At 41.3% G+C, this 72,089-nt stretch overlaps 1 protein-coding gene, 1 long non-coding RNA gene and 1 pseudogene across 3 annotated transcripts; 2 read left to right on the top strand and 1 right to left on the bottom strand.

Moving 5' to 3' along the window:
- Positions 1-31,206: 31,206 nt before the first annotated feature.
- Positions 31,207-32,554, top strand: LOC144997648 (uncharacterized). 2 transcript variants are annotated; one of them, XR_013659882.1, is made up of 3 exons: positions 31,207-31,365; positions 31,461-31,632; positions 32,286-32,554. It is a non-coding gene; the product is annotated as an uncharacterized LOC144997648 (long non-coding RNA). The 2 variants fall into 2 exon arrangements; XR_013659881.1 differs by having other exon boundaries at positions 32,218-32,554.
- A 77-nt stretch (positions 32,555-32,631) lies between these two features.
- On the bottom strand, positions 32,632-33,679 carry LOC145048946 (polyubiquitin-like; annotated as a pseudogene).
- Positions 33,680-43,105: 9,426 nt separating this feature from the next.
- On the top strand, positions 43,106-46,436 carry LOC144997523 (Nitrilase/cyanide hydratase and apolipoprotein N-acyltransferase family protein). Its single transcript, XM_078957420.1, has 10 exons — positions 43,106-43,492; positions 43,623-43,739; positions 43,856-44,080; positions 44,348-44,441; positions 44,550-44,624; positions 44,773-44,851; positions 44,953-44,968; positions 45,227-45,310; positions 45,620-45,702; positions 46,173-46,436. Exons 1-10 carry the CDS (start codon positions 43,178-43,180, stop codon positions 46,249-46,251), a joined length of 1,167 nt encoding a protein of 388 aa, XP_078813546.1. The 5' UTR covers positions 43,106-43,177; the 3' UTR covers positions 46,252-46,436.
- The last annotated feature ends 25,653 nt before the right edge of the window (positions 46,437-72,089 follow it).

The following is a 72,089-nucleotide window of genomic DNA, read 5'->3' as shown; positions in this document are numbered from 1 at the left end:
TGGATTAAACAACTATTCAATGATTTTGATATTCATCAAAATGATGCAACTTTAGAGTTTTCAGTTTTTGTGACTATGATGTAGCTTTGCAAATTACTTCCAATCCCTCATTCCATAAGCATAGAAAATACATAGAGATCGATTGTCATTTTGTAGTACAAAAGGTCTTTGATAAAAATATTAAACTCATTTCGATAAGATATGCATTGTAACTAGCTAGCATGCACACTAAACCCTTACCATCATCCAAGACTACACCTTTTGTGTTTAAGATGGAATTAAAGAACATCTATTCTTCAACACCATCTTGAGGTAGAATATTAGAGAATAATGACATTTTTTTGTCATTTCATCTATATTTTTTCAATTAGTTAACTTGTTAGTCACTCTTAGTTAGTTCCACAGCTTGTGTGAGCCTTGTTACATATATTATGGCACAACTTACATGAATCTTATTGAATAATGGGAGGAAAGTACATTGGTATTTCGAGATATTCAACGAAAGTCAAAGTCAAACGGTCAACTCTTCGGTTACCACAGCGTGGTAGTGAGTGAGTCACTATAACATCCATAAAATTCGAGTCAATTTAAAACTTTTTAATTCATACAAAACCATTCAGTTATTACAATTTGTTTTCAAAACAATTTAGACATTAGAGTTCCCAGAAATCATAATCATCAATCGAGAAAGTGTACGGTCACGCCTTCGTCTTTCCACGGTCATCTGATGAACCTGAAACAATAAACTGAAATTGTAAGCCCGAAAGCTTAGTCTGTTACCCCCAAAATACCAACCTCAACAATATCATAACCATATCATATCAACAATACAGAACAGCCATGCATCTCGAGTCTATAGTGTGACTAATCCGCCCGCACCGGGCCTTCAGTCCACTTGGTCCACTCCCTAAGTCTTCAGTATAACTAGACCGCCCGCACCGGGACTTCAGTTTGTCTGGCCCATACTGTAACGTCATAAATTTCAAACCATTTTTTTTTCATTTTTACAATCATCAAAACATCGAGTAATAAATTTAGGTTCCAATGTAACAATTTAGTCACGACCGATTACATAACAAAGATCACAAAATGGTTTCCTCGAGTGTGTGTACGATCACGCCGGCGCCTTCCTACGGTCCTCGCTAGTACCTGAAACACATAACACAACAACTGTAAGCATAAATGCTTAGTGAGTTCCCCAAAATACAACCTACGCACATACGCCTTTCCAGGCCCTGACCTTCCGATCCATGTGTCTCAGGGGACTTCTGTCCCGCCTGGGTAAACCTTCCGGTCCTACCCACGTCAACCTTACGGTCCATATTACCACGCCTTCCGGCCCATACATATTGCCTTCCGGCCCATATCAAGCATACCATACATGGCACATATAACAAATAACTTATTACACATAAGGCATATATCTCATATCATATTCGACCTTCCGGTCACACAGTCAAACCCTTCCAGGTACAGTATAGTGAGAAGACTCACCTCGTATGTCTCGCTAATTCGTGAACCCTGGAAATCACTCGTGCTCGAACCCCGAGCTGTAATCCTCCTATGACATCATGAATCTATAATTATTACTTGTACCACTATGGTTGACCATCCTTATCAAGTCAATACTGGTCGACTTGGTCAACAGTCTTTGGTCAAATTGATCGAACTCGGCGAGTGCACTATAGTGACTCGGCGAGTCTACGCGTTTTCTCCAACTCGCAAGGATTTTCCCTTTGACTCGTCGAGTACTTCCCTGACTCGACGAGTTCCACCTGGGCATGAATCACGGGGCCACCGCGACTCAACTCGCCGAGTACCAAGGACAACTCGGCGAGTCCCAACTCGACTCGGTCCACCTGTCAAAACCTTTCTAACTCTCCGTGACTCACTGAGTCACCCACAACTCGGCAGGACTACACACTGGGTGGTCACAAGGACAATCTTCACTCATCGATTCTGTTCTTCAGACTCGGCGAGTCCATGCCATGCATCAGCTAAAACTGGCTTTTGCGGTCAGATCCATTCCATACACACATAGATCTGGCCTTCCCAAGCTCATTTGTCACGTAAAGTCTCAGTCTTGGTCGCCATGCAACGCATACAAGGCTCATTTTGGAGAAATAACCTCTAATATGGCAACCCTAGCTTCCAACTCAAAAGAATGGACATAAAGCTTGTCATTTGGGGCCTTCTGGACCTGCTAAGGTCCAGATCTAGGTTCCATACCTCCATGGGACCTTTCATACTTCCAAATCAAGCCAAATAAGGCAAGAAGAAACCCTAGATTTGACACATCAACCAAAATACGAAGTTTAGCTCTGAAAGTTACCTCAAGAAGGTTCCCTTGATGAAATAGAAGCAGATCCAAGCTCCCCAACTCTTCAAGCTTGATCTTCTCCTTCCTTCTTGCAAAAATCACACAAAATGATGAACAAATAGCCTCTATCTCACTCACAAAGTCTCTCAGCCGTTTGGGTGCACTCAGGGCTCAAGGTGGCCGCAAATGAAGGCTATAAGGTCCTTTAAATAGGGCTTAGGACCGGGAAATTAGGGTTTCATTAAACAGCGCGGACTCGCCAAGTCCATCCCTTAGACTCGCCGAGTCCGGACGCGAACCTCCGTCCAAAACCGCGACCCGACTCGGCGAGTTCGACCTCCAACTCGCCGAGTCCCCTCATAGAATACCAAAAATATGAAAGTAAAGATACCTGGGGATCCGGGATGTTATAATTCTCCCCACTAGAACAAGACTTCGCCCTCGAAGTCCCGCTAGGCAAATAGCTCCAGATGCTGCTCACACATCTCACGTTCCGGCTCCCAGGTCATCTCTGATCCCTTCCGATGCTACCACTGAACCAATATCAGGGGTACCTCCTTGTTCCTCAAAACCTTGATCTTCCGATCTCTGATGGCTACTGGTCTCTCAGCATAATTCAGGCTCGCATCCACCTGAATATCCCCTAATGGAACCACCGCCAATTCGTTGGCTATACACTTTCTCAACTGCGACACATGGAAAGTGTCGTGAATCTGCCCCAACTCTGCTGGCAAGTCTAAACGGTAGGCTACCCAGCCCACCCTCGCGATCACACGGAAAGGACCAATATATCGGGGCCCCAACTTGCCCCTCTTCCTGAATCGAATCACTCCTTTCCAAGGAGAGACCTTCAGGAGTACAAGATCACCAACCTGAAACTCAAGCTCGGACCGGCGTCTGTCTGCATAACTCTTCTGTCGGCTCTGAGCGGTCAACAACCTCTGCCTGACCAGCTGAATCTGCTCGGTCGTCTGAAGTACGATCTCCGTGCTACCCATAACCTGCTGTCCCACCTCACCCCAACAGATGGGGGTGCGACACCTCCGCCCATACAACAACTCAAAGGGTGGCATACCAATGCTCGAATGATGGCTGTTGTTATACGAGAACTCTGTTAAAGGTAGATAGGTGTCCCAGCTTCCTTCGAAATCCAACACACATGCCCGAAGCATGTCCTCGAGCGTCTGAATCATCTGCTCACTCTGACCGTCTGTCTGGGGATGATATGCAGTACTGAAATGTAACCTAGTACCCAACTCCTCATGAAACTTCTTCCAGAACCTGGAAGTGAAACGCACGTCACGGTCCGAAATAATCGAGATCGGCACTCCATGCCGTGATACTACCTCCCTCACATATAACTCGGCCAACTTCTCCGCAGAAGAGCTCTCGCTGATGGCTAGAAAATGAGCACTCTTCGTCAGCCTATCCACGATTACCCAAATCGCATCGACTCCCCTCGCAGTCCGCGGTAACTTGGTGATGAAATCCATAGTGAGTTGTTCCCACTTCCACTCGGGAATCTCTAGCGGTTGCAGCTAACCGTGCGGTCGCTGGTGCTCGGTCTTGACCTGCCGACAAGTCAAGCACCTCTCGACAAACCAAGCGACATCCCTTTTCATACAGGGCCACCAGTACTCCTTCCTGAGATCCAAATACATTTTCATAGCACCGGGATGAATCGAGAATTTCAATCGATGTGCTTCCTCCATCAAAATAGTACGCGCACCACCCACAAACGGTACCCAAATCCGACCCTGGAAAGTCATAAACCCTCGACCATCCGTGACGAATCCTGATACCTGACCTACAACCCGCTCCTTCTTCTGATGTTCTGGCTTCGCAGCCTCTACCTGAGCTCCTCGAATAATATCCAAAATCAAGGTCAATAGCGTCAATCTCATACAAATATCTCGGATCGGGGTGCTATCCGCCCTACGGCTCAACGCGTCGGCCACCACATTAGCCTTGCCCGGGTGGTACAAGATCTCAAAATCGTAATCCTTCACCACATCCAACCACCTCCTCTGTCACATATTCAGATTTGGCTGATCCATCAAGTACTTCAAGCTCTTATGGTCCGTGTATATCGTACACCGAACCCCATACAAATAGTGTCGCCAAATCTTGAGGGCAAACACCACAGCCCCCAATTCCAGGTCGTGGGTGGGATATCTCGACTCATGAGGCTTCAATTGCCTAGAAGCGTACGCTATCACATGACCCCTCTGCATAAGCACCGCCCCCAAACCCGATATAGAGTATCACAGTATACCACAAAATCCTCCATCCCTTCCGGGAGTGCAAGCACCGGAGCCTCGCACAATTTCTGACGAAGCGTCTCGAATGAGGACTGCTGCTCCGGTCCCCATGAAAACGTAACACCCTTCCGGGTCATCTTAGTAAGTGGCACAGCGATCTTGGAGAAATCCTTGATAAACCTGCGACAATATCCAGCCAAACCCAGAAAACTCCTGATCTCGGTGGGCGATCTCGGCACCTCCCACCTCAACACCGCCTCAATCTTGGCCGGGTCGACCAATATCCCTTTCTGGTTAACAAAATGCCCGAGGAACTGGACCTCTCGTAATCAGAAATCACACTTGGAGAACTTGGCATACAGTCTCTCCAATCTCAAAACCCCAAGAATCTCCCTCAAATGTTCCTCATGCTGATCCCAAGTCCTCGAAGACACCAAAATATCATCGATGAATACGATCACCGACCGATCCAGCATCAGCCGGCACACCCGGTTCATAAGATCCATGAACGCGGTCGGGGCATTGGTGAGCCCAAAAGGCATCACCACAAACTCATAATGTCCATAACGAGTCCTGAAAGCAGTCTTCTGGATATCTTCCTCTCGAACCCTTATCTGATGATACCCCAACCTCAAGTCAATCTTGGAAAACCAAGATGCCCCGTGCAACTGATCGAACAGATCATCGATCCTAGGTAACGGATACCGGTTCTTAACCGTCAACTTGTTCAACTCCCGATAATCGATACACATCTGGTGTGAACCATCCTTTTTCTTGACGAACAAAATCGGCGCTCCCCAAGGTGAGCTACTCGATCGAATGAATCCCTTTCCCAACAGCTCCTGAAGCTGCGAGGATAATTCCTGCATTTCCGGCGGAGCGAGACGATAAGGCGCCTTGGCGATGGGCGCTGCTCCCGGAACCAAATCGATACGAAACTCCACTTGCCTCTCTGGAGGCACACCCGATAACTCTTCGGGGAACACATCCGAAAACTCGCATACAACCGGGACGTCATCAATCGAATTGGGCCTCCCCGCGGCCACTCGAGTATCCATCACATAGGATATGAATCCATCACAGCCCTGCTGCAAACTCTGCCTTGCCCTGGCAGCCGAACAAAACGTCGACCCACACCGGGTCCCCTCGCCATAAACCGTGAGCACTACCCCACTAGGGTCTCGAATCATCACCAACTATCTCTCGCAGTCAATGACTGCTCCAAACTTACTCAACCAGTCCATGCCCACGACAACGCAGACATCCCCCATAGCTATAGGGACCAAGTCTATAGAAAACTCGACCCCAAAAATCTCGAGCACGCATCCCCGAATCACCTCAGTGGCGTATACCGCTTTCTCATTTGCTATAGCAACTCGCAGGGGTCGACTCATCACCTCCCGATCAATACCGATGTGCTGGCTAAAAGCCAACGAAACAATAGACCGACTCGCACCCGAGTCGAATAATACCAAAGCAGGCACATAATTCACAAGAAAAGTACCTACGCATATAATAATATAAGCACAATATCTCAGTATAAATGTAAATACATGAAAGAATACATACCGGCTACGACATCAGGCGCCGCGCGGACTTCCTCCGCAGTCAACTGGAAAGCTCTCCCACGAGCCTTCGGAGCCTCGGCCTTCACTGGCCGAACCTCGGGAACCCTGGCAGCAGGCGTAGATCCCTGACGAAGCTGGGGGCACTCGGCCTTCCGATGGCCGGTCTGGTTGCAATGAAAGCAAACCATGAATCCCTTGGGGCAATCCCTAGCAATGTGCCCCTCCTTGCCACACTTGTAGCAAGCACCCGATCGACATGCCCCCTCGTGACCCTTGCCGCACTTTCCGCAAGTGCGGCCCTTCTGACCTCCGGATCTCGAATCGGCGGACTTGGTCCGCTTGGCTGTCGGCTGAGACTGAGCCGGCCGCCGATCCACCCGTTGAGACTCGGCCTCCTCGCTGGCCTGGGTCTCCAACTCGATCTCACGCTTCCTGGCATTCGCCTGAAGCTCAGCAAAAGTCTGATATGACGAGTTCGATACGAACTCCCGGATATCCCTCCTCAGCACTCCCAAATACCGACTCATCCGAGCTTGTTCCGTGGACACCTGCTCGGGGCAGAACATCGCCCTCTCATGAAACTTCCGCGTGATCACCGTAACAGAATCATTACCCTGCTTGAGGGTCAAGAACTCCTGAACCAACCGTTCCCTCTCAACCGGGGGAACATACTCGTCTCTGAACATAGCAGTAAACCTCTCCCAAGTCACAGCTGAGACCTCTGCCAGAGTGAAGTTCGCCGTCACGAACTTCCACCAATCCTTTAGCTCCCAGGCGGAGCTGGTTCAAGGCGAACCGTACCCTCAGATGCTCCGGACATGAACAAGTGTAGAAGCATCCCTCGATATCAGCAATCCATCTCAATCCAACAATCGGATCCTGCGTCCCGTCAAACTCCGGTGGCTTCGTGTTGCTGAACTCCCGGAATAGCAACGAGTCACCTCCCTGTGGTCTGGCAGCGGCCACAGCTGCGGTAGTTGCAGCGGCGGCGACCTCAGTCAACGCGGCGTACCGCTCATCAAATGTCTCCATCAGCGTGGTCTTAATAGACCCAAACATCTCCGGAATCTCGGCCCGGATCGCTGCAGCTACCTCCTCATGAATCATCTAACGAAGCTCCTCGTCAGTCACACTACTCGTACCAGATATGTGTCGTGGTCCAACCATGATGTCTCTGAAATACAACATAAAAATATCAGAGACTCTATCGGGCATAATCTCACTCGATAATGCAGTCCTACTCAGTCTCCGATACCCAAGGATTCTTACTTGGGCTGCCCACTGACCTGGTGTCCTTAGTAGTATGGGCCCAATACTACCAATTACACCGCGTCAGTATTCACCCCAAGTCCCCCTCCCCAAACCCCGAATCCTGAGTACTCTATTCTTGTCATACACTAGTTACCCACTCGCTCTCAAGCACCTCATAGAAGCAGGTTTCGCTAGACTAAGGCATCACAAAATCAGGCCACTCTAGTCCTAATATGTATACCTAGTCTACTAGCATGCGTATCATATTATATCATATCTCATAACACATATTGTAAGAGTATTTTGGGGATTTTACCGTTCGGGCGCTGGCTGACCGTACACACTCCTTTTTCTTTGGTTGTCTCGAAATCACTTATCAAATTTTATTGATTTATTAATTAAAATTTTCTCAAATCCCCGGTTTGAGTTCAGTTACACCCGAAGGTGTACCCAAATCCCTCAAACCAAGGCTCTGATACCAACTTGTAACGTCATAAATTTCAAACCAATTTTTTTCATTTTTACAATCATCAAAACATCGAGTAATAAATTTAGGTTCCAATGTAACAATTTAGTCACGACCGATTACATAACAAAGATCACAAATAGGTTTCCTCGAGTGTGTGTACGATCACGCCGGCGCCTTCCTACGGTCCTCGCTAGTACCTGAAACACATAACACAACATGTAACATCCCAGAATCGCAAGAGTAGAGTTGAAGGGCTAAAAGTGTAAGTTTTAGAGGGTGACTCGGCGAGTCCATGGATAGACTCGGCGAGTCAGGTCACGGCTATGGTCGCATGTCTAGTGGCCTACTCGGCGAGTCCAAAGCTGGACTCGGCGAGTAGGTGCTGTATGGAGAAAACCCTAATTTTCGGGGTTGAGCCCTATATAAAGAGCATTACACCCCTCCACAGCCTCCCTTATCCCCCCTTGAGTTCCAGAAACCCTAAATTCGTGGAGAGTTCATTTGTGGAGCAAATTAGAGCTTGGAGAGGTGTTGTTTGAAGAGATCTTGAAGGAGAAGTGGCTTGGATCAAAGGGCTTTGCTTGGATTCGAGTTTGGTTGCTATTGAGGCATCTTTTGGAGGTAATACTTTCGTTCTTGGGCTGTATCTTCCTAGTTTCTCATTTTGGGGTTGTGTGGGGTGCTTAGTTGTGTGACATTTTGATGTTGGAGGATGGATCTGAGGTTGCTACCTCAGATCTGGAGTGGGGAAGACCTTAAGAGCATTAAAGCCCCTGTTCTTGTGTTGTTAATGAAGCTACCATGTCCCAAACCTTGGTTTTAAGGTGAATATGGCTTAGATCTTGTTAGATTCACGTAAAGTTTGCCACTTTACGTGATGGATGGATTGTAGGAGGTTGGATCTATGTTTTGGATCAATTGCATGGCCTGAGATGCTTCTGTATGGATTCAGACCGGTGGTACTCGACGAGTCACATGGGTGGACTCGATGAGTTGCTTGAAGATGGCCTGGAACTCGACGAGTTGGAAGAACAACTCGGCGAGTAGGTTGAAGATAGCCTTGGACTCGACGAGTCCATTTGGACTCGGTGAGTCTTGTCGAGGAAGTCCCAATATTTCTGGTTGAGTCGATGAATCGGTGAGTCAAGGGATGACTCGGTGAGTTGGGTGCGAGTGGACTCAGAGTTGTTGGACTCGACGAGTCTTGGGGTGACTCGGCGAGTTGGGTCGTTGATTGAAGGAAGTTCTGAGCATATGGACTCGGCGAGTCATCGGGTTGACTCGGCGAGTAGGGTCAGTCAAGGGTTGACTTTGACTTGCCCAAGGTTGACCAGTTGTCTTCCATGGGTATTTTGGTAATCAAGGGTATTTATTGAGTTGTATGTTTTGATGTTCAGTGGAGGAGTTCGTGTCAAAGTTCGGAGCAGCGGGATCTTATCCTTTCAGCCGACAGTTTCGAGGTGAGTTATCCTCACTATATCAACAGGGTCTAAGGCACCAAGGCCGGCCCTTTATTGGATTGAGATTCGGATATGGTTATTATGATATTGTTTGATGTGTCTGCATCCTGGTAGTTAGGATGGTACATGCTAGGAGACCTTGTTAAGGTCAGTTTTCCGATATACAGAGTGATGCTATGCTAGTGACCGGTTAGGTCGGTAACCCGGTTAGGGTAATGATATGCTATGTGATCTGCTTGCTCGGTTTGTTGACTATGACTGTTATATGAATGTATGTTTTGTGCACATGGTTGTTTGGAATGGAGATGGGTTGAGGCGGGTCCTGCTTTGTGCTGTAGGCCAAGATACCCAGGGCGGACCGGTTGTTCCGAAGGCCCAGCGAGCGGTCCGGATAGGCTGTAGGCCCCACGAGGGCGGACCAGACGTGCCGAGGCTCGGAGAGTGGACCAGGCCGACTGAAGGCCCGATGCGGGCGGACTAGTCACACTGTAGACTCAGAGAGTAGACCAGGTGGGTTGAAGGCCCGATGCGGGCGGACCAACCCCACTGTAGACTCGAAGGACATGACTAGACCTGGAGGATGGATCCGATGGACTGAAGGCCCGATACGGCGGACCAGTCACACAGTAGACCCGATATGCATGGTTGTTCTATGTTCTGTTATGTTATGTATGTTTTATATGTTTTGGACCGGAAGGTCGCAGCCTGGAAGGGCGTATGCGTGGTTGGTATCTTGGGGGTATCTCACTAAGCTTTTGGGCTTACAGTTGTGGTTTAATGTTTTCCAGGTTCTTCAGGAGACCGTGGCAAGGCGAAGGCGCGATCGTACCGCTCCTCATGATTTTGTAGCAATGTGATTCTGGGAACACTCTAATAATTTGTATTGAAAACCTTTTTGTAAACATTTTAATGAAAATCAGGTTGTTTGAAAATTTTAAATTTGGTTGTATTTTTTCGGATGTTACACAACAACTGTAAGCATAAATGCTTAGTGAGTTCCCCAAAATACAACCTACGCACATACGCCTTTCCAGGCCCTGACCTTCCGGTCCATGTGTCTCAGGGGACTTCCGTCCCGCCTGGGTAAACCTTCCGGTCCTACCCACGTCAACCTTACGGTCCATATTACCACGCCTTCCGGCCCATACATATTGCCTTCCAGCTCATATCAAGCATACCATACATGGCACATATAACGAATAACTTATTACACATAAGGCATATATCTCATATCATATTCGACCTTCCGGTCACACAGTCAAACCCTTCCGGGTACAGTATAGTGAGAAGACTCACCTCGTATGTCTCGCTAATTTGTGAACTCTGGAAATCACTCGTGCTCGAACCCCGAGCTATAATCCTCCTATGACATCATGAATCTATAATTATTACTTGTACCACTAAGGTTGACCATCCTTATCAAGTCAACACTGGTCGACTTGGTCAACAGTCTTTGGTCAAATTGACCGGACTTGGCGAGTGCACTATAGTGACTCGGCGAGTCTACGTGTTTTCTCCAACTTGCAAGGATTTTCCCTTTGACTCGTCGAGTACTTCCCTGACTCGACGAGTTCCACCTGGGCATGAATCACGGGGCCACCGCGACTCAACTCGCCGAGTCGCAAGGACAACTCGGCGAGTCCCAACTCGACTCGGTTCACCTGTCAAAACCTTTCTAACTCTCCATGACTCGCTGAGTCACCCACAACTCGGCAGGACTACACACTGGGTGGTCACAAGGACAATCTTCAAGCGACTCATCGAGTCTGTTCTTCAGACTCGGTGAGTCCATCCCATGCATCAGCTAAAACTGGCTTTTGCGGTCAGATCCGTTCCATACACACATAGATCTGGCCTTCCCAAGCTCATTTGTCACGTAAAGTCTCAGTCTTGGTCTCCATGCAACGCATACAAGGCTCATTTTGGAGAAATAACCTCTAATATGGCAACCCTAGCTTCCAACTCAAAAGAATGGACATAAAGCTTGTCATTTGGAGCCTTCTGGACCTGCTAAGGTCCAGATCTAGGTTCCATACCTCCATGGGACCTTTCATACTTCCAAATCAAGCCAAATAAGGCAAGAAGAAACCCTAGATTTGACACATCAACCAAAATACGAAGTTTAGCTCTGAAAGTTACCTCAAGAAGGTTCCCTTGATGAAATAGAAGCAGATCCAAGCTCCCCAACTCTTCAAGCTTGATCTTCTCCTTCCTTCTTGCAAAAATCACACAAAATGATGAACAAATAGCCTCTATCTCACTCACAAAGTCTCTCAGCCGTTTGGGTGCACTCAGGGCTCAAGGTGGCCGCAAATGAAGGCCATAAGGTCCTTTAAATAGGGCTTAGGACCGGGAAATTAGGGTTTCATTAAACTGCGTGGACTCGCCGAGTCCGGACGCGAACCTCCGTCCAAAACCGCGACCCGACTCGGCGAGTTCGACCTCCAACTCGCCGAGTCCCCTCACAGAATACCAAAAATATGAAAGTAAAGATACCTGGGGATCCGGGCTGTTACACATACTTTCCGAGGCTCGACACGTATGGACCGCCCTCTTGGGGCCTTCTGCCTATCCGGACCGCTGGTTGGGCCCTCGGCCTGACTATGTGCCCTCCCGGGTCTGCAATCTACCCGGTCCGCCCTGGGTATGTTGGCCTACAACTCAAAGCAGGACCCGCCTCAACCCAACCCCAAACAAACAATCATGTGCACATATAACAGATAATCACATAACAGTCCATAGACAAACAAACTGATCTAACAGATCATATAGCATAACAACATCCTAACCAGGATACGGACCTAACCGGTCATTAATAATATACCATCCTAACTACTCGGATGCAGATATAACATATCAATAAGCATATCAAACAAAACCAGAATACAATCCAAGAAAGGGCCGGCCTTGGTTCCTTAGACCCTGTTGATATAGTGAGGATAACTCACATCGTAACACCGATCTGAACTAAAGAAACGAACTCCTTAACCGCTATTTCATTGGAAATCCCGAACTATCACATAATAAATACCAAGTCATTACACAACATAACAATCTTGGCAAAAGGGTCCACTCAATCCATCATGTTCATTCCCTTTTTATTGGGTCAAGGCCCAATTCCAAGGTCATAACCTTGATAGTCTTTATGCAAGGCCCATTATTGGCCCAATTACTAAGTTGGGCCCAACTTTATTATTGGGCTTATTCCCATGATCCACTATCACTAAAACTACCCCAACACAATCTACTCAGAAAGTCCAGCAAGGCCCAAACCAAAACTAGCCCAAAAAGTAACCCAAACCAAAAGCCCAAATCACCAAAAGTCCACAGAAGACGTACGTTGGGCGTACCCCAAGGCTACGCGGGGGTATTGGAGTCTCACATTGACTAGAAAATGGGCCATTGACTTAGTACGTTGGGCGTACAGAACCTTACGCTGGGCGTACGTAGGGTTTCACCAAAACCTTAATAAGTGCTTAATGGCTTAAGCACTTAAGCCCAAACTCTAGATCCAGTGACCAAATGTGCCTATGACTCATAAAGTCTCGAACTTTATCACTTTGGACGTCCAGAAAGCTCTTAATCCAAGGTCTTAATCCATTACGACCCTTCTGCATCATGCATGGGACATCCTAAGCCATTGGGACCTTATTTATATCACTTGAGACCTCTTCAAGGTCCAGAAAGGACAGCTTATCTCATACAAAAGGCATCATGCACCATATTTGTGACATCCCCAATTTCACGGCCAGAAAAGACCGATTTGTTTATGCTTTGTTTTATAAAATCAGAGTAATCTTTTGATTAAAAGAGTTGCGGAATTTGTTCCCAAAATAAAATATGATAAAATTCATCAAAACATTTCTCAAGGAGAATGTATTTTCATTAAATAATAAAACCTTGGGATGTCATGTTAGATACAGACCAAAAGTATAAACAATATAAAATAGACCTTACAATAGTTATTCAACTACTGATCTATAATCCAAAATCTCTCGTCAAGTCCACCAACTTATACCCTTGTGCCATTACCTGTAATGAAAAGAAAACTGAGTGGGTCAGGCTTGAGAGCCTGGTGAGCATATAGGGTTGTAACGACCAAAATTTCGAAACAATTAAAACTTTTCAAAACAACCTATTTTAATAACGTTGTTACAAAAAGGTTTTCAATACATTATTTAACAGAGTATTTTCCCAGGTCCATTTCATAAAACACCAACACGAGGAACGGTACGATCACACCCTTGCCTTGCCACAGACTCCTGAGAACCTGAAAACATAAAAACCACAACTGTAAGCCCGAAAGCTTAGTGAGATACCCCCAAAATACCAACCACATATACGCCCTTCCAGGCCACAACCTTCCGGTCCAAAACATATCGCCTTCCGGCCCATAGCGTAATGCCTTCCGGCCCATAACACATTGCCTTCCGGAACATAACATATTGCCTTCCGGCCCATAACATATCGCCTTCCGGCCCGCAACGTAAAAGCATATATATATATATATATATATATATATATATATATATATATATATATCATGACAGAACATAGAACAACCATGCATACCGGGTTACACTCCAGACCAGACAACTATACACATAACATGTAATCATATAACAGTTCACAGTTAGCAATTCGATCAGCAGATCACATAACATATCATTACCTTAACCAAGATACCAGCCTAGCCGATCACTAGCATAACATCACCCTACGACTCAGCCAACATAATAACTATGCACATACGCCTTTCCAGGCCATGACCTTCCGGTCCACATCGCATTGCCTTCCGGCCCACAACATGTAATGCCTTCCGGCCCATAACGTAACACCTTCGGCCCATATCCCGCAATATCATACAACAGACAATTACCCGGATTTCCATCTGATAAAAGGGTCGGCCTTGGTGCCTTAAACCCTATAGATATAGTGAGGATAACTCACCTCGAAACTGCCGACTGAACAGATAACCCAAGCTGCTCCGATCCCTGATACGATCTCCACCACTGGACAGCCACCAATGCACTGAACTCAAAACCATAATCAACAATTACCAAAATACCCCTGGAAACCACTGGTTAACCCTTGGTCAATTACTAGGTCAAAGTCAACCCCTGACTGACCCTACTCGCCGAGTCAACCCTATGACTCGCCGAGTTCCCATACTCAAAACTTCACTCAATCCGCGACCTAACTCGCCGAGTCGCCCCGAGACTCGCCGAGTCCAACAACTCTGAGTCCACTCGCACACAACTCACCGAGTCATCCCTTGACTCGCCGGTTCTCGACTCAACTAGAAAATATTTGGACTCTTCGACAAGACTCGCTGAGTCCAAGAACAGACTCGCCGAGTCTAAGGCTATCTTCAACCTACTCGCCGAGTTGTTCATCCAACTCGTCGAGTTCCAGCTCATCTTCAAGCAACTCGTCGAGTCCACCCATGTGACTCGCCGAGTACCACCGGTCTGCATCCAAACAGAAGCGTTCCAGACCATGCAATTGATCCAAAACATAGATCTAGCCTCCTACAACTCATCCATCACGTAAAATGGCAATCTTTACGTGAATCCAAAGAGATCTATGCATTTTGCACATTAGGGCTAAGGTTTGGGACAAGATAGCTTCATCCAACACTCAACACAGGGACTTTCCTGCATTCCAACTCTCCTCCATTCCAGATCTGAGGTAGCAACCTCAGATCTAACCTCTAGATTCCAATATCACCCAAGATAAGCTTCCCTCAAACCCCAAAATGAATAAACAAGATAACAACAGCCTAAGAACGAGATATTACCTCAAAAGAATGACCCAATCTGCAAGGAACTCGAATCCAAGCAAAGCCCCTTGCTCCACACCTTCAAACTTCCAAACTTTCTTCAACAAATACTTCTCCAAGCCCCAATCCACTCAAAAATGGTGCTTCTCCATGATTTTAGGGTTTCAGGGACTCAAAGGGTGATAAAGAGGCTGGGGAGGAAACGTAATGCTCTTTATATAGGGCTCAACCCCGAGAATTAGGGTTTTCTCCACTCAGCGCCTACTCGCCGAGTCCATCTCATTGACTCGCCGAGTCGGCTATTTAACACGCGACCAAGTCGCGACTCTACTCGCCGAGTCCATCCATGGACTCGCCGAGTCACTCTTTCCTAAATTACACTTTTATCCCTTCCACTCAACCCTTGCTATTTCGGGATGTTACAATTCTCCCCCACTTAAATTAGGCTTCGCCCCCGAAGCCTACAACAATACAACTCCAAAGATGTTCCCACAACGTGCTATCTGGCCTTAACCGGACCAGGTCCCACAAGGCATACCCGTCGAAACTCGAACACACTTTCCATTCCCTTATAGTGTCCTGACCACCGTCTCTAACCGGGCACCGGCTGTACCCTCAAATAATCACACTCAATAACCGAGAATTACCCAGGATGCATTACTGCCCCAAATCTCAATAATCACTCGACCCATAAGGGTTAGAAAACCATGGACCATCGGATCCCGATCCGAATCCCACTCTATCCATTCCGGGACGACTGAGAGACCCATTCTCAATCTCAGAGCAACTCTCACGAGTTCTCCCCTTGCAATCGCATACACATGTTGGACTAGCTCTAACACCCTCAGGTTGGGAAAACCTGATACACTGGTAATGTCCTCAAACACTCCCCAGGATAAGCCACTAATACATACCCCATACCCTGATCAAAATCACACTGAAAGTTCAAGACTCTCTCCCTGCATCCTTTCCGAGCCTCATGGCTCTACACCTGTGGAATTCCCTTCGTAGCCTCAGCAGGTATCCCAAACCGGATGAGCTCCTATTCCACTGCCGCAAACATGCGGCTCAAAAACCATACTCGAATCACTCTAATCACAACTCTGCTCTGCCGCTTTCACTTCCGTGAACTTGCACTCCCTCTCGGAGTTACACCTCACTCTCTCTTCCTTTACCAAGGAAACCACTCGACCACATTGTCACTCCGAAAAGTGCCACGGTGCTCGCCCACGCTACACCACCCTTTAGCATGTCCGCTATCCATCCAACACACTCACTCTGACTCTCCTCGCAGGGACTCTTAAGCCCATGCACTACCTCAACTAAACAAGATCACTACCCGGGGTCAGACCTCCCAATGTAATCACACTGCAACCTACACAATCCATATCCTTAAACAGATCCAACACCTGCAGAGTCTTCAACATGACTGGACCGTCTTACCAGGCCTTTCAGCCCATTCTGGACCGCTCAACTAGCATTCATCATTCCGGGCTATCACCCCCGGAAATCCTCCCATGCATACCGTTCTAGCCCTCTAGGGGGGTTCCGAACTCTAATTCCATCATACATACTCGATCTCGGCCTGCTCCCCGGCTTCCACAATCAAATGCCCTAGGTCTGTATCCCGCCCCGCATGCCCGACACTCGCTCCTATCAGCCTATACTCTGGGATGACAGAACACTGTTGAATCCCAACAGCTAAGCACTCTAAAATACTCATCGATCTCCCAGAGAGTTCTCCAATTCTCCCCCACTTATAGCACTGATTAACAACCACCGGTCACCATCCGCGACCTTCCAGAACAACCCTGCATAAAGAAAACACTTACACGCGGACTGCTTCCCACAAGCATAAACAACCTTAACGAGATTTCACATCAACACTGATTAGCCCACTCGAAAGAAACTCAAATTGTATCTAACCACTCCTCGGAAAGCCGATGCTACCCGACCTTCAACCCAATGTCGCATCTCCACTAATAACCCTCACGAATGATAACCAACGAAAGCACAAAACACCAAACTATAACCATACCAAACCCTCAGGGAACAACGGTTACCAAGACGAAAAACCCGAAACACAAATCCATAACCATGCCAAACCCTCTAGGATCAACGGATACCAAGACGAAAACCCGAAACACAAATCCATAACCATGCCAAACCCTCAAGGAACAATGGATACCAAGACGAAAACCCGAAACACAAATCCATAACCAAAACCTCAACCCACAAAACGACAAATACCGCATCAAAAACCACACAAAGATACCAACACAAACAATACACCACAATAATCGCAAGGTAACATGACATCATGAAAGAAACATACCCGCAGCTGCATCCGGCACTGCTCTGACTTCCTCTGCCGCAAGCTAATAAGCACGACCCTGAGCCCTTGGGGGCTCCGCTCCACCCTGACCTTCTCCTGAAATCCTCAAAGTGGCCGGTGCTGGAGCCTGCACCGGTTCCGCGGAAAACTGTGGACAGTTGACCCTCATATGTCCAACCTGATGACAGTGATAGCAAATCCTCAAATCTCGAACCGGCGCTGACCGCCGACAATCCCTCGCATAGTACCCCTCCTTTCCACACTTGCGGCATGCACCACCGGACCTGCAAACTCCGGTGTGACTCCTCCCACACTTCCCACAAGTGTGGCTGCTCAGATCCCCCATCCTGGAATCAACAGTCTTAGACCGTTTCGTTGTCGGCTCCAACTGAACCGGAGCTTGCCTCAGCTCACGCAACTGCAACTCAATCTCTAACTCACGCCGCCTGGCGGCCTCCTACAACTCCAACAATGTCCCGCACCTCTGTGCGGACACAAACTGTCTGATGTCTCTCTTTAGCATACTCAGATATCGGGACATCTGAGGCTGCTCCGAAGCGAACTCAGGGCAAAACATCGCCCTCTCCTACTGAACATCTCTCTGAACTGATCCCATGAAACTGCAACCGTCTGCGCATCCGAGTATGACCTCGTGATCAATCTCCACCAATCCTTTGCCCCGAGCCTCAACAAGTTCAGAGCACACCTCACCCTCAGATCAGCAGGGCATGAACACATGAAGAAACACCCCTCCACTTCCGATAACCATCTCATAGCAACAATCGGGTTCTGAACCCCATCGAAGGTGGGAGGCTCCGTATTATCGAAGTCCCGATACTGAAAATCCCTATCAGCTCCTCCCCCTACCGCTGCTACAGCCACTGTAGCCACCGCGGCAGCCGTCTCCGCGAGAACCGCATAGCGCTCATCAAAATACTCAACCATGGCGGTCTTGATCGACCCAACAACTCCGGCAACTTAGCCCGGAACAATGCAGCAACCTCATCATGCAGGATCTCGTGAATCCTCGCATCCAACTCGTGCGTACTCATCTGACCGATAACCTCGGGAGGTACTGACCCGTCTGCAACTCCTCATCCTGCACCCGATCCTGGCCCGGATCCGCTTCCAGCATGCCTCAAAATATCCCCACTGAAAATATACTAGAAAACCTCAGACTCTTCCCACTATCCCGGGAACCAACTCTCAACCCAACCCTAGAGGTCATGGTTTCCCTGATACGCGTATGGGTCCTGTGCTTTTAGTAGTACGGGCCCATACTACCTTCCACACCTACCCATATTTGTATGAAGTACTACCACAACACTCTAGAGAAACATGCATAACAACGCTCAACCCTCACCACTAGAGGAACACTGAGAATCTCCCATAAGGAAACCTAGGCTACAGGCATCACAATCAGGCAACATTAACATGAATTCCTGAAGATCCCTAGCCTAACTCTAGCATTCTGTTCTATCAAAGCTCAATAAAACAAATGTCATCAATGGTAATTCGGGGTTACTTACTGGCTCCGGCTGATCGTACCTCCGCGTCCTCCTTTTAATTAATTTTAAAACCATTTTAATTTCTCTTTTAAAACCTTCCTCGATTTGAGACTGGAGTCACACAAGTGTTCCTCCAATTCACTCAAACCAAGGCTCTGATACCAACTTGTAACGACCAAAATTTCGAAACAATTAAAACTTTTCAAAACAACCTATTTTAATAACGTTGTTACAAAAAGGTTTTCAATACATTATTTAACAGAGTATTTTCCCAGGTCCATTTCATAAAACACCAACGCGAGGAACGGTACGATCACACCCTTGCCTTGCCACAGACTCCTGAGAACCTGAAAACATAAAAACCACAACTGTAAGCCCGAAAGCTTAGTGAGATACCCCCAAAATACCAACCACATATACGCCCTTCCAGGCCACAACCTTCCGGTCCAAAACATATCGCCTTCCGGCCCATAGCGTAATGCCTTCCGGCCCATAACACATTGCCTTCCGGAACATAACATATTGCCTTCCGGCCCATAACATATCGCCTTCCGGCCCGCAACGTAAAAGCATATATATATATATATATATATATATATATATATATATATATATATATATATATATATATATCATGACAGAACATAGAACAACCATGCATACCGGGTTACACTCCAGACCAGACAACTATACACATAACATGTAATCATATAACAGTTCACAGTTAGCAATTCGATCAGCAGATCACATAACATATCATTACCTTAACCAAGATACCAGCCTAGCCGATCACTAGCATAACATCACCCTACGACTCAGCCAACATAATAACTATGCACATACGCCTTTCCAGGCCATGACCTTCCGGTCCACATCGCATTGCCTTCCGGCCCACAACATGTAATGCCTTCCGGCCCATAACGTAACACCTTCCGGCCCATATCCCGCAATATCATACAACAGACAATTACCCGGATTTCCATCTAATAAAAGGGTCGGCCTTGGTGCCTTAAACCCTATAGATATAGTGAGGATAACTCACCTCGAAACTGCCGACTGAACAGATAACCCAAGCTGCTCCGATCCCTGATATGATCTCCACCACTGGACAGCCACCAATGCACTGAACTCAAAACCATAATCAACAATTACCAAAATACCCCTGGAAACCACTGGTTAACCCTTGGTCAATTACTAGGTCAAAGTCAACCCCTGACTGACCCTACTCGCCGAGTCAACCCTATGACTCGCCGAGTTCCCATACTCAAAACTTCACTCAATCCGCGACCTAACTCGCCGAGTCGCCCCGAGACTCGCCGAGTCCAACAACTCTGAGTCCACTCGCACACAACTCACCGAGTCATCCCTTGACTCGCCGGTTCTCGACTCAACTAGAAAATATTTGGACTCTTCGACAAGACTCGCTGAGTCCAAGAACAGACTCGCCGAGTCTAAGGCTATCTTCAACCTACTCGCCGAGTTGTTCATCCAACTCGTCGAGTTCCAGCTCATCTTCAAGCAACTCGTCGAGTCCACCCATGTGACTCGCCGAGTACCACCGGTCTGCATCCAAACAGAAGCGTTCCAGACCATGCAATTGATCCAAAACATAGATCTAGCCTCCTACAACTCATCCATCACGTAAAATGGCAATCTTTACGTGAATCCAAAGAGATCTATGCATTTTGCACATTAGGGCTAAGGTTTGGGACAAGATAGCTTCATCCAACACTCAACACAGGGACTTTCCTGCATTCCAACTCTCCTCCATTCCAGATCTGAGGTAGCAACCTCAGATCTAACCTCTAGATTCCAATATCACCCAAGATAAGCTTCCCTCAAACCCCAAAATGAATAAACAAGATAACAACAGCCTAAGAACGAGATATTACCTCAAAAGAATGACCCAATCTGCAAGGAACTCGAATCCAAGCAAAGCCCCTTGCTCTACACCTTCAAACTTCCAAACTTTCTTCAACAAATACTTCTCCAAGCCCCAATCCACTCAACAATGGTGCTTCTCCACGATTTTAGGGTTTCAGGGACTCAAAGGGTGATAAAGAGGCTGGGGAGGAAACGTAATGCTCTTTATATAGGGCTCAACCCCGAGAATTAGGGTTTTCTCCACTCAGCGCCTACTCGCCGAGTCCATCTCATTGACTCGCCGAGTCGGCTATTTAACACGCGACCAAGTCGCGACTCTACTCGCCGAGTCCATCCATGGACTCGCCGAGTCCATCCATGGACTCGCCGAGTCACTCTTTCCCAAATTACACTTTTAGCCCTTCCACTCAACCCTTGCTATTTCGGGATGTTACAAGGGTTTTCAACCCACAATAATATAATTATTATATTCAATCATCAAACAATAAACCCAATTACCCATCCCCGTTATCTCCATTTATTTCTTAAGTACCTTCCCTAAGGAATTATCCTAAGGGTCATCTCCTACATCATATTTACCTCTCATCTCCTTACATCACATTTCCTTGTATGATTGTTCCTAAGGACTTTTTCCAAAGGATCATCGCATTAATACGTAGTCACAACATCGCCTGGACTAGTAAGTCATAATAAGGGTTAGACTATCATCGCATGAATACATAACCACAACATCGCCTGGACTCGTAATTCATAGTAAGGGTTAGAGTATCATCGCATGAATACGTAGCCACAACATCGCCTGGACTCGTAATTCATCACCTACAGGTTATGAGCCTGCTGGTGTTTCCACGGGGTCATCTAGAATAGTCCGTGGTCGCCATCTATACTCTGGTAGATGACTACATCGCCAAATTTCCACATCGTCGGTCAAGGTTATGGTATCTCCTCTCATCTCACATCACCTATTTATCATTACCTAATTATCATCACATTTCTATCATCACCTATTTCTCATCACCTAATCATCATCACCTGTTTCTCATCACCTAATTATCATCACCATTATATCCTCACCTTTCTCTTATCACATTCACACATCAACTATTTCATCTACCCATGTTCTACCCAACATATTTGTAGATATAAATTATATATATAGTTTAAATCATTTAACACCCATATAAAAACATCAATTCCAATCCCATCCCATATAGACAATTAATATATAAACACATAGCACGTATTTCATAGCAAATACATCATATTTATGTGTTAGAAGAAAGTAACTACACACTCACACATATAAACAACAATAAACTTAATACACTCAAACCATACTTGTATTATTATCGTGTTTATGAAAGGTAGTATACACTCACATATATAAACAACAATAAACTTAATACACTCAAACCATACTTGTATTATTATCGTGTTTATGAAAGGTAGTATACACTCACATATATAAACAACAATAAACTTAATACACTCAAACCATACTTGTATTATTATCGTGTTTATGAAAGGTAGTATACACTCACATATATAAACAACAATAAACTTAATACACTCAAACCATACTTGTATTATTATCGTGTTTATGAAAGGTAGTATACACTCACTTGATCAGAAGATGATCGGACAGCACTACGACTTGCAGAAGTAGTATTCTTCGGTGAAACCGGGATCACTTCACACACCTAGTTTCTCGTGGGCAGAGCTTCGGCTCAGAAACTCTTTTCTTCTCGGGATCTTCGGGCTTCAGGACTTGCTTCGGGTCTCGGGGTTGATATCGGGGCTTCGGGGGGTTAAAATAGGGCTTAGAGGGTGTATCGGGAGTGGGAGAGAAGGGATGGAGCAACCATAGTCGGCTGGCCCTTCAAATCTATTTATAGGGCAAATTTGGCCCTTGCCACGTCGTGGGATCCTTTTTCCACGTCGTGGGCTTGATCGTCACTGCATGTGTCATCCCAAGTTGCATCTGGGGGCCTCCCGGAGGTGTCAGGACACTTGCCACATCGTGGCACTGCTTGCCACGTCGTGGTCTCTGACAGTTTTGGGGTTTCGCGCCCCGAACTTCAGAAATTCATAACTTTCGCATACGAACTCCGTTTTCGACGTTCTTTATATCGCCGCGAAGGTGAGATTATGCTCTACAACTATCGTTTAGACTCCATTGGCTAATTTTGACTTTATTTTTAATATATTATAAGTATATTACTTATATATTATCTATAGTAGGCCGGGATAGGAAAACTCCGTTCGAAATTCATAACTCCTTCATCTGAACTCTGTTTTCGTCTGTCTTTTTATCGTTGGACTACTATCGAAGAAATCTTCGACTCTTGTTTAGATCACTAAGGCTAGATATCTATCTACCTTAAATTCACTATTTACGTCGCGCTGGGTCACGCTCGGTCGTGTCGGTTCTATCGCGAAACTTCGACATGTCATAAATTCTTCGTTATAACTCGGATTTTGGCGTTCTTTATATGCACGAAAACCTTGTGACATATACTAAAACTTGGTTAATATTAATACTTCTAAATAATCTTCCATCAAAAAGTCATTTTTGATGCTTATCGTCTCTAAATTGACTAGCCTGGATCTACGGGCGTTACAATATTGGGGTTTTGGGGACAAGAAATGGTTCCATAATGCTAGAAAGGCTAAATCTATGACCTACAAGCATAAAGTTTGAAGCTTTTTTTTACCTCTTGGAGCTTCTATGGCACAACACAACCTCGGATCTACAATCCAATCTCCTTCTTCAACTATTTGTTGCAATGGCTTCACCTTCAAGAGCTCAAAATACCCACCAACTCACTCTCACATACAAGAAGTAGGTTTTGGGAACGTTTCTGGAAGATAGAGGCTGAGAAAGAGGAGAGGAAATGGTCCATAAGGATTTTTATATAGCCCCCAACCTAAGATATTAGGATTTTCATACTTTATGAGTACGCCCAGCGTACTGGGGTGCACCCGAGTACGCTTAGTGTACCCTTATGTACGCACAACATACTCCTCTTGGTCCCAAAATTACAATTTAGCCCTTAGGCTCTTCACGACTTTACCCTTCCATCCTAAGGGACTTCAAATGACAAAACTTGGGATGTTACAACTCTCCCCCACTTAAATTCTATTTCGTCCTCGAAATCATTCCTTACCATCCCTGGAACCCGACACCCTGAAGGGCACCTCCGCAACCATAACCTCCGACGACTTTCGAAGGAGACTAAACCCAAAAGGGATCTTTTCTTTCCAAAGAAGACGATTCTACAATCCCATGCGGCACACAATCCTTTACCACCTAAAACCTGTAATCTGGAAACCCATATTCGGTCTGATCCCCTGGCCGACCACTCGAACTATCCATCGCTAGCTCTCCTTCCATAATTTCTAGCAGACTATTCCACCCTAAGAACCTAAATTCCGTACCCGAAATAGAGCCATAAGTCATATTCTGCTGAATCCCTGTCCCTACGACTCACCGTTAGCCCGCACCGGGTATCTTGGCATACTATATAGAGCAGGACCGCCTCAGCCCAATCAAGCACAACATGTCATCTGATAGACCATCAAAGAAAGATGCCCACTTAATACTTATGAAAATTTACCATGCCAATCCTTGCCATCCACCACCTCCATAGAAAACAGTCTCGCAAGCGGTTACCGGCAACAACATATCTACCACTACCAACCCACCAGTACGGCACTCATATCTATCCCATACCACCCTGCGGGTGGGAATACCAATGTCGAGTCCAAAAGATCATAGGGTCCGGTCATCCTCGGGATGGAATACCAACATGTCGAATCAATTCAATCATCAAATTGAAACTCTCGGGGTTTGTTGGCCTACCGCCTCAACCCTACTGCTCCTCTTCAGTCTCCGTGCCTACACCTTTTAGTCAGCCCGCATCGGGTATCTTAGCATACTACATAGAGCAGGACCACCTCAATCCTACCTACGTATAATGTGTCGTCATAGACGATCAAGAGAAAGATCTAACTCGAACGTACCCCTACACATGTAAAAATAAAAAAAATCTTTATGCCCACGGCATATGACTATAATACCCTTACACGGTCCTCCGCATAGGTCTGGATTGCCTCTGAGCCCATAGCACGAGTCTGGTATGCCCACTCCGACCCTTAGCTCATGAATGGAATGCTCCGAATATCTTATCGACACTGCTGTTGTCACCTCAGTTGTCACAACGCTCCACCCTGGAGATTCACACCTCCTCCACTACCCAAAAGGGCCTAATCAAAGTCCTTACCAACACCAACAAGCATCATAGTATTGAAACCTCACTCCACAATATCCACTTGTAGAACAAGTTGCTACACCATATCATGTATATACTCAGAACCTGATCATATAACTATCTAATCCTACACAATGTCTTCAACATATTCCATCAACATGTTCAAAACTAGGGGACAAACTTATCGATTGGATTTACGTATGAAAAGTTCATTTGTCCTTGTATATGAAAGTGTTTCCTTGATATAGTACTTATAGTATGTAAAATCTCTTGAATATCTAGTAAACTATACCTATTATAGTTTTTCTCAAATGTATGATTTGTTGTATGATAAACCCTAGTGCGGTATCAGCTTGGTATGTAGGTATAACATTTGTAATAACGCTATTGAACATTTACACACCAAAATATAAATAAAGTGTTTGATATTTGTATAACAACATGTTTTATTCTTAAAGGACAAAATGTTATTGAATAGGTGTTGCATGCAAACGTTTTCATATGATAGTTATGAATCACATATGATTTGTTATATAAAGATAAGTGTAGTAAAATCTTAATGTTTTCCACACGAGAGTAACCATGTGTTTACTTTTATCCCCCCCCCCCCCCCCCCCCCACCTTTGAAAGTGTATAAAAGCATTTATAAAGTATTTGAAAACGTAGTTGTAGGGGTATGAACTCACTTGATAGACAGAAGAAGGTGAAACGAAAACTGAGCAGAACTTGAACTAGGGAAAGTTGAATTTCTCGGGAATCTTGGGAGTGAAAAACCTTCCTTCGGAACTTGGGTATGAAGACCGGGGCTTCGGGATGGCTTTGGGATGGCTTCAGGGGGTTTAAACGCAGAGCTTCGGCACGAGAGAGAGAAGAAATGAGCAATGGAACCCAACACCTTCGGTTGCTATTTATAGCCCTAATTTGGGCACCACGTCGTGGTACACCTCACCACGTCGTTTTATGTAACCCAATAGAGACTTTTGAACATTCAAATTTTGATGCAAATTTCATTACATTAAAAGAGATTACAAATCCTTGACTTTGTAGGTCATTACACTGATTCGAAAATATTAGGTTGTCACAGAGGAGTACTACTATAAGATGGAGCAGAAGTCTGAATGCTAGGTGGAACATCTTCGGAAATTAGATGATCATAGTCAGAATTAAGTGGAGAAGAATGAAAGTCTTTATAGGGAAAGTGATCCTCATCAAAGATGACATGAAGAGAGATGATGAGATGTTGAGATGTGAGGTCAAGGCACTGATGACCTTTGTGATCTGGAGAAGGGCAGAGATAGACACAAGCCGTGGAGCATGGTGAGAGTTTGTGAGGAGAAGTAGATGCGAGATTGAGATAGCAGAGACACCCAAACACATGGAGATGGTTGTATGAAGGAAAGATTCCAAAAAGAACCTCAAATGGTGTTCGAAAGGATAAGGTGGTTGTGGGAAGAATGTTAAGGGTGTGAACGGTTATGACAAGTGCTTCGGCCTAGAATTTAGTGGGCAATGAAGCTTGGAATAGATATGTGTGAAGAATGTTGTTGATGGTACGTACGGCACGCTCTGCCCTTCCATTGTGTTGAGACGTATAAGGGCAAGAGAAACGAACACGTATGCCACGAGATTGAAAGTGATTCAAAAGATGTTGATTATTGTATTGACGACCATTATCACATTGAAAGCATTGAATTTCAGAATTAAATTGAGTTTTAACATAAGCTTGAAAATTGCAAAACACAGAATAAACATCAGATTTAACACGTAAGGGAAAAACCCACAAAAAATGAGAGTAATCATCTAAAAATAAAATGTAATATTTGAAACCACTAATACTCAAAACCGGAGAAGTCCATAAATTAGAATGTATTAACTCAAATAGCTTAGAAATCTTTGTTGAAGAAGACTAAAACAAAAGATGACGATTGTAAAAACTTATTAGGAGAAGCTGTTATAAACTTGCAAGACTGTAAAAACTTTAAAATGGAGGGGTCGGGATGCCCTAAGCGAAGATGCCAGACTGGGAGAGACACGGAAGCAAGGCTAGTAACAAAGTGTTGCGAAGAGGATGGAGTGATGGGATAGAGATCTCCAGTACTATCACAGCGCTGGAGCAAAGTACCTGAATCAAGATCCTTAACAGAAAAACCAAAAGGGTCAAAAGTAATAGAAACAGAGTTGTCAGTGGTAAATTTACGCACAGACACAAGATTTTTAACAATTTTATCAGACAAAATAATATCTTTGTGAATAAATTTGTTATGGGAAAAAGGGGAAAAAGAGTGACCTGTGTGGCTAACCGGAAGAAGAGCACCATTACCAACCATGATAGACTTAGAATTACATGGTATAAGGGATAACAAATTACCTTGATTAAATGACATATGTGAGCTCGCGCCAGTATCCATGTAGTAATTGTTATCCGGTGGTGGTTGTACTGATATCGCTTGGAAGATGGAGCTAAGGTCAGTCATTTGCTGAGTTGGAGCTGAACCTTGACCGCCAAAGAAATTTGTTGACTGTTGTGGGGTGTAACTGAATGTAGCAGGCCTATTTTGTGCAAGGTGTGACTGGCCATAGGGTTGTTGCTGGACCGAGAAAGAAGAGTGGACCGACTGCTAGACCTGGGCTAACGATGGCTGCTGAATAGGAATAGTGTGCATCATCAGAGTGTGGGCCGATGGTGCTCCAAAGGCTACTGGAATAGATGGATTTGGGCCAACAGAAGAGTATTGCTGAAACTGTTGAGGACTGATCCCTGTAGTCGGTTGAAGTACTGGAGCAAAATTCTGATTTGTTGGCTGTGAACCAAGTATACCTACAAAATGAGATTGTTGACCTGAACTACTTCTGCAATTTGGTTAGTACTAACATACGAGCTAGAATTACCCCTAGAAGCAACCCAATTGTTATTTCGATTTTTATTCCATTTATTTTTAGATTTTTCGGAATTTGTCGATGTCGAGTAAAGAACCGCATTGGAGGTAGTTGAGCTATCTAGTGTGACATCAAGAGTTTCTTCATGAGCTTCATGTAATAACAACATGTTTTTAGCCTCTAAAAAAATATGGGAATGGCTTTGTGTTGGTAATAACATCAACAATGTTGTGATATGAGGGCGGCAATTGGCATAGTATTTGCATGACAAGCTCAATATTTTGTGATCTTGAAATCGACATCCAATAATGCATCAGCCAGATTCTTCAATGTGTGGCAGAATTCAGTTATTGAGGAGGTACCCTTCTTCGTATTTCTAAATTGATCTTACAACTGAAGCATGCGAGACATTTTGTTGTTAAGGAAGAATTCGTCGAGCTCATCCCAAAGATCTTTAGTTGTACAATTGTCTCATGATATGATTTGAAGCAGATTTGCATCAACTGTGGAGTAGAACCAGGACTTAACACGAGAATCAACGGATTCCCACTCTTCATCTTCATTGCTTGTTGGTTTTGAATTTCCAGTAATTTGTCCCATGACTTTGGCACCTTTGCAAATATCAGTAAAGATTCGTCTCCAAAGTTTGCATTTTGACCCATCCACAATTAGTTTGAAATTGAACTGATTGTATATGTTAGTGCCCGCATAGACAAGAGTTTGAGCGGTTAGGACAGTAGATGAGGATGATCCAGGGTAAACATAATTCCGAAAAATTAAAAAACAATGAAATAAAAAGAACGAAAGAACAGTAGCTTGCTTACAGAGAGGAGAAGAGTTATAGCCGTATGAAGTGCTAATCCTGGAAGATGTGATTAAGCAGGATCTTGAAGATTCTGAATCAGTAGAAAGCGACGACAGAAGGGGTCCGATAAAGTAGAAAAAAAAAAACGGTGATTGTTTCGTTGTTGAATCAAGAACCAAGTAGCAGCAGCGGACTATGATGGTGCTGTTAACGATTTGGAAAAGAACCAGGAAACTTGAAGCACAAGTGAGTAACAGAGTATAGATGGCAGATGCTCAATGATGAAATAGTGAAAGTGACGCCGAACAAAATTCATACGTATGAGCAGGAGAAACTACGTATAGGGCTCGATAGCATGTTTGATAGTGAAAATACTCGTTAGGGTTTCTGTGTATATTCCATCTGTATAAATAGTACAAGCAAGAATGTAGAAAATACAATAAGGACCCTATGCTATACAATGTATAAAAATATAAACTAACAGATTCCCGTAATGATGTCTGAATCGATGAAGGATTGGACAGAAGATTAATTTGTGTTCTTAGGGTATTTATCAAGTGACAGACTATTTCCATGTTACCATTTATCTCATATTGGTATAGTTACTATAACAATGTGTAAATAAAGTAACCATAAATAATTATTACAAAAATGGTCCTAAGGCCCTATTTTAGTTAAATATTATAATAATAAATTCAAACTTTGGGATTAAAATTACATGTCACCGTTTTCTCCATTCAAGTCTCAAGATGATAACATATTAGGTAAATAATAATATTGTGAAATGAACTCCTTAAGATTGCAATTTGCAATAACATAAATCGTTACGGTATATAGGAAAATAATTAGGGATGAGCATTAGGAGTGTCGGAACCGGAACCGGAATTGGTAACAAGGTTCCGTTACCGGTTCTCCATTTTTATGAAAACCGGTCCCGATTCTAAAAACCGAAACCGGTTTGACAATTTTTCTGTTTTTTAAAATGTGCATAACGCATTCATATGAAGTCGAAATTATTTGATTTTTTTCCAACATGTAATTTGGAGTTTGTAATTCATTTTTTACTCTATAAAAATATGTTTTGGTTAAATATTGAATCAGGCATATGCCCCGAAAGAAAGAATATAGTTGTTGTGTTTTTTCTATTTCAACATTTTTTTAAATCTGTCTCATTTTTTTAAACCTGCATAACTCATTCATATGACGTCGAAATTACTTAATTTTTTTCCCACGTGTAATTTGATATTTGTACTTAATTTTAGACTATAAAAACACATATTTTCGTTAGATATTGAATTAATTATAGACCCCGGAAGACAACATACCAATGTTGCTTATTTTATGTTTCAACATTTTTTTTGGAACCTGTCTAGCTTTTAAAATACACATAACTCACACATATGAAGTCGGAATTATTTGATTTTTTTTCATCATATAATTTAGTGTTTTTACTACATTTTAGAATGTAAAAAGTCATAATTTGGTTAAATATTGAATCATTTACAAGCTCCAAAAAATAACATATAATCTATAATATTTCAACCGGTTATAGTTTGAAAAATAACTGAAAACCAGGACCGGAACCGGAACCGACGGTCCGGTTCCCGGTTGTTAATATAGAAAAAGGGTTCCGGTTCCGAATCAGTCCGATTCTAAAGCTCATCCGTGAAAATAACTATCGCATCCATCTGGTTACGCTTAGCTAATCAACTAACTAATAACCAGGGCTGGTCCATTGTTTTTTACTACCTAGGGCGAAATAAGTATTTTATGCCCTTATATATATATATATATATATATATATATATATATATATATATATATATATATATATATATACACCATACAATAGAGAAAACGTGTGTATAAAAAATTTACAAAATAAAAAATACATTAAATTTTACAATCAAACAAATAATACAAGCAAAACCCTACAAAATCAACTAAAATGATGTTGTTATGCATTTTTTTGAAGTAAAACCTCTCTTATTTGAAAATAATCAATATTTTATACAAAAATCACTTTTGATACTTAAAACTGATAATTCATTCTTCTTTCACGAGTAATGGTACTTCAAGGATGCGATTTAAAGAGCTTCAATTTTGGAAAACTTCTTTCTGCAGAACCAACCATAATCAGCACAATCAAAACAAGTAGGTTCTACTCTGGATCTTTTCCTGTCGACCTCATGATATGCCCAACAAAACAAGTAGGTTTTTGTTGAGACTTTGACTGGGGTGGCTTATTATAATATCGAAATATAAGGAAAGCAGATTAAGACCAATTTTTGTAACTAGCTTAATATTATCTGGTTATTGGGCCAACACATGGGCGAATTGGGGCATAAATTTTATTCAATATGTATTAATATATATTATATTGGCCCAATATTAAGTCCAGTTGTCCAAGAAAAAATCAACGTCTGGGGCATATTTTCAATGAAAGCATCCCAAATAATCTATGATCTTGAGAATTGCAATCGTCAAAATCGGTATACAATAACACCCTTGTAAATTGAAAATCGTTGAGCGGTATGTGGAGATCGAGGAGGCAAGTTCTAAATCAGGAAATCGGTATATAATTTCTATTCTCAATTTCACATTCTAAATCAAATAGATATCTGATTTCTATTCTCTCCATCTTTCTAAACCTGCTGTGGATTCAATAGATCATCATCTGCTGTTATAGTTTGGTTTTTGTCAAGTTTCAATCTCCCGAGTTCCAATTAGGCATTACAACCTGAAGCATGAGGACAACGAAAGAATTAAAGAAAGGACCTGTCACATATTGGATTTTTCTAGTTTTTGAATGACTGAGCCTCTTCACACTTCATATATTCAGTGAGTTCTTTTTTACTTTTTCTATACTTCGTTTTTTCTTATTTGTTTCTGATTTTTGTTTTCTTTTCATTGATTTGGATGATTTTTTTATCTTTACATGTTGAATTTGAGTATAGTTGAAATTTGTTAAAGTCTCAAAGATTATATGATCAATTTAAATCAAAATCTATTGCTGCTTTGTATCTGATTCCTCTTTTTGAGCTCCAATTTCTAACTCAAAGTGATTATGCTTCGTATCTGATTCAGTTAAAAAATTGGCTGCATTCTCCTTGTTTTTTATTTTTTTAATTTGTCTTGTGTTATTGTGTTTTTTATGTGAATCTGGAGACATAAAAACATCGAGTTATCTATTGAACTTCTTAGTTCTGATTTCTGTCTTTTTAACTATCTTGACTGACTTTTAGAGGCAGTAGAAAGGTACTTTCTCCTCTGTTTGAATCAAAATATGAGTTTTGACTTCTGTTTTTTATTTTAACTATGGACTTTTTGAGGAAGTAAAATGGTATAAACTTATTTTATTGTTGTTATAGTATAGTAGTTCTGAAAAATATATTCTTATTTCTTATTTTCTGATTTATTTTTCAGATCTCTTAGACATTTTGAAAGTGGACATTGTATATTGTTGATTGTGCTGATTATGGTTGGTTCTGCAGAAAGAAGTTTTCCAAAATTGAAGCTCTTTAAATCGCATCCTTGAAGTACCATTACTCGTGAAAGAAGAATGAATTATCAGTTTTAAGTATCAAAAGTGATTTTTGTATAAAATATTGATTATTTTCAAATAAGAGAGGTTTTGCTTCAAAAAAATGCATAACAACATCATTTTAGGTGATTTTGTAGGGTTTTGCTTGTATTATTTGTTTGATTGTAAAATTTAATGTATTTTTTATTTTGTAAATTTTTTATACACACGTTTTCTCTATTGTATGGTGTATATATATATATATATATATATATATATATATATATATAAGGGCATAAAATACTTATTTCGCCCTAGCTAGTAAAAAACAATGGATCGGCCCGCATACAAAAGTCCCATGAAATCATTCGGAATGCCATTTTGGTTCTGAATCTTTGCCTTCACATTACCAATAGTGTCCGAGCTTTCCACCTCCAGCAGGTAACTCCTCCCTATCAAATTCTTAACAAAAATCTGCTTCTTGGGCGTATTAAGAAGCCCCTGAGGCCGCAAGACAAGATACAGAGTAGACCACATACGAATATTGTAATCAGCCAAAGTGCAACCATCTTTAAGCTGCACCCCATCATAATTAAGTATTTGCACATACGTCGGAAGGCCTAATATCTCCTCAATCTTTGCCATCACATTATCAATGGGGTCCGAGCTTTCCACCTTAAACGAGAAGGTATTCCCTGTCCAAGTCTTGACAAAAATACGCATGCAAATGCATTCATTAGAATGTTGCCGCAGAAGATGGAACAATGTAGATCCTTGTTGGATGTTGTAATAAGCCAAAGTTTCGGCATCCTCAAGCTGCTTTCCAGAGAAGATGAGACGTTGACGATTCAGTGGAAGCCTTTTGTCCTGAATCTTGGCTTTCAAGTCGTCGATTGTGTCGGAGCCTTCAACTTTCAAAGGGATAGTCTCGCCGGTTAAAGTTTTGAGAGATACCTGCATCCCGTCGTCGTGAAGGGGAAATATGAGATGCATAGGAGACACCTTTTCCTGTATTTTAGTTTTGACATCGTCAGTCGTATCAGAAGGTTCAACCTCTAGAGTGATTGTTTTTCCGGTAAACATCTTGATGAAAATCTGCATTCCACCACGGAGACGGAGGACGAGATTAAGGGTGGATTCCTTCTGGACATTATAGTCAGCAAGAGTTCTGCATTCTTCCAACTGCTTGCCGGAGAAAATGAGCCTCTGCTGATCCGAAGGAATACCTTCCTTAGACTGAATCTTGGCTTTGACGTTGTCGAATGTATCAGAATTCTCCACCTCCAAGCTAATCGTCTTACCCGTGAGGGTTTTGATGAAGATCTACATACCGCCTTGAAGATTGAGTGCTCAGATGCGGTGTATTCTAGAAGCCACCTATAAAATGTGGAACTGCCATTAAACTGAGACAAAATTGCAAGAATGGTCCCTGTGGTTAAGTGTAAATTGCCACTTTGGGTTAAACTGGTTTTGACTAGTACTAATGGTTCAAAAGTTTTCATTTTGTTGTGAGTTTGGTCCAAAACGATTTAAAATGATGAATTTGCCTCTTTCTATTTGTTATTTAATTAGTTTCCTAACAAAAAAAAATAAAAAATAAAAAGAAAAAATGAATCTCTCTCTCTCTTTCTCTCTCTCCCTCCCTCCCTCCCTCCCTCCCTCTCTCTCTCTGTGTGTGTGTGTGTGTGTGTGTGTGCAGTTTAGAGAACGTCACCGTCCTCACCCCTCCCCCAACCTTCACTCCCGCTGGGAAGCTTGAACACTACCGCCATAAAAAGATAAACAACACCATATCGAAGTTCTGGCAGCAAAACCCTAACCCTAAAAGTTTCAGGTGGCGACATAAACTCTAAAAACCATAGGGTCTCCTTCTTTCTTTCTTCAAACTCAATTGAAGCTCACCTGAGGGTCATTTGACGTTATTTCCTTCTTGAAACTCGATTAAAGCTCACCTGAGGGTCATTTGATGATGGGGATGGTTGGAAATGGTGGTGAAGAAGGGTGGAAGTAGATGTTTTTAGGGGTTGTCGGTGGTTTGGTCTTCATCGTTGTGCTTTGGTTTGTAAAGATGAAGCTCTTTGATTCTCAGGAGGAGGCAAATCTGAAACCCCCATTTACAAACCTTCGTTTCAGAGTTAGAACAACTATTAGGGTTCTCCTCTCTCCCTCTCACAGAAGCTCGTCTGAAAACCATTGGATCTTGCTGAGATACAGATTAATGGGCAAAGTTGCTTTGATAATGGAGATTACAATTAGGGTTTCTTTTTTCTACATATCCTTAAGAAGAAGAGGACGATGAAGATATGGGTCTGCAATGAAGAGAGAGGGAGAGAGAGAGAGAGAGAGAGAGAGAGAGAGAGAAAGACGGGTGGGAAAGAGAGTTTAAGAGAGAGAGAGGGATTTTTTTCTTTTTCTTTTAATTATGAAACTATTTAAATAAATAAATAAACTAAAAAAATAAAAACAAAGGGAAAAATGGTCATTATAAAAGAATTTAAAGTAAATTGGACCAAAGTGGCAACAAAATGAGTACCCGTGGACCATGAGTGCTAGTACAAACCTATTTGGCCCAAAGTGGCAATTTAACCATAGAGACCATTTTTGCAATTTTATCTTAAATTGAGGCTTCGATTCTACCAACTCCAGAGTTCAGTGTAAATGAGATTTCCGATGTTTAAGATAAAAATAAAATAAAAATTAAAGTGATATTAATAAAATAATTTTGAAAACAATTACCCTGCTCCGGTGTAACTAGGGATGAGTGTATGGACCAGGGAACCGGCTGGAACAGGTTTCGGAACTGGAACCCGATGAAACCGGTCAGACCGGGACCGATACTATAATCTCGACAATTTTTTGAACTGGGCCCGGTAAGAATCGGTCGTGGGAACCAGCCCAAAACCGAGAACCGGACTGGATACCCTTAAAAAAACCCCAAACTTTTATGTCGTTTGGACTTCTATCTTCTATGTTGGACAGGACGTAAAAAAAAGCGATCGTAATATTTAACAAAAACAAACAAAATACAATAATATATATATATATATATATATATATATATATATATATATATATATATATATATATATATATATATATATATATATATATATATATACCTTAAAAAGCATTTACAGGATTTTGCTGAATTTTAAGAGGTACTGTAACGACCCAAAAATACGACCCAAAAAAAATTTCGTTTTTAATACCATCAAAACCATAATCAGAGTATCATATAAATAAACCATGCGTGATATGCCCCAAAATATAATAAAGTACTGTGCGGAAACTGTAACATACTATATCAAAAACAACAACTAAATCAAATCCAGACTAAAGCTGAAACGGTGGTGTGTGCGATGCCGTCACCCAGAGCTCTTCCCTTTGCTTGCGGAAGTACCTGAAACCAAAACTGAAACTGTAAGCACGAAGCTTAGTGAGCTCCCCCAACTTACCACATACCATACAAAAACATATAAACACATATTGGGCCTTGCCCACTGCATCGGGCCGGGGCCCGGAAACTGCATCGGACCGAAGTCCGGAACTGACTGGGACCTTGTCCCCTGCATCGGACCAAAGTCCGGAACTAACTGCATCGGACCGGAGTCCGGAACTGACTGCATCGGACCGGAGTCCGGAACTGACTGCATCGGACCGAAGTCCGGAACTGACTGCATCGGACCGACGTCCGGAACTGACTGGGACCGTGTCCCCTGCATCGGACCGAAGCCCGGAACTGACTGAGCATAACATAGCATATCATAACAAACATACTGCATACTGCATCGGGCCGCAGCCCGGAACATAAAACACATAACACATAGCACATGAATTATGTCTGAACCACGAAGGCATCAAACATACTAACTACTACATCGGACCGAAGTCCGGAAACTACTACTAACTGGACGGGCCGGCATTGTGGCCTTAGACCCGCCCCTACGGGAAGGAAACTCACCTCGTAAGCTAGCGGATGAGTGTGTGGCTCGGAAAGCTAACGGTTGCTGCTCCTGAATCTCCTCGGCTACAAATCCATAAACACACTCAATCAATCACTAACACTACACTCAGGGTAAAATAACTCTTTTACCCTTGGTCAAAGTTGACTTACTCAGGGCTGACTCGCCGAGTCGGGATACCCAACTCGCCGAGTCCTAGACTCTCCGCTCAACTCTTACACGCTGATACTCGTTGAGTGTGGCATCGACTCGACGAGTACCCTCTGGATCCAAGAACTCAGATGATCTTCATCCGACTCGCCGAGTCAGATGAACAGACTCGACGAGTTGTTCTTGATCCTCAAGAAGATTGCCTTGGACTCGCCGAGTTGCATGAACAAACTCGCCGAGTCCCTCCATCACTGAGTCTACTCTCAACTCGCTGAGTCCACTCCCTAACTCACCTCGTCCACTTGACACTGATGAAACTGAAGAACTCGGGACTTGCGACCTGACTCGTCGAGTCGTTCATCCGACTCGCCGAGTCGCCGCCATGCAACATATTTTTACTCGATTTCTCTTGAATCCAACACATGCAAATGATAGATCTAGGTCCATTAAGCTGTTTTACCACGTAAAGTTTCCAACTTTACGTGCACAACCACATGAATGAGGGAAATAAGACTAAAATATGCACAATAAGGGTAGATCCATGGCTAATAAGCAATGTAACTCCAAAAAGACAGTGGATCTGGGCTCTACAACACCCCAACACTCAGATCCAAAGGTATTTCGGCTTAATAACACATTCAAGCAAGCATAAAGCTTGGAACAAGCATCAAATAGCCCTTAAAAGAGCTCTAATGGAAGTTTAAGCATGAAACCAGAAGAGAACTCCGAAAATACCTCAATAAGTTCACACTTGACCTTGGATCTTGGCACTAGAACTCGTTTCCTTGCTTCCTTCTTCTTCTCCTTCTTCACCCCTTCACAAAATGGAACAAGATCACTTATAAGCTCACAAATGGAAGGTTTAGGGTTTCTCACAGTGCTCTCAGGGGGAAAGTGACGAGATGGAGGCTATAATGGGGTTTAAATAGTGAGCAAACCCGGGGATTTAGGGTTTCACCCAGACGGACGGACTCGCCGAGTCCAGGATATGGACTCGCCGAGTCGCCGGCTCCCGCGTGCACAAGATGCGCGACCCGACTCGGCGAGTCAGGCTAGAACTCGCCGAGTCCCTCTTGAAAACTTAGCCCAAAATCAAATTAATTAACATACCGGAAACGGGTCGTTACAGGTACAACTCTTAAAACAACATTTACAACAAATTTATGCATTCCTAAAAATCATATCTTATCCACATAATTTAAGCAGTACAAAATGTTAAACACAATATACAAATATATAATGCTTGATAACCACCTTAACACTCGCGACAATATCTTATCTTGTCCCAACCATCTTTATCATTTGAATTCCCACTTGAAACTGAGTCAAACCCGCTTAACATGCACTTAAAATAAGGAGCCTCCCAACTATAGGATCTCATTTAAAGACCATCCTTTTTCCTGCTCTTCCATCTCTAGAAACACTAGCCCAGAAAATACATGCGGCCTCCATCATCTCCACTGGCTTACGATCTACCGTCGCCTATTGCCCTTATACACCATCATCCTCACCATCTCTTCATATACTACCATCACCGCTTTCACCCAACTTTATCACCCCAAATACATGACGCCACGCCCGCACCACCATATCACACCTCATACCTCTGGTAGCCACTGACCAATCATAATCGCACAACAACGAGTGAAAACCTTACAAAAATTCCACCACACCACTGCACTTTTATTCTTCCTTCATTGTCTTTGTCTCTATCAAACACCCACACTCAACTTCTCCCGTCGATGTCTCTCCCTAAAAACCATCGTTGCTACTTCCTGCCTCTAGCTCTCCCCAACACTACTGCACACATTCACAATTTGTTCTTGATTTGGTCAACTGTATACTTTACCCTCCTCATATCTACTTACCCTAACCACACTCCACCACCACCACCTTGATTACATCTAGGTAAACTTCGTGAATTTGACTCTTTTCTCTAAACCCTTTGATTTCATTATATTTTTATTAATTAGTTGCAATATTCTAACTTCAGGCTCATCGCAGGAGAAGGATTCTTACAGCAAATGGTTTTCAAATCTGGGATGAAACACCCTAATCACTCTTCTATTTATAAGAAAAACCCTAATCACTATTCGATTTTCTACCAGTTATCAGTATGTTATTTCTGTCTTTCTTTTTTATTTTGAATATGTATTTGTAGTATTTACTTTGAATTGAAGCAGTCATTAACAACTTTGATATGTTATTTGTCTCTATTTTTTGCACCGTTACCACTCATCGACATAGTAAACTTTGTGCCAATTTTCCAAAACTAAAATCCTTTTGGCCACCTACTGTTTATTTTCCCTCCTAATCAGTTCCTTGTACACCCTCCCCCTTTACATACACTCGATTTGACAGAACCAGAATCAAGTGAAATGGATTTTTGGTTTTAAGGTGTTTGGAAGAGGTAAAGAAATGTATATTTTTTTCTTTTTTTGATTTTGTTTATTTTTTTTTCAAATCTTTGATCTTTATAATCATTTTGTTCTTTTGGTGTTTGTAGCCACTTGCTTGAAGGAGATTATTCCTACCAAATTTGGATGACCAAAAATAGGGCCAAGTTTGTTTATATTTTGTTCATGCTTTTCTTTTTCCGTAAGGCTCTTAATTGTCAATTGCTTAGTAATATGTTAGATTATTTTATTTGTTAACATATTGTTGCTTATTTGATCAATTTATTTGTATATTACTAATAATGTTTGGTTTTCTAGAATTACTATTGAGCATGCTTTCCCATGAGATCTCAATTCAAGTGATCGTTATTTACTTTTTATGTAATATACATAGAAAGAAAAATATTACTACTAAGTTAACCTCCGAATATCGGTTACTACTCAACCAGGGAAGGAAAAGTTTTGTGGGATTCTAGTTTTTGAAAGAAAAAAAAAAAACTAAGTATATTGATATTGAACGTCTGTCTACTACTATTATTATTATTATTATTATTATTATTATTATTATTATTATTATTATTATTATGTTTCTTGCTCTAATTATTAATATTTCTCTTATTATTTTTTTGCTTGCAGGATCTATGTAGTCAGAAGAGTAAATATGGTATGTTATTTGTGATCAAATCCCCCTCCCCTTATCATGATTTAATCAAATATTATGAAGGTTAAACTTGACAATTGACATACAGGTTGAGACGAATGGAATATGATGAATTATGTGACCAATTTTGAAATCCTAAAGTTTTAAATTTGACAATTGACAGAGGTTAAAACAACATTATTTGCATCTCCTATCGATGCAAGTTCAATCTAATAGGTGGTGCGATTGACATTTTTTGAATAGGGTTGGATGAGATAACGGAAAGTGGGTACGTTGATATGAGACTGTCCTTATCCTAATATAAAGAAAGGGAAAAAATACAATGTATGGCTTTTCAATGTATGGTTTTTCTATATTCAACTTGTAATGTGAAACAGATATATAAGTATGTAAGATTTAATTAATGTTGGTTTTATAGTTATTACCAACTACAATATTGGTGTGTTGATTATGAACCTCGATTCGCTCTTCCAATCAAATGAATTTTGTTGTTTCATTTTGGTTTTGCCTTTTTGTGTGCTTATCTTGGTTTAAATTTGAAGTATATACTAGCATATCTCAAAATTTGTAATGGCATGAATACTCTAATAGTCAAACCTTATCTAGCACCCGTCGCTTGGCGTGGGTAAACGCTAGTATATATATATATATATATATATATATATATATATATATGTTCAGGTTCATTTAAGACCATTTTAATTTTGTGAGACCGTGAGATCAAATCTAAAAATAATTTTAAAATGCAAAATAAATGGAAAAATCCAAAAAGTTCTTTTTTTAAATATTATTTTTGAAACTTGAATTAACTAAAAAAAATAAAAAAATGCATCTCATGATCTCACAAAATTAGGCCGAACCTAACCCTATATATATATATATATATATATATATATATATATATATATATATATATATATATATATATATATATATATATATATATATATATATATATATATAGGTTCAGGTCATTTGAGACCATTCTAATTTTGTGAGACCGTGAGACCAAATCTAAAAATAATTTTAAAATGCAAAATAAATGGAAAAATCCAAAAATTCTTTTCTTAAATATTATTTTCGGAACTTGAATTAACTAAAAAAAAATTTTAAAAAAATAAATAAAATAAAAAAAAATCCCTTTTTTTTTTGAAAAATACGTGAAATATTTTAAATAGAATATTACACTGACATATTCTAAAAAATAATTTTAAAATGCAAAATAAATGGAAAAATCTAAAAATTCTTTTTTTAAATATTATTTTCGGAACTTGAATTAACTAAAAAAAATAAAAATAAAAATAAATAAATAAATAAATAATTCTTTTTTTTTTGAAAAATACGTGAAATATTCTAAATAGAATATTACACTGTACATAATCTAAAAATAATTTTAAAATGCAAAATAAATGGAAAATAATACTAGTTTAGTAGAATATTACACTGTACATAATCTTGCATGTGTTTGTCGATAGAAATTATGATATGGATATTATTGCTTCTTGAGTATTGGCCTGATGATTCACAATTGATAATTGGTCTGACACTTTTCTCCACCTAGATTACAGAGGCGTATGGTTGCTGATGGGACATTTTACCCAAATTGGTGTGATGTTGATCTGTTATACTTATGTTTAGATTACATTACACAAGTATATGTCAACTGCAATCAAATGTAATGTAATATTTGTGTTTTTCTTAATTTATGTAGGTATACATCCCCATCAATATACAATTGGCCATTAGTTTTTAAGATTTTATATTTACAGTCGTAGACACTAATCATCTACGATTTATTAAAATGATAACTATTTTTTTTATAAATCGACACCTGGTTAACTACTGTACGAGCCTGAATTCATATCGTCTTACATGCTATCAACTACTAGAGTATGCAGAAGAATGATCATATTCCCTCGAGAGTTTTCACACTTAGACTTGTGAAAGGCACATATAGACCACAACAATCTAGTGGGAGGGGGCACTATGTGTAGGTGGGTGAAGGGGGGGGGGGGGTTGTATGTTTTCCTTTAAGATGTTGACAACTGGCTGGTCTGTAACTATTAATGGTTCTACTAGCAAGTGAGAAAAGACATATCGTTGGTGATTTACACATATAACATGGGATACACATCACATCAACCATCTCATTTACATATTTATGTTTTATATTTTATAAATATGTGAATATATGTTTTTAGTACCCGTCATTAAGTTATGTTCATGTTCAAAGCTTAAGTTGGTTTTAGTTATGGTTATATGAACATTTAATTAGTATGATATCTTAATCAAATTGCATATGTATTGCATTAACAGGGTTGTGAGACGTTCTAGAATGTCAACGCACTTTACCAATTTCTTATTTTGCACAGAATGTCGTACCTACACAAAGCTATTCACTCCGACCCCCGTATGAAAGAATATGCAACATAGTATACTGCCCGTATGAACTCCTTTAATATACAACATTTTTAAAAGGCATAGTTTATATATATATCCAAACTCCTATGTATGCACACATGTACTCACCTTAGTCCTTGACAAAGGATCCTCCTCATTCAATACTCCATAAGCTATGTAGGTTTTTAAAATGTACCTAACTGGGTGCACCCCCAATGACCATGTTTCAGCTTTATTTTGTTAAAAAAGAATTCTACAAATATCGTTTCAACCTTCTCATTTTTAAACAAAATTATATCAATTCTCTCTTAATTTTCAAATTTTATGAATCAAGATGCTTTTCAGGAATTACGTTTGCAAGAAACCCACAACAATCTTTGATCAAATCCTATGGAATATGTTGCACACACCTATTGATATGAGGGATAGAAAAATGACCATTTCCTCCACCCTAATTATTTTCCGTAATTACTCCTCAACTCCTCAATTACGTCTACAAGTGTATTCAGTACATAAACACATATACTTCTCCATATCAAGGACTGAAGTACCCAAACTTTCCAATGCAAATTAATTTTAATCGACTAATATTTAAATTAAGTGTTTTGTGTATGCTTTTGCTTTGAATTTGAAGAACTCGCCATCTGAACAAATCAAACATAAAGGTGAGTTTTTACCTTGAATTTGAAGAACTCACCATCTGACAACCCTAATTGAAGTCTTCTCAACCCTTTTTTGAACTCTTCTTAAAACTAGAGGTAAAAAGGTGTGTGAATATGAGTTTTTACCTTGGATCTGAAGAATTCTTCTTAAAATCACAATTGATACAACAACTAAAAGAAAGCGGAAGAGGTTTGTTCACTTTTGCCAGTGTTGAAGAAAGTAGGGAACATATCAAGTGAGAAGGTAAATGGTTGGTGCTCATGTGGCAAACCACGTAAGATATGTTGTGATCTGACATAAACTAACGACTTCACTTTAATAATGTTTGCCAAAAGGATTGAACGAGTTAGTTTTTAAAACCAAGGGACCGATACATAACACGATTCAACATGTTTCGACAAACTACATGGACCAACCACATAATTTTGTTTATAAAAAATATAATTGGTAATATTTAATATAAAATTAAAAAAAATAACTGATTTAATAAAAATAGTCAAACCTAGAAAACCAAACAAAAGAAAAACCTCAAGAATAGTGCCTAATACTGACTACTGCCTACGGTAGATGTTCCATCAATTTTAACAGAAACAGAAGTAGCGTCAATGGTGAAAGTGACGGCGGAAAAGAAATGAGAAGTGGATCAATTGCGTTCTTGTCCACAACTCTGCCTTCATATACTTCGCCTGTAAATCTCAAAACTCTCCGATCATCGGCTGTTGTCGTAGCTACGCCGCTCGGCCGCCGTCTATCTTTACTACGCAACTTCCGGATTCCGCAAACTGGTAGTAAAGTCAACAAAATCAGCCCTGGTCACAATCTATTCAGCGTTACCACTACACGTACGCTCACCCGCGTCTCAGCATCATCCATGGCGTCTTCTTTTAGCCCTGAGAAAGCTAGGGTTCCTCCTGCTATCGATACGCCAATTCCTCCAATCTCCAAGGTTTCGTATTTCAAAATCTCTGTGCATGCATAGTGCTTAGATACAATTGGGGATATCCATGTACAATTCGGCATTCAACTTTACAAATTACTTATTTTGTGTGACTGATTGTATGATATCGCGATTGCAGTTCAAGATTGGACTATGTCAATTATCTGTTACTGCAGACAAGGAGAGGAACATTGCCCATGCCCGTGTAGCAATCGAGGAGGCAGCTGAAAAGGGTGCCAAGCTTGTTCTTCTACCTGTAATTTTCTATTACGAACTTTTACTCTTCTGTATATCTTCCTTCCTCGTTAGTTAAATGCACACTATGAACTCGATTTTGAAAGCTCTAGAACTTTAACAATTGTCATCTCTCAGGAAATATGGAATAGTCCATATTCAAACGATAGCTTCCCTGTGTATGCTGAAGACATTGATGCTGGGAAAGACTCATCTCCTTCAACAGCAATGTTGTCTGAAGCTGCTCGTTCTTTGAAGATCACAATAGTTGGTGGATCCATACCAGAAAGATGTGGGGACAAGCTTTACAATACTTGTTGTGTTTTCGATACTGATGGAAACCTGATAGCTAAACACAGAAAGGTATTCTTCTAGTTATGGTCTTTAAGCATTGGGAACTTTAATATTATATCATGCTGTTTTCATTTACTTTGTATTAAGGTAATGCATTTTGAAAAATTCAACCCAATTATAAGAAATGAAAGTAGGGTGCTTTGAGAAACAAAAATCAATAGAAGTATGTTGCAATTTCTTGCATATAACCCCTAATTTTACTCTCATTATCATCATGAATTCATAGAGATAAAGTTGTGATAATTAGTGTGATATGACATTATGACTACATGACAGATACACCTTTTTGATATCAATATTCCTGGAAAGATTACATTTGAGGAATCAAAGACTCTTACTGCTGGAGAAACTCCTACTGTTGTTGACACAGGTTTGTTTGTAATTAAATGCAGAATGTTTGTTTTTCTATAAATGAAAAAAGTCCCTTTTTTTTTTTAAAACATTCATGAGTCTAATTAAATTATAATCTTATATGCAGATGTTGGACGCATAGGCATAGGCATCTGCTATGACATTCGATTTCAGGAACTAGCCATGCTATATGCAGCTAGAGGTTTATTATACAACTCACACTTTTCTACTTTTTTGTCTATTGTATTTAAATAATTAAATTTAATTCCTAACTTTTAACAATTTCCATTTTTTACAAATTAAATTAATTGTTAAGCTACTTTTTTTTAGTAATGAATGTTGCATATCAGGTGCTCACCTACTTTGTTATCCTGGGGCCTTCAACATGACTACTGGCCCACTGCACTGGGAGTTATTACAAAGGGCAAGGTATATTTTTTATATATATTTTTATATTTATGGATTATATAATTAAAAGTTTTAACAGTAAGATATGCTACTAACTTAATTTATATATATATGATATGCAGGGCTGTGGATAATCAGGTATGATATACTAATTACCTTTTTAAACATTTTCATCAAAAAAAAAAAAAAAAACAGAAGTTGTAATTTTAATGGCAAAAAAATTGAACTTTTAGTATTTTTCTATCTTTTGAACTAAGATTTGTCATTTGATACATTATAACTGTTGGAAAAAAAATGATTAATCTTTGTTGAAAACATAATTTTAATATCGGATAATGTATTTATTTAATTTTATATAAAAATAAAAATTAATTAGTATTGATTTCGTGACAACAGTTATATGTAGCAACTTGCTCTCCTGCTCGAGATGCTGAGTCTGGTGGCTATGTGGCATGGGGCCATTCCACGCTTGTGGGACCCGTAAGTTTCGCAACCTCATTACTCTCTTATATTCGATTTATTTATTAGTGAAATGCAAGAAATAGTTTTCTACTTTAAAATTTTGACCAATTATATTGTTTTAAAAAGTTAAAAATTGTAAGTACAATGTTGTAGTGGAAAGAAATAGTAAGATGCTATAATACACATATATGAAAGTACATTGCTATTTCTTTCATCTAGTTCTTAATATTGTGATTGAAAGTTTGTAATAAAAAAATTTAAAGTAGGATGCTATAATACACCAATAAATGAGAGCATGTTGTTATTTCTTGTTGTGATATTTGATAGTTTGGAGAGGTATTGGCTACTACAGAACATGATGAGGCAACCATTATATCAGAGATTGATTATTCACTCATGGACCTAAGGAGGTGAGTTTTGACTTTGAAGTTGTTTTAAAAATCATTAGGAGCTTTTAATTATTATCTTTCAAAACTTTAATTAAGTTATTTCGAAAACCTTAATTGAAAAAGTTTTTAAAAACGTTTAGGCCATGTTTGGTAGACTAACTGAAACTAAACTGCGAGCTGATAAAAAATGACTTTTGGTAAAAAGTAAAATCTAATATGGTAAATGTGAAATAACATAAAAGTTTGATTCAATATTTTAAGACAAAAACGTAATACATTTGGGATGTACTCAAGTTAGGATATTTAAATAAATGGTATATTTAATAGAATTTTGGAAAAGCTACATTTGTTGAAATGCTAGTTTGAGTAGTTTTCTAAAGAACTTGTGTATAAGCTACTTTTTAGCTTTCCAAACATAAGAATTTGAAAAAACCAAAAAATATAAAATGGCAAGTCATAACTTGGTATTAATTAATCAATAAAATGTATAGGACAAATCTCCCGCTACAGAAGCAACGTCGTGGTGACCTCTACAACTTGGTTGATGTTCAAAGGTTTAATTCTCAGTAATTTTGGCTTTTTTTTTTTGGTCATTTTATTTTAGCGACATATGTTTGTGTAAACATTTTATTGCTGAATGTGTAATCCCATTGTTGGGTGTTGTGACTTTTTGCATCACAATTTTACTGATTACTCGTTTGTACATTGTGGAAGTTATGTCCTTTTTAATAGCCTTCTCTCTTTGTCCCATATAACACCAGTTTCAATATCAATATAATAAGTGCCATAAATATGTATTTTTTTTTCCTTATCAACATTAGTCTTAGTCGAATGACTTAAAATGTTTATAGGCTTAATTAATGACTTAACAACCAATAACTCAAAATTTGCTTTTTAGGTTAATGAACTTTTAGTTGTATCCAATAAACAAACTAGCTTTTATTTTGGTTTTAAAATACTAGCTGTTACAATTTGTATAGGTTAAAATGACAACAAACACTATCATTTTGCTACGTTTAACTGATAGTCTGTTATGGTCATTTTTTCAAACCACAACTTCAACTATATGGATTTTTACCGACTAAAATGACAAGTTCGCAAAACAATATCTTGTCACAAAACAATATGACATTGTTAATGGTTATTGATTTTGAAACAAACACGGAAATTTTGTAGGGCTAAAATGACGTTCTTGGCCCTTTTCTGTTTCTATGCTTAAATCTCCTTTTTGAAGCCATTAAAGCCATTCTTGAACCATTTCTTAGCTTAATAGTAACATAGAGGACTCATGGAGTTGATTAGCCTTCGGGTCTAGCTAGATTTGAACTCCAGAAGCTTAGATCTAACACCTTTCTGGATCCATTTTGCATGAAAGCTCTAGATCTACTATTATAGTGTGCTTTGAACCTTAAAACCTTCATTTGATGTTATTCACACGTAAAGTTGGAAACTTTACGTGTAAATCAAGTCCCAGGAATCCAAATCTATTAATGGTATGGACTGGTTTCAAGCAGAATCGAGTATATAATGTTTGCATGCATACGACTCGGCGAGTCGTTCTTCTGACTCGGCGAGTCGAGTCGCGAGTCCCCTGTGTTTCCTTTTTCGAGTTATACCGAGTGGAACCAGTGAGTGAGAGGTGGACTCGGTGAGCTAGAGGGTTAGAATCATTCGTGGAAGAACTCGGCGAGTCAATGCCCTGACTCGGCGAGTCCAAGGGAATCTTCATACTTCAAGAACAGACTCGATGAGTTGTTCATACAACTCGGCGAGTCACAGCTAGAATGATCATCTGATGAAGGAGAACTCGACGAGTTGTTCATACAACTTGGCGATTCGGATGCAGATTATCGGAGTGTTAGTAGCGAAGAGGAACTCGGCGAGTTTGCGCCAAAACTCGACGAGTAGTAGCGAGTGGAATCAAGAAAGTAAGAGTAAGGACTCGACGAGTTGGCGACCCAACTCGATGAGTCAGGTCAACTGAATGTTGACTTTGACAGTTAGGTTGACTTGGACCAGGGGTAGGAGAGTCATTTTACCCTCAGTATTATTATTATAAGTATTTGATTGATGGTGCTCATGGATATTGTAGCCGACGTGAAACCGGAAACGCAGCAGACAGATTCTGGAGCAGTCCTTTCAGCAGCTAGGCTACGAGGTGAGTTTCCTTCCAGTAGGAACGGGTCCAAGGCCACAATGCCGACCCGTTTAGTTAGTAGTAGTTTCCGGACTTCGGTCTGATGCAGTTGTTAGTGTGTTTGATGCCTTCGTGGCTCAGACAGGATTTATGTGTTATGTGTTATGGGCTACGGCCTGACGTAGTATGCAGTATATGAGTTTATGATGATGTGTGTTATGCTAGTTGATATGTGTATATGCTATGCTATGATCAGTTAGTTCTGGACTTCGGTCCGATGCAGTCAGTTCCGAACTTCGGTCCGATGTAGCTAGTTCCGGACATCGGTCCGATGCAGGGGACAAGGTCCTAGTCAGTTCTGGACTATGGTCCGATGCAGTTTCCGGGCTTCGGTCCGATGCAGTGGGTAAGGCCCAGTACGTGTTTATATGTTATTGTATGGTATGTGGTAGTTTGGGGGAGCTCACTAAGCTTCGTGCTTACAGTTTTAGTTTTGGTTTCAGGTACTTCCGTAAGTAAAGGGAAGAGCTCGGGATGATGGCATCGCACACACCACAACTTCAGTCTTTATCCTAGGAGTTTGTTTTGATTCGTAGTTTGATTTGATACAGTTGTTTCACAACATTTTATTATGAGTTGAGATATTTGATGTATGGTTTTTATGATATGACAATCAATATATGATTTTTATTACTATTTAAACAAAAAAATTTGGGTCGTATTTTGGGATGTTACAAGTTGGTATCAGAGCCTTGGTTTGAGGGATTCGGGCACACTTCCGGGTGTGTCTGAACTCAAACTAAGGAAATGGTAAAATGTTTTTCGAAAGAAAAGAGTTTTAGAAAAGTAAAAAGAATTTTTAAGAAAGATAAAAACTTTGAAAAGAGAAAAGGGGTATGGTGCATGCGATCAACCGAGCTCAAGTAAGTACTCTCAAATTACCCATACAAGTTATGTTATGAATATCAGTTTCAGTTTCAGTAGAACAACATGCTAGTATAGAACGAAGGATCTAGGAGGATGCCTTATATGTCTGCTTTATGTGTTTCAGCATTATAAGAATTGCATGCTAACATAGAGTAGTCAGCAGTAGGATAGCCTGTTTAGGTTATGCCTAATAATATGAACTTAGCATTGTATGCTAGTACAACTTCCCTTTTTATGAGGATATAATTTCTTGAGTGGTCTCCTATGTCTGAATGCTGTTTGCTTTGTGCTTTGTGGGACTCTAAGTGATGAGAGTTAGCCATTAGGTGAATGTGTCACGTCACATGTGAACATGGTTGAATAATCTCAGAGTGCTAGACTTAGCCCTATTGTGCAACTCTTGTTTGAGTATAACCGTTGTAGGGATGAGTCTTTTACTTGAAGGATTATCTGAGCCTCTCTGCATGTGATGGTATTTAGGTGATGGCTAATTGGCATCACAGGGAGGCTTTCAGAAGCTGAGGACTGGGTCGGGTATAGTCAGAGAATTCCCTAGGGCAAGCCTAGGATGAGAGTAACAGAGATCATTAGCAGTAATAGTGACTTGGTGGAGTCAAGGCAGTACTTGAGGAAAGTATGGATAGATGTGGAAGGTAGTATGGGCCCGTACTACTGGAAGCAGAGGATCCGTACTCGAATCAAGGAAAGCTGAGATGAGACCGGGAAACTTGTGGTAGTAGTGACCCCTAGAGATATATCAGTGTTCATGACGTTTATTATGTTGTGTTTCAGAATGGTGATATTACGCCCTAGACCAGCAGTCAACAGTTTAAGTGCCGGAGGGGGATCAGGATCAGGCCCGGAGGCCGGGCAGTTGGATGAGCAAACTAGGGAGTTTCTCTCTTCAGAGATTACTCGCACCCTACTTGAGCAGACTCCTGTGATCTTTGGTTTGATCAAGGAGGGTATCTTGGAGTTGATGAATGAGAGACTGAGTACTTTCCGTGCTGAGGTAGCGGCCATGATGGGGTCGCGCACGCTTACCTTCAGGGAGTTCCGTGCATGTGGAGCTCCAGATTACCACGGGGTGCAGGACCCCATAGCGAGCACCAGATGGTTGGCAGATGTGGCCAACGCCTTCCGCACTAGCAGATGTCTTGAGGGGGACAAGGTCAGATTGGCATCTTGTCTTCTGAAGGACAGGGCACGGGATTGGTGGGAGGAGATTGGTCATGCCATCGGGGATGACACAGCCTTGGATACCATGACCTGGGCAGACTTTACTACCAGATTCAGAGTCGAGTACGCACTAGTTATTGAGGTGCAACAGTTAGCACGCAAGTTTCAGGATCTTACCTAGACTACAGAGACAGTGGCGGAAATTACCGCCAAGTTCAAGGAAAGGGCACTTCTCGTTCCTCAGTACATGGCTGATGAGGAAATGAAGGAGGCTCGTTATCATGAGATGCTGCAGAGTGATATCTTCCAGTTTGTGAGCCGGTCCAGCTGTAAAACGCTGGATGACATGATTGCTAGGGCACGAGAGAAGGAGATTGACCTTGAGATGAAGAGAAAGAGGAAGCCGGAGGAGGCACCAGGTTAAGGGAATTTGGGCAAAAAGCCCAAGGGTTCAGATCATAGATCTAGGAGTTAGCAGAGCCACGCTCGGTGTGGCAAGTGTGGGAGATTGCACGACGGGGCGTGCAAGGCAGGGAGTGCCGGCTGCTACAAGTGCGGCCGGACTGGGCATATGAGCAGAGATTGTACAACCACTACCACCACCGTTGCGGCATCAGATCTGATTTGCTTCCAGTGTAATCAGAGGGGACATAAAAAGTCCCAGTGTCCGAGTTTAGCGGCAGCGGGGAAGGTGTCAGCACCAGCTCCTGCTACCTTGAGGATTTCAGATGGCCGTCAGGGCCGAGTCGAGACGCCGGTGGCGAAGAGTAGGGCTTTTCAACTGACAGCAGAGGAGGCACGAGGAAATCCTGATGTGGTGGTGGGTATGTATTTTTCCCTTATCTTAGTATTTATTTGTCACACCCCAAAACCAAGAACGGCGGAAACGTTCTGGGGCGGAGGACGTCATGTAAGTATCACAACACAGTAAATGTAAATAAGCAAACAACATCATCCATTGCATTAAATATATATAATTTTAATACAAGCGTGTTCTGTACATTATAGACACCAAAAATAACGTATATCAAAATAATAAGATGAGTCTTGAATGCGCTCCATCTTCTCAAAAGCTGGTCTCGGTACCTGTCTACTGACGACCTGAGAATACAAGTTATTTTGAAAGAGTTTATCAGCATTAAGCTGGTGAGTTCATAAGTATTTTAGTGTCAGAAGTTGTCCTTCAAAAATGTTTAAATCTGTATCAAGTATAAGTTTGTAAAATGTATGTAAAAGTTTGTAATTGTTTGTAAAAGTTTGAATCTCTCAGAAAAACCTATATTTTCTATTAAAGAAGCCTTCTACCAAGGCTTGTCTGTTTTGTATGTTCGTTTGATGTAAAAGTGTGTAATTTCCCAAATGTAACTATCATTTAACAAAATATAGTTTGTACATAAACGTTTAAGTGAGGTTATCACTAAAATATGTAATGGGTAAATTAATGTAGTACTGTAGCCTTTGTATTATAAGACTACTGCGGTACTAACTACCTTAAACCGGATTTATATTAAGGCATTACGTGATAAATTGCACCATACTATCGACTAGTAACAACGACAAATGAATGGTCGTAATAACGGAATGACGTTTGGCACCCGCAGACCTGCAGGTCCGGCTGTAGCTAGCAGCAAGGTGTAGGATTGTCAATCCAGTATAGATCTACACGCAAACTCAACGCTCTCCCTTCAAGAGAATTCTGGCTACAACTCGAGCCATGACAGTTAAGTCATGCTCCGATTTAAATCACAATAATAAAGTATTCATGTATATGTACTGTTTCTCTTTCTAGTATATGTATATGTATTGTTTCTAGCATCATTGTATATGTATTGTTTCTAGTATATGTATATGTATTGTTTCTAGCATCATTGTACATGTATTGTTTCTAGCATCATTGTATATGTATTGTTTCTAGCTTCATTGTATATGTATTGTTTCTAGCATCATTGTATATGTATTGTTTCTAGCTTCATTGTATATGTATTGTTTCTAGTATATGTATATGTATTGTACTATGTTACCCCGATGGTAACTAACTATTGATGTACTGATAAATATGAGTATGGAAGTACTTTTTATGTCTATACATGTATATATTATATATATCTAATGTTGAAACGACTTTCGGATGGTCACCCGAAGCTCCACCAGACCACATCCAAATCAAGGAAAAGGAAATAGGATAAGTGGCTTTCCTAAGCCTTTTAAACATTATTTATACATCTATACGTATACGGGCATGCAATTTATAAGAAGTAGAACAAAGTTTAATAAAAGCATTTGATAAGTAAAAAGAGTTTGTAAAACGTTTGAAGTGAAACAGTTTGATAAATAGTTTGAACATTGGTAAAAATCGTTGTTTTCCTAGTTATTAATCACATGTGATTAAAGGCAATCACATGTGATTGAAGCAATAACTATAAGTATTTGACTTGTATCCCCCCCATAAAGTGTTTAAAACATTTAAAATCATTTCAAAGGTTGATTCAAGGGGTATGAACTCACATGTGGTGAGTCGCTTGAATTGAGGTATCGGGTACCGTGCTAAGTGTCAAACGGAGACTTGTTCACACGTACGAGCCTAGTTATCATATAATAAGCATATATATAACTAATTAGCCACATAATAACTTAACAAAGTAAGTTAATACAATTAGGAACATGTAAGCACTCTTATGAGTGTTTAAGGTTCAAATGGTTACATCTAAGTTGTTACGGGACAAGGCAAAAGGGTTTGAAACATCAAATGGCCTTGTATAGGAGTTTACCACCCAACAAACCCCACATCTTGGAGTTTACGGCCGTAAACTCATGGGTTTATGGCCGTGAACTCCTCAAAGGTTGGTTTTGGGTGTTTTATGGTGCTATCTTGGTCCTAGCTCACTCCTAGCTTTGTTGGAATAACACATGAAGTAGTTTAAGGCTCTAGAACACTCCATATGGGAGTTTACGGCCTAAAGGCATTCACCCTAGAGTTTACAGCCGTAAACTCTTGGAATTAAATTGATTTGAGGCTTTTAAACATCAAGGATGGCTTCCATGAATTTATCTAAGGCTTATGGGGACAAGATGCACACATTTAGGGCATCACTTGGAGTTTACGGCCCAAGATATGTTCATTGGCCGTAAACTCTTTTCAAGGAGTTGTTTTGATGTTTTCTACTCTCCATTCTAGTCCCAAGTATGCAAGGTAATTTGTCTTAAGGCCTTAGGTGTGCTTGGAATGATTTTTACACAAGAAAAGGGGGTTTACGGCCCAAGATCCTTTCCTTGGCCGTAAACTCCTAAAACCCTTTCATTTGGAAGTGTTTTTATGTCCAAAACAAGCACAAGAACTAGTGGTTAAAGTCTCAAAGCTCAAGGAGGCAAGATAGGGCTTGTTTGCCCATTTGAAAGGGGTTTACGGCCTAGGTGTTCTTTGGCCGTAAACTCCTCTAATCTTGTTGATTTTGGACATAAAATGATGTTATAAGGCATATAGGAAGCATTAAAAACATGTTTAGGAAAGCAGACTCACAATCCGGGATGAAAACCCGAAGATCCGTCAGAGAGAATTGGCTTTTCTCTAGTTGGAATTGTAAATAATGAACTAATTTAGTTCTGAAAACTATTTATAGTCCTGGAATATTTTGACAGAAAATATTTTTATTTCGGGAATCGGACTATAATATTGTGAAACTTTCAGTGTTCAAGTTTCACGATCATAGGAGCATTCATTCTCCAGATATGTCCAGAAACGTAAACCCTAATGTACACAAACTTGTTCGGACAAGTCTGAAATTTACAGAAATTGGACTAGCTTCTATTGAATAGATGATGTTCGTACAAATGAAAATTTCGGGTTGTCACATCATCCCCCCGTTAGAAGGAATTTCGTCCCGAAATTAGAATTTAAGCAAATAAGAAGTTACAAATAACTAAGCGAAGAGATGAGGATGTTTCAGTTTCATCTGGTCCTCGCGTTCCCAAGTGAATTCTGGTCCTCGCTTGGCGTTCCAGCGAACCTTCACGATAGGGACACGGCTTTGCTTCGTCTGCTTGACCTCACGGTCCATGATCTCTACAGGTTCTTCCACGAAGTTGAGGCTCTCGTTGATCTCGATTTCGTCGAGTGGGATTACGAGAGTTTCGTCGGACAGACACTTTTTCAAGTTAGATACGTGGAATGTAGAATGTACGTTACGAAGTGTGTCGGGTAGATCAAGTTTGTAAGCTACGGGGCCGACTCTTGCGAGAATCTCGAAAGGCCCTATGTACCTAGGATTAAGCTTCCCACGCTTACCGAAGCGTATCAAGCCCTTCCAGGGTGAGACTTTGAGAAGAACTCGGTCTCCCACCTGAAATTCCAAAGGTTTTCTGCGTTTATCAGCGTAGCTCTTTTGTCGGTCTCTAGAGGCTTTCAATCGTTCACGAATCTGAACGATCTTCTCTGTCGTTTCCCGAATGATTTCCGGACCAGTGAGAGTACTGTCGGAAGCTTGCCCTCTCGCTAATTGGGTATCACCCACCTCAGCCCAGCACAGAGGGGATCTGCACTTTCGGCCGTAGAGAGCTTCAAATGGTGCTGCTTTTATGCTCGTGTGATAACTGCTGTTGTAGGAAAATTCGACGAGGGGTAAATGAGTATCCCATGCTTTTCCAAAGTCAATTACACAAGCACGCAACATATCTTCTAAAGTCTGGATTGTTCTCTCACTCTGTCCGTCAGTCTGTGGATGGTAGGCTGTGCTCATGTCCAACCTTGTTCCTAGGGAATGTTGTAGTGATTGCCAAAATCTTGAGGTGAACCTACTATCTCGATCGGAGATAATGGATATAGGTACACCATGTAATCGTACGACTTCCATAATGTATGTTCTCGTAAGTTTCTCCATTTTGTCGGTTTCTTTGATAGGTAGGAAGTGTGCAGACTTGGTCAATCTATCAACGATGACCCATATGGTATCAAGTCCACCCGTTGTCTTGGGCAACTTGGTTATGAAATCCATAGTGATCCGCTCCCACTTCCATTCTGGAATTTCTGGTTGTTGCAGTAAACCAGAGGGCTTCTGGTATTCGACCTTTACCTTTGCGCAAGTAAGGCATTTACTTACGAAGGTAGCAATCTCTGCTTTCATATTAGGCCACCAGTATAGCTTTTTAAGATCCAGATACATCTTATCTGAACCTGGGTGGACGGAATACCGAGTGTTGTGCGCCTCGGTCATGACTAGGTCTCGGAAACCACCGTGTTTCGGTGTCCAAATCCGATTCATGAAGTATAAGGCTTCGTCACCCTTGGCTTATAAGTTCTTGTCCATTCCTCTAAGGGATTCACCCGTCACATTTTCAGGTTTCATGGCTTCAAGTTGGGCCGCCTGAATTTGGTTAGACAAGTGTGAATGGATGGTTATTGATAGTGACTTGACCTTGCGACCAGAATATTCTTTCCGACTCAGGGCGTCTGCTACTACGTTGGCTTTACCCGGATGATAACGAATATCGCATTCGTAATCACTGAGTAGCTCGACCCACCGTCGTTGCCTCATGTTGAGCTCCTTCTGATCGAATATGTGTTGTAGACTCTTGTGGTCGGTAAAGATAGTGCTCTTCGTTCCATACAAGTAATGTCTCCAGATCTTCAGAGCAAACACTACTGCTCCCAGTTCAAGATCGTGTGTCGTATAGTTAACTTCGTGTGTCTTCAACTGTCGGGAGGCGTAGGCGATGACCTTACCTCGTTGCATCAGAACACACCCGAGCCCTTGGTTCGATGCATCGCAATAGACTACGAAGTCTTCTATCCCTTCGGGGAGAGATAGTATTGGCGCGGTGCACAAGGCTCGTTTGAGCGTTTGGAACGCTCTCTCTTGTTTCTCTTCCCAGTCAAAGGCCACGCCTTTCTGGGTCAGGGTTGTAAGAGGTTTCGCTATTCGGGAGAAGTTCTGAATGAATCTGCGGTAGTAGCCAGCAAGACCTAGAAATTGACGAATTTCTGTCGGCGTTTTCGGTGCTGACCAGTTCTCAATGGCTTTAATTTTGGAGGGGTCCACGTGGATTCCCTCTTCGCTTACCACGTGTCCTAAGAATTCGACTCTTCGGATCCAAAATTCACATTTCGAGAACTTCGCATAAAGTTTCTCCGTTTGTAAAGTTCCTAAAACTAGTCGGAGGTGATCGCCATGCTCTTCCTTACTCCGGGAGTAGATCAGGATGTCGTCAATGAAAACGATGACGAACTGATCCAAGTAAGGTCGGCATACTCTGTTCATCAGGTCCATGAAAACTGCTGGCGCATTGGTCAATCCGAATGGCATCACCACGAACTCGTAGTGTCCGTAACGAGTTCGGAAGGCTGTCTTTGGAACATCCTCCTCTAGCACTCGTAACTGGTGATATCCGGATCTTAGATCAATTTTAGAAAAATAGTTCGCCCCTTGCAGTTGGTCAAATAAATCGTCTATGCGAGGTAGAGGGTAACGATTTTTGACCGTCAGTTTGTTGAGTTCCCTGTAGTCGATACACATACGGAATGATCCGTCTTTCTTCTTAACAAACAAGACCGGTGCTCCCCAAGGTGAGAAGCTTGGTCTTATGAAGCCCTTGCTGAGTAGTTCGTTAAGTTGACCAGATAATTCCTGCATCTCTGCTGGTGCTAATCGGTAGGGAGACTTGGCTACTGGGGTAGCTCCTGGGACTAAGTCGATACGGAATTCGACCTGTCGTTGCGGAGGTAATCCAGGTAGTTCTTCTGGGAAAATGTCGGGAAAGTCGCTCACTACTGGAATGTTCTTGAGTTCTTTCGTTTCGAGGTTCGTGTCGACGATGTGAGCAAGGAATGCGTGGTATTCCTTGCGCAGATATCTCTGTGCTTGAATACTTGATATAATGCGAAGACTCGCACCAGGTTTGTCGCCGTAAACTATAAGAGTTTCGTTAGACGGAAGGTTTAGTCGGATTGCTTTCTCGAAGCACATGATGTCGGCGCGATGTAGACTCAACCAATCCATGCCGATGATGACGTCGAAACTTTTTATTGAGACCGGCATGAGGTCGATTGGGAATGAATGGTTATCTAGGGTTAGGATACACCCTAAGTATATGCTACTGGTGTTTTCTGTTTTTCCGTTAGCCATTTCTACTGTGAATTGTTCTTTAAGTGCGTGTGGTTGTGGTTTAAGCATGCGAGCAAATTTGTGGTTTACGAAGCTTCGCTCCGCTCCACTATCGAACAGAATGCATGCATAGGAGTTATCGAGGAGGAACGTACCAGTCACCACTGTCGGGTTAGCGACTGCTTCCCCGTGGCCTGTAGCTAGTACCCTCCCTGCTCCTCCAGTATTCCTCGCTTTAGGGCAGTCCCTCTTATAGTGGCCTGTTTCGCCACATCCATAACAAGTTGGGCTCGCGCCAGAGCCAGGGTCTTGCGTGATTGGTTGCGCCGGAAATTTACAGAAACGGACGGTGTGTCCTTTCCTGTTGCAGTTAGAGCACTGCATTTCACGGCAGGGGCCGTTGTGGTGGAAGTTGCATTTGTTGCACTTCGGCAAACTTCCAGCATACTGCTTCGTCGGTGCAGTAGCAGCAGGGGTTACTGCGGCATGTACAGCCACAGTTTGCTGCTTCTTGGCAGCTCGCTGTCTCTTCTTGTCATCCCAGAACTTCCGCTTGGTGTCAGCGGGTTTGGATGGTTCTGAGATGGCTAGGGTTGTTGTGGTTGTAGGGGTTTTGACACCATGGTCAATGAGTCGCTGTGCCAGTCGCTTGGCACTGTCGAAGGTAGCGGGGTTGGATGCTAAGACATTCCCCTGATACGGAGGAACGAGCCCCCATATGTACCTTTCAATCTTCTTCCCTTCAGTGGGAACCATATTCGGGCAGAGGGCCACCAGTTCGCTAAACCGGGCAGTGTAAGTGATAATGTTGGTGCCCTTCATGGTCAGGCTCCAAAGCTCCTGTTCCAGTTTTTGGATCTCGCCCCTCGGGCAGTATTCCTCAATCATGAGGTCTTTCATCGTATCCCAGCCTATGTCGTTGGCCACGACGAGAGTTAGAGATTTAACGTGGCTATTCCACCACGTCAGTGCCTTCCCTTCGAAGGTGCATGCGGCATATTTGACTTTGCACGCAGCAGGGCAAGAACAGATTTCGAAGACCGATTCAGTCTTCTCGAACCATTGCGAAAGAGCAATGACTCCGCCGGTCCCATGAAAGGGTTTCGGCTTACAGTTGGTGAAATCCTTGTAAGAGCACTCTCTCGAGCGCACAGGAGTTTCCACCGGAATGGAGTTAACCGGGGTTCCACCTCTGCTAGCATCCGATGAGTGATACTGAGCCATGGCAGTTGCCACTGCTGCAGCTACGGCAGCGTTCAGAGCGGCAGTATCGATGACTGCAGGTGGAGGAGGCGGTGGAGGCACAGGATTATTCCTAGCCCTGGGAGATTTACGAGGAGGCATCTTTCAACTATAAGTTTATAAAGATGAGAAAAGTGGTAAGAATCAATTTGTAAGAAATGTGCGAATGACACATGGACTAACTAACCATAGCCCAACAATTGAATGAGTGTTTGTGTTCATAACCAGAATGATGTGTAAGAAAACCCAAATGCAAAGATTTATCCCACAGAGTAGGTAGTTGTCAAATAATACTGGTATTACTGATGTAACGAGTTCAATGAAAATTGACCTAACAGTAGGTCTTACATCACACCATACAGAAAGTTTGACAGTTCCTAGATTCCTAGTTAGAGTACTGAAAGTTAGGAATATTTTACAGATAAGTGCTACTTAGAGCACAGATGTTAAAAGACTAATCCTTAACCCAAAAGATAATGATGTACTAGACATCATCTAACGGCGATGAGTATTCCTCGGGAGAACCCTGAGGTCTCTCATTTGACGTACCACCTCTTGAAGGTGTCGTTCATGAGCTCTTTGACGAGCTCGAAGTTCCATGACCTCAGCTTGAGAGGCAACCAGACGTTGCTGTAGAGTTTCATTGGTTCTCCGGTTCCGTTCCATATCTTCTTCAAGACGGCGAATGCGGACTGTGTTGACACCAGAGTTGGCATCAATCTCCACGACTCGGTCGATGGCTGCTCGACCTTGCTCGACATTACGAGATATCCTACGGATAAGGACAGGTAGAGCTCGGTCAGCAGAGCCACCATCGCTGACGTTGTAAAAGGTTCGGTCCCCAAAGTATGGTAAGGGTTGACCCTGTTCGTCACTCCAGCGATTCAAGTTATCTACCCACAAGGGAGTGGGACCTAGAAAAGCTGGTCGAGGGTTGTTGTTCGGGGCTTGACCTACTAGAGGTAGGTTGTTGACTTCCGGCTCAGAGTCTGATCCATCTGGGAAGCCTTCAGCTTGATGATCATCCAATGGAATTGGGTGTTCATCGTCAGACTCTGCTTCGAGCCATCCTGCGTTACCTTCATTTGGAAAGTACGGGTCGCTGTGATGGAATCCAACCATCTAAATCTACGCGAGAAGAGAGGTATAAAGATATAGTATACAAGTAGTTGGTAGTACAAAATACACCTATAGTATTTTAAGTTTAAGTTCTATTGAATCTTCTTGTGGTATTGTTGGTAAGTTTTTAGACTTGTTAACACATCACAACCATTCTAGGGCATATGTTAATCACTCCTCGGACCAGCATAGTTGATCAGGCTATGCCATTCCCAGGGCTGACCATATATTCCCGAGCTTACCTGTGATATTTAACAATCGTAATACTTTTGTTCTTGTCGTTGTGACACTGGTTTTAGTATGAATGTAGACTAGTATACTTAATTAAATATTTTAGTATTTTAAGTATAGACTCTTGGTCAGAGTGTTTTAATCCCAAATGGGTTTATAGTTTAGTATATCTTTTATGGGTTGATATACTTGATTCACTATAAACAATGCTCTGATACCAATCTGTCACACCCCAAAACCAAGAATGGCGGAAACGTTCTGGGGCGGAGGATGTCATGTAAGTATCACAACACAGTAAATGTAAATAAGCAAACAACATCATCCATTGCATTAAATATATATAATTTTAATACAAGCGTGTTCTGTACATTATAGACACCAAAAATAACGTATATCAAAATAATAAGATGAGTCTTGAATGCGCTCCATCTTCTCAAAAGCTGGTCTCGGTACCTGTCTACTGACGACCTGAGAATACAAGTTATTTTGAAAGAGTTTATCAGCATTAAGCTGGTGAGTTCATAAGTATTTTAGTGTCAGAAGTTGTCCTTCAAAAATGTTTGAATCTGTATCAAGTATAAGTTTGTAAAATGTATGTAAAAGTTTGTAATTGTTTGTAAAAGTTTGAATCTCTCAGAAAAACCTATATTTTCTATTAAAGAAGCCTTCTACCAAGGCTTGTCTGTTTTGTATGTTCGTTTGATGTAAAAGTGTGTAATTTCCCAAATGTAACTATCATTTAACAAAATATAGTTTGTACATAAACGTTTAAGTGAGGTTATCACTAAAATATGTAATGGGTAAATTAATGTAGTACTGTAGCCTTTGTATTATAAGACTACTGCGGTACTAACTACCTTAAACCGGATTTATATTAAGGCATTACGTGATAAATTGCACCATGCTCCGATTTAAATCACATTAATAAAGTATTCATGTATATGTACTGTTTCTCTTTCTAGTATATGTATATGTATTGTTTCTAGCATCATTGTATATGTATTGTTTCTAGTATATGTATATGTATTGTTTCTAGCATCATTGTACATGTATTGTTTCTAGCATCATTGTATATGTATTGTTTCTAGCTTCATTGAATATGTATTGTTTCTAGCATCATTGTATATGTATTGTTTCTAGCTTCATTGTATATGTATTGTTTCTAGTATATGTATATGTATTGTACTATGTTACCCCGATGGTAACTAACTATTGATGTACTGATAAATATGAGTATGGAAGTACTTTTATGTCTATACATGTATATATTATATATATCTAATGTTGAAACGACTTTCGGATGGTCACCCGAAGCTCCACCAGACCACATCCAAATCGAGGAAAAGGAAATAGGATAGGTGGCTTTCCTAAGCCTTTTAAACATTATTTATACATCTATACGTATACGGGCATGCAATTTATAAGAAGTAGAACAAAGTTTAATAAAAGCATTTGATAAGTAAAAAGAGTTTGTAAAACGTTTGAAGTGAAACAGTTTGATAAATAGTTTGAACAGTAAAAATCGTTGTTTTCCTAGTTATTAATCACATGTGATTAAAGGCAATCACATGTGATTGAAGCAATAACTATAAGTATTTGACTTGTATCCCCCCCCATAAAGTGTTTAAAACATTTAAAATCATTTCAAAGGTTGATTCAAGGGGTATGAACTCACATGTGGTGAGTCGCTTGAATTGAGGTATCGGGTACCGTGCTAAGTGTCAAACGGAGACTTGTTCACACGTACGAGCCTAGTTATCATATAATAAGCATATATATAACTAATTAGCCACATAATAACTTAACAAAGTAAGTTAATACAATTAGGAACATGTAAGCACTCTTATGAGTGTTTAAGGTTCAAATGGTTGCATCTAAGTTGTTACGGGACAAGGCAAAAGGGTTTGAAACATCAAATGGCCTTGTATAGGAGTTTACCACCCAACAAACCCCACATCTTGGAGTTTACGGCCGTAAACTCATGGGTTTATGGCCGTGAACTCCTCAAAGGTTGGTTTTGGGTGTTTTATGGTGCTATCTTGGTCCTAGCTCACTCCTAGCTTTGTTGGAATAACACATGAAGTAGTTTAAGGCTCTAGAACACTCCATATGGGAGTTTACGGCCTAAAGGCATTCACCCTAGAGTTTACGGCCGTAAACTCTTGGAATTAAATTGATTTGAGGCTTTTAAACATCAAGGATGGCTTCCATGAATTTATCTAAGGCTTATGGGGACAAGATGCACACATTTAGGGCATCACTTGGAGTTTACGGCCCAAGATATGTTCATTGGCCGTAAACTCTTTTCAAGGAGTTGTTTTGATGTTTTCTACTCTCCATTCTAGTCCCAAGTATGCAAGGTAATTTGTCTTAAGGCCTTAGGTGTGCTTGGAATGATTTTTACACAAGAAAAGGGGGTTTACGGCCCAAGATCCTTTCCTTGGCCGTAAACTCCTAAAACCCTTTCATTTGGAAGTGTTTTTATGTCCAAAACAAGCACAAGAACTAGTGGTTAAAGTCTCAAAGCTCAAGGAGGCAAGATAGGGCTTGTTTGCCCATTTGAAAGGGGTTTACGGCCTAGGTGTTCTTTGGCCGTAAACTCCTCTAATCTTGTTGATTTTGGACATAAAATGATGTTATAAGGCATATAGGAAGCATTAAAAACATGTTTAGGAAAGCAGACTCACAATCCGGGATGAAAACCCGAAGATCCGTCAGAGAGAATTGGCTTTTCTCTAGTTGGAATTGTAAATAATGAACTAATTTAGTTCTGAAAACTATTTATAGTCCTGGAATATTTTGACAGAAAATATTTTTATTCCGGGAGTCGGACTATAATATTGTGAAACTTTCAGTGTTCAAGTTTCACGATCATAGGAGCATTCATTCTCCAGATATGTCCAGAAACGTAAACCCTAATGTACACAAACTTGTTCGGACAAGTCTGAAATTTACAGAAATTGGACTAGCTTCTATTGAATAGATGATGTTCGTACAAATGAAAATTTCGGGTTGTCACATTATTTCTTCATTGTTTCTTATGGTTATATGTTTTGTATAGGGTCGTTCTCGGTGAACGGCATCTCAGCTACAATATTGTTTGATTCGGGAGCTACCCGATCATTCGTCTCTCTTGCAATTAGCAAGAGGTTCAGCAGAGCTCCAGAGGAGCTAGATTGTCCACTTGAGGTTGAGATAGCAGCTGATAGGACCGTTGGGGTGGCAAGGGTGCACAGAGGGTGTTCTTTGCAGTTATTCGATGAGCAGTTTCCGGTGGACTTAGTCCCAATTCCCTTGTGAGGGAATAAGGTCATAGTAGTCATGGATTAGCTGAGCCCCAATGGGGCGGTGATAGATTGTGAGCTACAGTTGGTGATGGTTCGCACTCCTAGTGGGGGAGAGTTAGTGATTCAGGGAGAGAAGCCACAGTGCGAGCCAGTTCTGTGTTTAGCAGCGAGGGCAAGATGCTACTTTCAGCAGGGTTGTGTCGGCTATATTACCTATGTTTCAGATGCTTAGGAGAAGGGCAAGATGACAGTTGATGATGTTTCGGTGGTGCGAGACTACTCGGATGTATTTCCGGAGGAATTGCCGGGGGTACCTCCTGAGAGACAGGTTGAGTTCGGGATTGATCTAGTCCTTGGTGCGGATCCGATAGCCAAGGCACCGTATCGGTTGGCTCCCCCAGAGATGCAGGAGTTGTCTACGCAGCTGCAAGAGCTGCAAGACAAGGGATTTATCAGGCGGAGCAGTTCGCCATGGGGTGCATCGATTTTATTCGTGAAGAAAAAGGACGGGTCGCACCGTATGTGTATAGATTATTGGGAGCTGAATAAGGTAACGGTGAAGAACTATTACCCACTTTCGAGGATAGATGATTTGTTTGATCAGCTTTAGGGAGCTTCTTGGTTCTCCAAGATTGATTTACGTTCCAGATATCACCAGATGCGGGTCAGAGGTGAGGATGTGCAGAAGACTGCCTTTAGGACCAGGTATAGTCATTATGAGTTTGTGGTGATGCCATTTGGGCTCACCAATGCTCCGGCCATGTTCATGGACCTCATGAACCGCGTGTGCAGGTCGATGCTGGATCAGTCTGTGATAGTATTCATAGACGATATCTTGGTGTATTCCAAGACTCAGGAGCAGCATGAGGAACACTTGAGAGAGGTGCTAGAGGTTTTGAGGAGGGATAGACTTTTCATGAAGTTCTCCAAGTGTGAGTTTTGGTTGCGCGAGGTACAGTTCCTTGGTCACCTCGTCAACCAGAAGGGTATTTTGGTAGATCCGGCCAAGATTGAGGCCGTGATGCAGTAGGGGGTTCCGAAGTCTCCATCCGAGATTCGTAGTTTCCTAGGACTAGCAGGGTACTATAGGAGATTCATCCAGGATTTCTCCAAGATAGTAGTACCGCTCACCCGACTGACCAAGAAGTCGGTAGCATTTCATTGGGGTCCTGAGTAGCAGGTAGCGTTTGAGACCCTCAGGCAGAGATTGTGTGAGGCACCGATTCTTACCCTGCCAGAGGGAGTAGAGGATTTCGTAGTCTACTGTGATGTCTCGATCACAGGTATGGGAGCAGTGTTGATGTAGCGAGGCTGTGTGATAGCTTATGCCTCGAGGCAGTTGAAGCCCCACGAGGCTAATTATCCTACACATGATTTAGAGCTGGGAGCAGTGGTGTTTGCCCTCAAGATTTGGAGACATTACCTTTATGGGGTCCGTTGTACCATTTACATGGATCACAAGAGCTTGAGGTACCTCATGGATCAGCCGAATCTAAACATGAGGCAGAGGCGATGGTTAGATGTGTTGAAGATTACGATTGTGAGATCCTTTATCACCCAGGGAAAGCCAACGTAGTGGCCGACGCCTTGAGACGCAAGGAAGTAGCGGCCCCGATCAGATACATTTGTTTGAGGATGATGGTGATTGATACATTATTGGAGCAAATTAAGGAGACACAGGTAGAGGGCCTCAAGGAGGAGAGATAGAAGTGTGAGAGGATCGTGGGCCGAGTAGCTTCTTTTGACTATGATAGTAGAGGATTGTTGACCCTTCACGGGAGATTTTGGGTGCCGTACTGGGGCGGAGTACGACAAGTGTTGATGGATGAGGCCCATAAGTCTCGATTTTCCATTCATCCAGGGGCTACGAAGATGTATAGAGATCTTCGACCCTATTATTGGTGGCCCTGCATGAAGCGGGATGTCGCCTGGTATGTCAGTATGTGGAGAGGTGCCTGATCTGTATGAAGGTTAAGGCAGAACACTAGAGACCTCACGGCAAGATGCAGCCGTTAGACATTCCGGTGTGGAAATGGGAAGACATTACCATGGATTTCATCTTGAAGCTTCCCAGGACTGCGCATGGATTGGATTCTAAATGGGTTATTGTGGATCGGTTGATGAAGAGTGCTCATTTTATACCGATCCAGGAGAGCATATCAGCAGAAAAGTTAGCTGATATTTATGTGAGGGAGGTGGTGGCATGTGATAGAGTGCCTGTTTCAGTGGTGTCAGAACGAGATGTCCGTTTTAATTCCAGATTTTGGAAGCAGTTTCACGATGAGATGGGTACTCGTCTCCATTTTAGCACCGCTTTCCATCCTCAGACAGACGGACAGAGCAAGAGAACGATTCAGACCCTCGAGGACATGCTGCGGGCATGTGTTCTAGACTTCGGTGGCAGTTGGGGTACGTACCTTCCGTTAGCGGAATTTTCATATAACAACAGTTACCACGCGAGTATCGATCGACCTCCTTTCAAAATGCTCTATGGGAGGAAGTGAAGGACCCCGATTTGTTAGGGCGAGGTCGGTCAGAGAGTCATTGGAAGCACCGAGGTGGTGCTCAAGACGACAAAATTGATCCAGCAGGTTCGTGGCAGACTGCAGACTGTGCAGAGTCGGCAGAAGAGTTACACCGATAGGAGGCGTTCAGATTTTTAGTTCCAGGTGGGCGATATGGTCCTCCTGAAGGTATCGCCCTGGAAGGGTGTTATCAGGTTTCGGAAGAGGGGCAAGCTGGGCCCCAGGTTCATTGGTCCTTTTAGGGTTTTGACCTGGGTGGGTCGGGTTGCTTATCGGTTGGATCTTCCGTCAGAGCTTAGCTAGATCCACAACACTTTCCATGTTTCTCAGCTGAGGAAGTGTTTGGTGGACGAGTCGGAAATAGTGCCCATTGAGGATATTCAGGTTGATAGCAGCCTGAATTATGTCGAGAAGCCAGTTGCGATCTTGGATCGGAAGGTGAAGACCTTGAGGAACAAGGTGATTCAGTTGGTAAAGGTACAGTGGCAGCACCGGAAGGGTTCTGAGTGGACATGGGAGTCCGAGGAGGAGATACGGGGGAATTACCCCGAGTTGGTCTTAGATTCAGCAGCAGCAGACTTCGAGGACGAAGTCTGAGACAAGTGGGGGAGGGTTGTAACACCCTAATTCTGGTATGATATTTATATTCTATTTATTTTTATTTTTCTTCAAGTTTTAAGGGGGGACTCGACGAGTCGGTAGCTGGACTCGTCGAGTAGGGTCGCGATTTCGAGCACGTTTAAGTTGGCGACTCGACGAGTCCATATTCCGGACTCGGCGAGTCCGCCAGTCTGGATGAAACCCTAATTTCAAGGGTTTGCACCATATTTAAACAACTTTTGGGGCCTCAAGTCAACCCCCATCACCCCTCAGAGCATCATTCTCGAAACCCTAGAGCCCTCTTTTCATTTTGTGTGATTTTGGTGTGTTCTTTGAAGATTTTGAGAGATAAAGGAAGGTAGATCAAGAAGAGAAGAAGGAGATCCTAGATCCTTGAGGAATTTCAGAAGAAAGTAAGGTATATCTTGGCCCTTTTCTGTTTCTATGCTTAAATCTCCTTTTCGAAGCCATTAAAGCCATTCTTGAACCATTTCTTAGCTTAATAGTAACATAGAGGACTCATGGAGTTGATTAGCCTTCGGGTCTAGCTAGATTTGAACTCCAGAAGCTTAGATCTAACACCTTTATGGATCCATTTTGCATGAAAGCTGTAGATCTACTATTATAGTGTGCTTTGAACCTTAAAACCTTCATTTGATGTTATTCACACGTAAAGTTGGAAACTTTACGTGTAAATCAAGTCCCAGGAACCTAGATCTATTAATGGTATGGACTGGTTTCAAGTAGAATCGAGTATATAATGTTTGCATGCATACGACTCGACGAGTCGAGTCGCGAGTCCCCTGTGTTTCCTTTTTCGAGTTATGCCGAGTGGAACCAGTGAGTGAGAGGAGACTCGACGAGTTGTTCATACAACTCGGTGGGTCACAACTAGAATGATCATTTGATGAAGGAGAACTTGACGAGTTGTTCATACAACTCGGCGATTCGGATGCAGATTGTCGGAGTGTTAGTAGCGAAGAGGAACTCGCCGAGTTTGCGCAAAAACTCGACGAGTAGTAGCGAGTGGAATTAAGAAAGTAAGAGTAAGGACTCGACGAGTTGGCGACCCAACTCGACGAGTCAGGTCAACTGAATGTTGACTTTAACAGTTAGGTTGACTTGGACCAGGGATAGGAGAGTAATTTTAAACTCAGTATTATTATTATCAGTATTTGATTGATGGTGTTCATGGATATTGTTGCCAGGGTGAAACCGGAGACGCAGCAGACAGATTTCGGAGCAGTCCTTTCAGCAGCTAGGCTACGAGGTGAGAAATATTGAATTTAGGCCTTTAAAGGGACCATAAGTGAAAAGTTTCGATTAATGGGCCTTTAAATGGGCTTTACGACTTTCTTGGGCCCAAAGTGAAAAATGTTGAATTTGGTGGACCAAAAATGTCTTTATATGTAAACTTGAGCCTAAAATGAAAAACTCACGGTTTAAGGGTTAAAAATGACATTTTTTTCTAAATTGGGCAAAAAATGTAAAATTTACGGAAATTGGGCTGAAAATGTAAATTTTATAAAATAAGGGCTGGAAATGTAATTTTTACACATTAAGGGTTGGAAATGTCACTTATTATGTAAAAGGGCTGAAAATGTCAATAAATGTATTTTTGGACCGAAATTGTAAATTATTTTATAATTGGTCCGAAAACACAAAGTTTCATAAATTAGTCGGCTAAAGTGTTATTTTTATCAAAAAGGACCAAAAATGTCATTTTAGGTGAAATAATCCTTAAATGTTTTATTTAAGTCATAAAGGACCTAAATAGTCAATTTTGTTGAAAATAAGCTCAAATTGTGAAGTTATAACTTAATGGACAAAAAATTTCCACTATAATGCAAAAATTAAGCATTTTATATCTTTTTGATAAATGTTTAAACTCAAATAAAGATGACGTAATGAACAGAAACAAAATACAGTGATTAGATGTTCATTGAGCCTAATAACCATTATACAAGCTTATTGGACCTTCGTGGTCAAATTTTATTTTTGTTGGGCCCAATTCATTCTTTACATGTCTATTGGGCCTTAGTGACCCAATTACATGCTTAACAGGCTGAAATCATCTTTTACATGTTTATTGGGTTTTGGTGGCCCATTTACATGTTGATTTGAGCCTGGACTATTTATTATATGCTTAATGGGTCTTAAAGTTCCTTTTACATACTTAACAAGCCTGTAAATAACTTATATGCCTAATGGACCACAGTTGTGTCATTTCCATGTTGGGTGGGCTTTGTTTGTTCATATAAATTCTAAATTGGTATGTGCAAGAATCTAAATTCATATACATCTTATATCGTGAAATTCGAATAATTATACAATAACAATTGGGATCTAGTGAGACATGTCGGTTGACACCACCGAGTGTATGATCGTAGCCTGTAGTTATGAGCAGAGTCTCCTGGAGGGAGAGCGAGAGATTGTGTATAGATCTATACGTGGGTGACTCCCCTACACATGAGTTGTTCGCTACAGTTAGACTAGGTCAGTCTAGGGTGACAACCTCATTCTTTATCAAACCGACGTTTGGAAAATGCCACGACAAGCGAAATAGTCATAATGAAGCATGGTTATAACGACTCACATAGAGATCAATATCATCATAACATTACGGAAATCAGAGTATCAATCACGTCCATACAAGTCATACATGTATCAATACATGGTCTTAGGGTTTAAGACCACAATACGTTTATAATCGGAAAATATCGGATTTTTTGGGGAAACACTATTATTCAATTACCTTCCTCTTACAACATAAATAATACAAAGAATTATACGGATTTCGTATTCATACATATTTTACAACAAAATTCACACATGCATTTATACTCGACTATTATATCATTTTACAGACTATATAGAGAAAATATTTGATTTTCTTGGTTATACAAACAATACAAAATCTTTCATTCAATCATGCTTATGAACTCACCAACATTACATATGTTGATCGTTTTCAAAATAATTTGTATTCTTAGGTAACCATTAATGAAACGCCCGCGTTTCACGGCTAAGAATTTTTGACAATGTAATAGTCTTGGTTAACTATTGTAACTCTTTTTGAAGTAATAAAAATGAAATATTTGAGTATTATGTGAAATTATATGTGTTTATGTGCTTATTATTTAATTATAAATGTATAATTAATATAGAATAAAAATAAGCGTCAAAATTAAAGTGTGAGATAAGCCCGATATCTTTATATAAAGTTGTAGAATATGTCTCAAGGTTTCCGTACATATAAAGAACGCCGGAATCTGAGTTATAATGAAGAAGTTATGACCCGTCGAAGTTTTACGGCAAAACCAGCACGGCACCGGGAGACGTAAATAATGAATTTACGATGGAGGACTTTTTAGCCTTAGTGATCTAAACGAAAGTCGTAGAATATGTTAAACCGAGAAAACCCATAAAAAGAACACCCAAATCTGACTTCGTATGAAGAAGTTATGATTTTTCTAAGATTCGGCTTAGCAGTGCACGACCCGAAACTCGAATTTTAGTTCGAGCGGTTTTTGGCTTACGCGACCTAAATGAGAGTTGTAGATCTCATTAATAGGAACTCAATGGTAAAGAGATAGACTAAAACGGAGTCCGTATGAAGGAGTTATGAATTCTTCGCGGTCATTTAGCAGTCTAATCTCCTCCTACTGTTAAATTTAAGATCGGTCGATAATTAGCCGACGGAGTCTAAATAAAAGTTGTAGATCTTGTTTTTACGTATGCGTGGATATAAAGAACGTCAAAATCGGAGCTCGTATGCGAAAGTTACGGGGCTTAGAAGTCGGTAGGGTGCTGCTGCAAAAGGGGGTGACGTGGCTGAATATGGGCCAAGGCTTTCTCCCCAAGGAAAGCCATCAGATGATGACACGTGACACCGAATCGGCGAGTCCATGAACCGACTCGGTGAGTCCGTCAGGATTTCACCCTATAAATAGAAGTGCTGGGTTCTCTCATTTCTCACACCTTTCCCCACTTCTTTCTCTCTCTACACTCTCTCTAGCCTCTCCTAACCCCCCTAAAGTCTAGGTAAACCCCCTAGCACCTGAAGAAAGCCCCGAGGCTCCCGAAGCCTTGAGAAAAGAGCCTTTCAACTCAGAAACTCTGCTCCAGCGGAGCCCGGTTTCCATGGAAACCGCTGTAAGTGAGCTGTACCTAACCTATCTTTAGTATAGCTTATGTTTTAATATAGTAACATTATTAGGACTTTAAAATAATTATTTGGGCTATTATTATGAGCTATATAGAGTGTTGTTTAACGCTTATATAATAATAATAATAATAGTAATAATAATAATAATAATAATAATAATAATAATAATAATAATAATGATAATAATAATAATAATAATAATAATAATAATAATAATAATAATAATAATAATAATAATAATAGTAGCTAGACTATTAATTAGTCACGGTTAACGTTAGACTAAACCCTAGTGGTATTGATACTAGGTTTTATCGAGGGATAATTGTTTTGTGATAACAAAGCGCTGCTTGAAGGCAGAATCACCACCTTTTTCAAGTGAGTGCATAGTTACTTTTAGCTTACACATAGATATGAAGTATTTTATATAAATTACGTGCCATGTGTGCATATAATCTGAATACTTGCTATCTATACTGGACGAACGTTTTATACATGTTTTCAATGATTTAATCTGTATATGTATTTTATATCTACAAAATGTGTTGGGTAAAACATGGGTAGATGTAATAGTTGTTGTGTGAGAAAATAAAATAATGAGAGGCCTCGTTATAGATGTTATTGATGATCCAGTCATCTAGCGGAGTATAGATGACGACCATGGACTATTCTAGACAGTCCAGTGGAACACTAGCAGGCTCGTAACCCGTAGGTGTATATTTGAATTGTGTGCTCACCAGATGTACTACATCCGCCACATGGTTGCCTTATGGACATTTATTGCTGAGGAATCCCTTTAGCAGTAATGTCCATCCCGATGATAGTCCTTAGACTAGGTCTCTTGTGTTAGATGTTTTAGGGACGTAAAGTGAGGATAACGGGAACAAGTAATCAGGTTTGTTTGGTTTAATAAAGCTAATAACTTATTTATTGTGGGTTGAAAAGCCTATGTGCTCACCAGGTTCCCAAGCCTGACCCACTAAGTTTCTTGTATTACAGGTAGTGACGCATGAGCATAGATATGATGTCTTGGGATGAGAGATTAACGGATTTTAGGCCTGTAAATATGGAATAATGTAGTAAGGCCTATGTTGTATTGTTTATACTTATGTGCTGTATCGAACATGATATCCCGAGTCTTTTTAATGAAATACATTTCTAAGGAAATGCTTTTGATAAATCTTTATCATATTATTGTTTTGGGACAAATTCTGCAACTATTTTATTAAAAGGTTACTCTGATTTTGAAATAAAGTATAAACAAAACCGGTCTTTTCTGGCTGTGAAAACGGGGGACGTCATAGTTGGTATCAGAGCATTAGTTTAAGTGAACTAGGAATTTGTAGGATTTCTAGACTTAAACTTAGAATGCTAAGCTATGATTGTGAGGTGTGATCACTAGCTTATTTGAGGAATTATGCCTAAAATGCTTTTACGTGCTAAATGATTTTTGCCTGATATGCTGTTAATTGTTCGGATCTATGGTCTGTTTCCGACCAGATCTGGAAACCTTATGTGTTTAGGATTCTAAATGTACACTATGATATTATAACTAGCATGTAAACGTTTCGGAGAGATAAGGATGATTTGAACATCAGTCCTAAATAAAGATCTAAATTCACCTTAATCGGTGTATAGATCAAGATGGCAAGGATCCGTAGTGGAAACGTGAATGCAAATGGGAACAGAAACCAACCCCCAGTGATTGAACAATTACCGGTTGTGGTAGCCGCTGCTGAGCCAATAACGATAGTCGGAGTGCAAGAAATGATCCAAGTGATGTTGGATCGTCAAATGGAGGAAACCAGACTTTTGCTCCAACAAAATCGAGAGGAAGCAACTATTCAGATCGAACAGCCTGAGTTGAACGAAGGGCAGACTGAGGAGGGAAACTACAGTGGG

This window comes from Lactuca saligna, chromosome 5 (genome assembly GCF_052625555.1).
Source record: "Lactuca saligna cultivar CGN05327 chromosome 5, ASM5262555v1, whole genome shotgun sequence".
NCBI lineage: Eukaryota > Viridiplantae > Streptophyta > Magnoliopsida > Asterales > Asteraceae > Lactuca > Lactuca saligna.
This window is presented reverse-complemented; position numbering and strand designations above follow the sequence as displayed.

Excerpts from the sequence above, each read along its gene's own strand:
- LOC144997523 (XM_078957420.1), top strand. The coding sequence starts at position 43,178 with ATGAGAAGTGGATCAATTGCGTTCTTGTCCACAACTCTGCCTTCATAT. Across the intron at positions 44,081-44,347 it reads TGATAGCTAAACACAGAAAG|ATACACCTTTTTGATATCAA; the intron begins GTATTCTTCTAG and ends ACTACATGACAG. Across the intron at positions 45,703-46,172 it reads TCACTCATGGACCTAAGGAG|GACAAATCTCCCGCTACAGA; the intron begins GTGAGTTTTGAC and ends TAAAATGTATAG.